Source organism: Podarcis tiliguerta, assembly GCF_965153285.1.
Source record: "Podarcis tiliguerta genome assembly, chromosome: 3".
NCBI classification, from domain to species: domain Eukaryota; kingdom Metazoa; phylum Chordata; class Lepidosauria; order Squamata; family Lacertidae; genus Podarcis; species Podarcis tiliguerta.
The window spans coordinates 15,403,603-15,475,691 of record NC_139536.1 but is presented as its reverse complement, the minus strand read 5'-3'; the positions used below and the strand labels follow the sequence as shown (position 1 = coordinate 15,475,691).

The window sequence follows — 72,089 nt, the reverse complement described above, 5'->3', positions numbered from 1 at the left end:
CTACTCGGGTGTGGAATGCAGGATACAAAATTGAAGGCTGCTGTTATAAACCAACCAACTAACTAACTAACTAACTAACTAACTAACTAACTAATTCTCCCTAATCTTAGCCAGACTTTAAAACAGAGGTGGCAAACTAACACTCACTGGAACAGATTTGGCCTTGGGAACAGCTGTAAGGGCACTTCCAGAAATCCTTTTTTTATTGTGCATTGGCAACAATTTATGCTCATGATAGTATCAGGGCAGTTATGTGTGATTCAGCTTTCAATACTGCTCACATCTGCAAAAGCTTTTGGACAGACATACGACTTTGTTTCCAGTCGTTCTGTGCCCCATAACTTCCTGCTGAAATCCTGCGACTGTTTTGTACCGCAAATGTTCCCCTTTATTTTTAATCCTGCTTTCGTTGAGCTATAGCACAAGATTGCACCTCCAGATGGCAATGATGTGGTAACACTGGGGAAGCACCGAAGAACAACCGGATAATAATAATAATAATAATAATAATAATAATAATAATAATAATAATGTTATTCTTGAATGCCACCCATCTGACTGGGTTGCCCCAGCCACTCTGGGTGGCTTCCAGCAAAATATAAAAACACAATGAGACATCAAAGATATTAAAAAAACTTGAATGGCTTTTATACCTCCTCACAACACACAACACACAGACATCTCTTCTCCTCAGACTGTTTACACCCTGCAATGACAGACAGCTTCTTGCTGATCAGGGCTGCCCTTGGCTGTATCTCTGACAACATCAATATTAATGTTGTTTGAGGTGAGTCTCTGAGCACAGCTGCCCTTGGAGCGTTTGCATTGACTTCTCGATCTACTTTTGAAGCCACACCTTCCTCTCTGTTTCTCTCAGTGTCACTTTAAAGCTGACGGCTGAGCCAAGTGTCTCCCTCTCAGTAGTCTAAAAACCTTACGGGGATATTGATCCTATCTACTTCCTCTGCGGAAGGCAAGTGGGGTTTGCGTGGTGAGGAAGGGATGGCAGACCAAACACCAGGAGGGAAAAATCAAGCAGGCCGTACCTCAAAACAGTACGGGGAAAAAAGAATTTCTTCGAAATAATAAAACGTGCTTATAAAATGCCCATCACATTTTGGCAAAAATATAACTCAGTGGTAGAGCATCTGTTTTGCATGTAGAAGGACCAGGGTTCAACCCAACCCCCCCAAGCCTGAAACCATGGAGAGATACTGCCAGTTTGTGTAATCAGGTACTGAGACAGGTATGGCCTCGGCCCAGTATACCTGAAGGAGCGTCTCCACCCACATCGTTCAGCCCGGAGGCTGAGGTCCAGCTCCGACTGCCTTCTGGCGGTTCCCTCACTGCGAGAAGTGAGGTTATAGTGAACCAGGCAGAGGGCCTTCTCGGTTGTGGCGCCAGCCCTGTGGAATACCCTCCCATCAGATGTCAAGGAAATAAGCAACTATCTGACTTTTAGAAGACATCTGAAGGCAGCCCTGTTTAGGGAAGATTTGAGTGTTTGATTCTTTATCGTGTTTTAAATATTTTCTTAGGAGCTGCCCAGAGTAGCTGGAGAAACCCAGCCAGATTGGTGGGGTATAAATGTTGTTGTTGTTAGTATTATTACTTCCAGTTTGTATAGACAGGTACAGTCATATCTCGGGTTACAGACTGTCAGGGCTGGCTCCTGGTCCCAGCTCACAGAGGACCAACGCTGGCTGGTATTTATGTACAAAAGTCTTTATTGAAGTACAGTTTCCATTTCCACGCCGCAGCGCTCCAGCTCTACGTCTAGACTTTAGACCGGCGAAGCTCCATCTGAGTCTCCGCCCCCTGTACACCAGTTTAAGACTCTGGCTTTACTCCACCTCTTCTTTCTCCTCTGGGTCCTGCTGCCCTCCGGGGCCCCTGTCTCCCTGGATTCCTCTGAGGCTGACGATGACCCCCCTGACTCCTCCCTCTCTCTTCGGCGGGCTTTAGGACCTGGCTCTCTTCCCGGGCTGCCCACTGTGCCTCCCTCCTGTACATTTGAACTTGGCGCGCGCGCGCGTTTAACTTTCCTGATGACCGTTTCCTCACTCCCCGACGGAGGTGTGGTCAATCCTGCCTCACGTTCTCCCGCTGGCAGCGCTCCACCTGATCCCGATGCCTGGGACTCCTCCCCCCTACTGCACTCTGGGGGGGACGTGGGCCCTGATTTCCAACTGCTACTCTCTGAGTCCCCTCTGCCCCCTTCTTCCCGAGGTGTCCCCCTGGGCACTCCCCTTGCCCTGACCATGGGAGCTCCTTTCTGTGAATCGTCCGATTCACTGGAAAGACTCAGAGACCTCGGATCGCTGTCATCGCTGACATTTCCTTCGGACTCCTCCCCTTCACTCTCCATTTCCTCCTTATCCTGTGCCTCTGCTCCTGAACCCCTGACATCCATCCCCCCCTCGAAGCCCCCCCTTCCCCCCTCCCCTCCTTCAGGCGCGGGTGCCGGGTGCTCCGTCGTTGTGGGGGTGGTTGGCGGATACAGTTCGTCCCCCTTGGCGTGCATCCAACCGGATAAGTCCAGCTCGTCCTCCGTGCTCTCCCCGACCTCGATTTCCTCTGCTTCCATCTCTGTGCCGCCGTGCTCGAACCCAAGGTCCTCCCCCAGCACGTCCGTGTCCATCTCTCCCCCGTTGACCTCTGGGGCCGTTGCCTGCCAGGGACCCCCCATCCACCTCCTGCTCCACCGCTCCTCTGGTCGATCGTCCCACCACAAAGATTGGCCTGAGGCAGACCCTGAGGGCGATCCCTCCGGGGAGCGTGTGTCCAGTGCCGGTTCGTCGTCCGAGGTGAACCCCTGAAACGTGCTGGCTGAAAGCGTGGGTGTGAAAAGCCAGTCGTCGAAATACTCGGCTGGCATGGGTCTGTGCGGGAACAAGGCATGAAACTCTTCCTTGAGAAGAGGCTCGTCCAAGGCATAGTCCGGCACCCAACTGTTGGCGCTGGCCGGGGTACCTTCTTTGGCGAGGAAATATTCTACTCCCTCTTCCCCCCATCTCGAGTCTAAAATCTCTGTGACCTGGTTGATGGGTTCCCCCCGTGGCGACCCCCTCCTTGTGTGCGTCTCCCTATACTGGTCTGGTGCCGTGCCCTGCGCCTGAAATCTGTGAGGTGCTTTGTAGGGCGTGAGCACTGACCTATGGAACACTGGGTGCATTCTGGACCCCTCCGGAAGTGTCAACCGGAAGGCCACTGGATTGATCTGTGCCTCGACTTGGTAAGGTCCTAGCTGCTTATGCCCGAGCTTCTTCTTCGCTAACGATCTGGTCGGCACTGCCTGGGCTGCTAACCAAACCCAGTCTCCCACTTGTATGTCCTCCCCAACCCGTCTGTGCTTATCAGCCTGCAGTTTGTATGCGTGCTTTGCTAGTTCTAACTGCCTCCGAAGCTGTTCATGCACCTCCTGCAATTCTGACGCTAAGACTTCCGCTGCCTGTGGCTCCCCCTCCCCCAGTCTCTCTAATCCCGGGAAGGTTCTGGGATGTCTCCCGTTGTTGGCGAAGAACGGTGTCACGCCCGTGGACACGTGCTTCGTGTTGTTGTAGGCGAACACAGCGAGCGGCAGGTAGTCCACCCATGTTGCCGGCTGCTGATTTGCATAGCATCTCAGGTACTGCTGCATGATGGCGTTGACTCGCTCCGCTTGTCCGTTGGTCTGCGGGTGTCTCGCCGACGCTAGGTTGATCTTGACGTTTAGGAAACCCATCAGCTTCTGCCAGAAGTTCGAGATGAACTGCCGCCCCCTGTCGGACAAGATAGACCGTGGCAGACCGTGCACCCGGAAGACGTGGTCTATAAACAGTTTGGCGGTCTGTTCCGCCGTGGCCACCTTCGCGCACGGAATGAAGTGGGCCATTTTGGTGAACATGTCCACCACCACTAGCACTGCCGTTTTGCCCCTCGAGCTGGGTAAATCCGTGACAAAGTCCAGGGCCACCCTCTCCCACGGTGCACTCGGGGTTTGCAGCGGTTCGAGCAGCCCCGCCGGAGGTTTGTGCACTGACTTGGCCCTTTGGCAGGTGTCGCACCTCGCGACGTACTCCGCGACTTCCACCCTCATCTTGGGCCACCAAAAATCTCTGGCAACTAATTCTGCCGTCTTCTCCTTGCCAAAGTGCCCTGCTGTGGGTGCGTCGTGCAACTGCTGCAGTACTTTCGCGCGGAGGTCGTCTCCCGGTACGTAGAGGGCCCCTCTGCGGATGAGCAACCCGTCGCGTATCTGGAACTCATCGTCCTTCGCCGTGCCCTTGTGCACCTCCTCCATCTTGGCTTGTGCAAAGGGGTCTTCCTGCAGCGCTCGACGTACAGCTTCCAGGTCCACGGTTGCTGAAGCGCACGCCCACGCTTCCGGTGCGAAAATGTGCTTGGCCGCTGCTGGTGCCGCCTCCTCGAGGTATTGCGGCTTCCTGGACAGTGCATCTGCCATGATGTTGTTGTCGCCTGGGATGTACTCTATCCGGAAGTCGAAATCTGCAAAGAACTCCGCCCACCGTATGTGCCGCTGGTTCAGGAACCTTGCCGTGCGCCAGTACTCCAGGTTCTTATGGTCCGTGCGAACCTGCACTGTGTGTTTGGCTCCGATGAGGAAGTGCCGCCACGCCTTGAATGCTGCATGAATGGCCAGCAACTCCCTGTCCCAGATGGTGTAGTTCTGCTCTGACTTGCTGAGCTTTCAAGAGTAGAAGGCGCACGGTCTCCAGTTCCCCTGCGGGTCCTGCTGCAACAGTACAGCTCCCACGGCTCTGTCCGAGGCGTCCGTTTCAACCCTCATCGGTCTGCTGGGATTCACGTGCAGTAGCTGCTCCTCGGAGGAGAAGAGACGCTTGAGGTTCTGAAAGGACTGCTCCGCTTGCTCCGTCCAGATGAATTTTTTCTTCTTGGAGCTGAGCGTGTCTGTAATGGCCGCTGTCTGCATCGCGAATCCCTTGATGAACTTGCGGTAAAAGTTGGCGAAACCCACAAAGCGCTGGACCTCCTTCCGGTTGCGCGGGCTCTTCCAGTCCAACACTGCTCGAACCTTGGCGCTGTCCATGGCTAGCCCCTTGTCCGACAACTTGTAGCCCAGGAAATCTACCTCCTTCCTGTTGAACTGGCACTTCTCCAGCTTGGCGTACAGCCTATGCTCCTGCAGTCGCTGCAGAACTTCCTTGACGTCTCCCTCGTGGGTCTCCTCCGATTCTGAGAATATCAGGATGTCGTCCAGGAAGCAGACGCATTTCTTGTAGAGGAGACCCGCCAGTACGTGATGCATGAAAGCTTGAAAACAGTGAGAGCCATTTTGTAATCCAAAGGGCATAACTCTGTATTCATAGGTGCCCAGGGGCGTGAACATGGCAGTCTTCCACTCGTCGCCCTCCCGTATGCGGATCAAGTTGTACGCCCCTCGCAGATCCAACTTTGTGAAAACGCGTCCTTTCCTCACCGTTGCCAGCAGGTCGTCTATTTTGGGCATGGGAAAGGCCGTGGGCTTGGTTCTGGAATTTAAAATTCTGAAGTCTACCACAAGTCTTTTTTGGGGCGTGTCCTTCTTCTTCACAAAGAATACAGGACTGCCCCCCACTGCCTTCGACTCCCGGATGAAACCGCGCTTCAAGTTGAGGTCTATGAACTCCCTGAGTTCCTGCATCTCGTCTTCAGACATGGAATACAGTTTCCCTGTTGGCAGCGTCGCCCCAGGCAGGAGGTCAATCTTGCAGTCATAGGGCCGGTGGGGAGGCAGCTTGTCCGCTTCTTTCTCGCAGAAAACCTCCAAAAACGCTGCATACTTGAGTGGCACTGCTTGCAGCGTTCCTAATTGTAGCTGCGGGTCATCTTCCCCCCCTTCCTGGTCAGACAGAATGCAGTTTTCCGCACAGTAGGAGGAGCCGAAGGTCAGTTGGCGCTGGTACCACGCCAGCGCTGGACTGTGCCTGTGCAGCCAACTCATGCCCAATACTACAGGCGTGTCTGACAGGTGAGTGACATTGAAGCTGATGACTTCTCGGTGATTGCCAATTTGCATCACCATGGGAGGCGTTTGGTGCACCACTTGCCCCCCCAGCAATTCCCTGCCATCCACCGTGACCACCTGCAAAGGCAGCGTGGCCGGCAGTAGTGCTACTTTGTGCTTTTGAATGAAATCCAGTCCTATAAAGTCCGCGTTACTCCCAGAGTCAATGGTAATTGGCACTTCCATAGTGAGTCCATTGGGCAGTTGAAGCAACGCTGTAAGCTGCACCACTGGTTTGGGTGGGAGGGGGTCTGTGGGCTGCAAAATCTCTGGGGATTGCTTCACTGACTTGTCTGGCTGGACCCCAGTGCTTCTTCCTCCAGCCAGACTCTGCCGTTTCCCTGCAGTGGTTCTCCCTGGTAAGCTGGGTTTGATACTGTTGCAGAGGCTGCAGTGTGCTTATGGAGCCTCTGGGGACACTCTTTCGCCATGTGCTGGGCACTGTCACAGATGTAGCACTTCCTGTTCCCTCTAGGAAGCTTCGCTTTGGCTGCTCCCGGTGGTAAGGCTCTGGTAGCTGACTGAGCCCTGGCACCTCCAATCTCCATCGGTTCTTCCCCCCCTCCTCGGGGGGGTGTGGATTGCGCACGCGCTGCATCTTTGGGAAAAAGGGGAGGTGCTTTCGCTGGTGTACGTCCCCAACGCCCTTCGTCTCTGTTCCATGGACGTTCTTCCAAACGCACGCCGATTTCCAGCGCCCTCTGAACCACTTGTTGAGTGGTCTTAGGTCTCTCTCCCCTTGCAATCTCATCTTTCACATTTGCATTCAATCCTTCCCAGAAAAGGTCTCTGACTGGAGCAGAATTCTTCTCCCACCCCAGCGCGTGGACTAATGCAAAAAAGCGGGCATGATACTGCCTTACACTGGCTTTGCCTTGTTTGAGACCATGTATGTCTCTTCTGGCAAGATCGACGTCTATCTTCGATAAAAAACATGAATCCATCGCTTTAATGAACGCATCCGCATCTTGGAGCGCCGGATCATTATCTCTCCATAAATTTCTCAGCCACGCTTTGGCTTCCCCATGCAAATGGGATAGGATAAACCCCACTTTTTCTCTTTCATCTCTAAAGTCCTTTTCCAGCAGATTCAGCGCAAAGAGCAAGTCTGCTCGGAAATTAGGGTACTGTGGTAAACTCCCGTCAAAATGGGATACCAGACTGCCTCCCCTTTTCCCCAGCCCTATGCCCTCTGGTTTGGGTCCCGGTTGCCCTTGTCTAGTGAGCATGTCCAACCTGGCTTGGAGATCCTTGCAGACTGTATCCATTTCCTCTTCCCTTTTTCTGGAGGCACGCACCTCTGCGTTGAGTTGAACCACAGCATTTCGCAGGTCTGTCCATTCCTGTTCTGTAGTCATCTTGTCTGATTCTTGTGAGCTCGCAAAGCACCACTTCTCTCCCCTCGCTACGTAGACTCACGTTGCGAGGTTCTTGGTGGAAAATCTTTCAAGAGATGGAGCTTACTGTCAGGGCTGGCTCCTGGTCCCAGCTCACAGAGGACCAACGCTGGCTGGTATTTATGTACAAAAGTCTTTATTGAAGTACAGTTTCCATTTCCACGCCGCAGCGCTCCAGCTCTACGTCTAGACTTTAGACCGGCGAAGCTCCATCTGAGTCCCCGCCCCCTGTACACCAGTTTAAGACTCTGGCTTTACTCCACCTCTTCTTTCTCCTCTGGGTCCTGCTGCCCTCCGGGGCCCCTGTCTCCCTGGATTCCTCTGAGGCTGACGATGACCCCCCTGACTCCTCCCTCTCTCTTCGGCGGGCTTTAGGACCTGGCTCTCTTCCCGGGCTGCCCACTGTGCCTCCCTCCTGTACATTTGAACTTGGCGCGCGCGCGCGTTTAACTTTCCTGATGACCGTTTCCTCACTCCCCGACGGAGGTGTGGCCAATCCTGCCTCACGTTCTCCCGCTGGCAGCGCTCCACCTGATCCCGATGCCTGGGACTCCTCCCCCCTACTGCACTCTGGGGGGGATGTGGGCCCTGATTTCCAACTGCTACTCTCTGAGTCCCCTCTGCCCCCTTCTTCCCGAGGTGTCCCCCTGGGCACTCCCCTTGCCCTGACCATGGGAGCTCCTTTCTGTGAATCGTCCGATTCACTGGAAAGACTCAGAGACCTCGGATCGCTGTCATCGCTGACATTTCCTTCGGACTCCTCCCCTTCACTCTCCATTTCCTCCTTATCCTGTGCCTCTGCTCCTGAACCCCTGACACAGACGCTTTGGGTTGTGTGATTTCAGGTTGCTCACCGCGCCGAACCCGGAAGTACCGGAACGGGTTACTTTTGGGTTTTGACGCTTGCGCATGCGCAGAAGCGCTAAATCGCACTTTGTGCATGTGCAAAAGCACTGAATCACAACCTGCGCATGCGCAGACGGGTTGCGGACGCTGCGGGTTGCGAACATGCTTCCCGCATGGATCACATTCGCAATCCGAGCATCCACTGTACTGAGCTAGATGGAGCAGCAGCCTGACTTGTTATAAGGCATCTTCCTGTGTTCTTCAGGGGCACAATGTTGTTGTTTTCCTACTAAGGCAACATCACTAAATGTTTGAGTTGTTTGGGTAATGTTGCCACGGCAGGATTTTTTTTATTTTTTGGTGCTCTTGAAAAAGGCCTAATTGACCTGGAGGTCCATCTGTCAGGATTCTTTAGTTGTGATTCCTGCATTGCAGGGGTTGGAGCACACAATCCCATGGGGTTTCTTCCAGCTCTGCAATGCTATGGTTCTGTGATTCTATGCCTCTGGCATTTCATAAGTGCATTTTCCTGTATGAGGTTTTACCTCCTTTCACAGAATCATAGAATTCCCTTTCCCCTTCTGCAGAAGATGGTGCCTGACAAGTTTCAAACCACGTTTTTTTTTTTTTTTAGAAGGTTTGGTCAAGGGCACCTTAATTAGTACTTTGCAGAAAATGCAGCGTTTGGCTTTGTAAGTGACATATGGTGACTGTGGACAAGCTGGGCCTTTCTAGATAATAAAAGCAAAATCCAGGCAAAAATAAGTGCTTTTAATTTCAAGAGATACAAGTAAGTTCTGCATTAGTTGAATCTTGCGCTGCATTCTGGAGTAATGTTTTTGGGTGCAGCCAATGGACATTGAGGCCCGGCGCGATGTCCTGAGGTCGCTCCACACCTGGTTCCACATTCGGTCTCGATAATGGGGGCCCCTGACTCCCTCAAAAATAAAAAGATTGAGGGGGCTCAAAGAGCCTCGCTCCCCTGAAGCCAGCACTGATGCACACGACTACAGTGGTACCTCAGGTTACATACGCGTCAGGTTACATCGCTTCAGGTTACATACACTTCAGGTTACACACTCCGCTAATCCAGAAATAGTGCTTCAGGTTAAGAACTTTGCTTCAGGATAAGAACAGAAATCGTGCTCTGGCGATGCGGCGGCAGCAGGAGGCCCCATTAGCTAAAATGGTGCTTCAGGTTAAGAACAGTTTCAGGTTAAGAACGGACCTCCAGAACGAATTAAGTACTTAACCCAAGGTCCCACTGTAACAGCATTTTGAGACTTCTCTGAAAACCATTCCTACCTCCCTAAAAGGCTTATTGAGAACAGGTTGGGAACGAAATAATTGTGCACAGCTGAAAACGCTGGCAGTATTAAGATAAATTCAACAGTGTAAATAAGTTTTGATGGATGCAATAATGGAATACTGAATGGTATAGCTTTTGTAAAATATGCAGGGATTTATGATATGTGAAATGAAAAGAGAAGAAGGGAAGTTACTGATATCTTAAGGATGTAAAAACGAGTACTTTAAATTGTAAAACAGAAAATAATAATAAAAAATATACAAAAGAAGAAGAAGAGGTTGGGAATGGAGTTACTGCTGCAGCCATGGTCTGGCTGCTATGGTGACAATTGGTGGAAGGCAGAAGTGGAGCAGGCAGACCAGGCCCTCTGCCATTTTGGGTCCATCTCAATTTCACATTTATGCATGCCTAAGTCTGTTCTGCCCTGTTTCTGCATTCATCTGTGAATTTCCCCTCCAAAAAAATCCACGTGAAAACAGGCATTTTATCACTAAATACATATTTGAATACATATTTTAGTTTGATATACACATTTCTATTATTGAAGAATTGATGCTTTGGAATTATGGTGCTGGAGGAGACTCTTGAGAGTCCCATGGACTGCAAGAAGATCAAACCTCTCCATTCTGAAGGAAATCAGCCCTGAGTGCTCACTGGAAGGACAGATCCTGAAGCTGAGGCTCCAATACTTTGGCCACCTCATGAGAAGAGAAGACTCCCTGGAAAAGACCCTGATGTTGGGAAAGATGGAGGGCACAAGGAGAAGGGGACGACAGAGGACGAGATGGTTGGACAGTGTTCTCGAAGCTACAAACATGAATTGACTAAACTGCGGGAGGCAGTGGAAGACAGGAGTGCCTGGCGTGCTCTGGTCCATGGGATCACGAAGAGTCGGACACGACGGAACGACTAAACAACAACAACATTATTGTTAGCATTACTATTATATTTATTTATGTCCCACCTTTTCGCCAGACAAGGACTGTCTTCCCTTCTTGTGACATGGGATCTCTGAGACAAAGAATGAAACTGTGTTGGTAGGAATCTGAACTATCCCAACTGAAATTAAGAGAACGCGTTAAATACTTGCGCTTAATTGGCTTTGAGAGCTAATTAGGGGCTGAAGGAGTCTTGGGAATTGCTGAGAACACTCACGCTTGCACTTGAGATGTAAAGTGGCAAAGCATCACTTCCCAGGAGCTGCTCTCTTGGGAACAATTACAAGTGTAAAGGCTACGCTCATATAGGAGGGGAGTATGTCATAGGATAAAAGTGCTCATAAAGGAAGATGGGGGATGGAATGTCTACAGCACACATTCCTCCTGAATACTACTGTTGAGAAGCAAAGTAAAACAATATTTGAATGCTGCCATGTTGGATTTCAAAATAAGACTGAAGTTTTTTTTTAGGTTTCTGGGGCGATAATGCAGCTGTTTTTCAGTTGTTTCTGGGTAGGTCCGGTCCAGACACAGTTTTTTCAAGATAAAGCTTTCTGTTGCAGGGAAATAAGGTTTCCCTAGCACATAAAAGGGGTATTTTATTCCCATCAGGACCAAAAATGTAATGTATTTTTAATCTTTGTTAATGTATTTTTAATCTTTGTTGGAAGCCACCCAGAGTGGCTGGGGAAACCCAACCAGATGGGCGGGGTACAAATAATAAAATATTATTATTATTATTATTATTATTATTATTATTATTATTATTATTATTAACTATTGGGTATCCTAGTTGCTTTTGCAGAGGAATGAGATGGATGGTGTATGGTTTGTCAAGCTGGAAGGAAGCAACCCACCTAAAAGGAGGCTCCCCAGCTATGAACTTTTCCCTAACCTCTTCCCAAATCTGGTTTTTGGAAATGAAATAAATGGTGCAGAACAAGCAGGTGGCAAATTGCCTTGATCAGATTTTTTTGGCATTGTTTTTTCTATAGAAAGTACACACCATTGCAGCTTTGATCTTTAAACTTCTAGCCAACTTGTCCCTTATGAGTGTAAGAAGGAACTTGCCTGCTCAGACCAAAGTTCCCATCTCTTCCAGCATTCTGCTTTCCCCTCTGGCCAACCGTGATGACCAGAAGGCAACAACTCTCCCCAACTCTCCAGCAACTGCCATTCAGACGCATTCTGCCACTAAGCCTCAAGGTTCCATATAGTCACCATCTCCTTCTAACAGTGAACTCTGGAGCCAAGCGGGACCACTGAGAAACAACATGGAAGCAAAAAATAGTTCTTCCTAAATTATTGGTATAGGAACTCAAGAGTGGCTTGTGAGAGCCATGCGGTCTGAGTTGGAGCAACCAGCTCAAACCTCTTCCCAAGCTCAGCTTCTCGGCTAGACTGAGGAGAAATAAAGGCTTGATGACCTAGTTCCTTCCAAGGTAAGGGGAAGTGGGTGAAGCAAAACCTGGCAGGATAGTATTAACCCCTTCATGCATTAATTAGACTTAAGCCTGTTGTTTGAAGCTGGTTATCCCACAGGATGAACAACTTTGCCAGATCTGGCCTCTGTCAGTTTAGCATTTTCCCCCATCTTAAAATTCAGTTCTCCTAAAATGATAGCAATTTGTGATTAAAATCCTTATGAAAATTCATCAACACTTTGAGTGTGAATTTCTCCTAATAAAATGTCTTTTGGTATTCAGTTTTGCCTAAAATGTACATTTGTGCCAGAGTTCCCCCCAATATGATGCATTTTGTCATGTTGCGTGTGTTTTTATGCACACTTGCCCCTGACAGATTCATTTCTGTGCACAGTGTTTGGTTGCAGAAATGCTCAGAAACAATGACTGGCCCAAGGTCACTCAGGGAACTTCAGGATGAGTGGGGATTTTAACTCTGATCTCCCAGTCCAACACTCCAACTGCCACACCAAACTGGTCAGTGTCAATTTAGTTGAATGCCACCTTGTGAGGGTATGTAGGGCTTCAAGAAGGAGTTCCTTTGCTTGCCCTCTTATGCCTCCAGGTAAGGTGGGGGGAAGTGATTGAGAGAGGAGACTCAGGTGAGTTCTGGGAAGGAAGGTTGGCACAAGTGACTAGTTTGGCTATCAGCCAATACAGCCTTTCTCAACCTTGACTCCCCAGATGCTGTTGGACTACAACTCCCATCATCCCTGACCACTGGTCCAGCTACAACATACAGGGACCTAAAGTTGAGAAAGGCTGGTCCAATGCATGCAAGTTAATTGCAGCAACCTTCCTTCCATGGAAGGCTTCCTTCCGTTGCTCGGTCCCAGCTCCTGGCAATGTAGCAGTTCGAAAGCGCACAGTGCAAGTAGATAAATAGGTACCACTCTGGCGGGATGGTAAACGGCGTTTCCATGCACTGCTCTGGTTCACCAGAAGCAGCTTAGTCATGCTGGCCACATGACCCGGAAGCTGTCTACGACAAACGCCAGCTCCCTCGGCCTATAGAGCAAGATGAGGGCACAACCCCAGAGTTGTCCATGACTGGTACATTGGTACCTTTACCTTTTTTTCCTTCCATGGAGTGTCCTTTTGGAATACTGACAGCATCCCACGCACTCAGATTTGCATACTAGCGTTTTTTTCAGCATTGGGCTTTATTCCCTCTCCTGTCGAGTTTAAAGATGTTAAATTATCAAGATCATAAATTAAATCCATTGCTGATAGCATGGGAAAATAAAATGTTCTGTACCTGGTGCTGGAAAGGCAATAAAGTTGGTGCAGAGTCTCTCCAGCTGGTAACCTAGCAGCCTTAGTGCCAATGCATTGCTAGTGTAAATGGAAAACCGGGCAATCAGCAGAAAGGAACATCAACTGCTGCTCAGAACCAGCAATGGGAGCTCATAACATGGGCTTAACAAATGCCTTTTTCAACAACAAAAAATCCCCAGAGAACTAAAAGTAATTTCCTGTTTGGCTTCTGAGTTTGGGAGCAAACTACCATGGCAGGGAAATTCAGTAGTCCTTAGGAGCCCCCACATGGCATAATTTGCTGCTACTTCAGTCTTAGGATAGGAGGTGTGAGTGTGCCCCTTATCTAGGAGTAAGGAAAAAATGTTCCTTATTTAGATCTGTTTACTGAGCTCAGTTTTGGGGGGTGAATCTGTGTGTACAGTGTAGTGTCAGCCCAGAAGCTGTAGAAGACCATGAAAGCAAACTCTGGGCTTCTGCTGATGTATTTAAGATACATCTTTTTAAACAGATTTTAGACTCTCGAGTCTTGCCTTTTGAGGCAAATTTAAGCACATCGTTTTCCAGAGATGCCTTTATGCTGATCTTATTTTTTTTATATAATTCAGACTTCCTCCTTTCTAAGTGTTAAAGGTACACAATCCTGTTATGAACCCAGTGCTGTCCCCTTGGTCTGAGCCAGTCAGGGAGAGAATCACAAGCAACTTGGGAAGTGTGTGTGTGTGTGTGTGTGTGTGTGAGAGAGAGAGAGAGAGAGAGAGAGAGAGAGAGAGAGAGAGAGAATAGAGCCAGTGTGATGTTGTGCTTAGGAGTTGTTGTTGTTTAGTCGTTTAGTCGTGTCCGACTCTTCGTGACCCCATGGACCAGAGCACACCAGGCACTCCTGTCTTCCACTGCCTTCCTCAGTTTGGTCAAACTCAGGTTAGTAGCCTTGAGAACACTATCCAACTATCTCATCCTCTGTCATCCCCTTCTCCTTGTGCCCTCCATCTTTCCCAACATCAGGGTCTTTTCCAGGGAGTCTTCTCTTCTCATGAGGTGGCCAAAGTATTGGAGCCTCAGCTTCAGGATCTGTCCTTCCAGTGAGCACTCAGGGCTGATTTCCTTCAGAATGGATAGGTTTGATCTTCTTGCAGTCCATGGGACTCTCAAGAGTCTCCTCCAGCACCAGAATTCAAAAGCATCAATTCTTTGGCGATCAGCCTTCTTTATGGTCCAGCTCTCACTTCCATACATCACTACTGGGAAAACCATAGTTTTAACTATACGGACCTTTGTAGGCAAGGTGATGTCTCTGCTTAGGAGTAAGGAGACCCAAATTTACATCCCTACTCAACTGCAGGACCTTGGCCAGACCTCCTGCCTAACCTCTCTCACAGGATTGTTTTGAGGGGAAGTAACCTAAAATGTGCATTATGTCTCCAGCCAGTTCTATTTTGTTTGTTTCTGTAATATTCCTATTAATGCTCATTCTGTTCCATATGGATAATAAAAGTTCAAAGCAAGTGTTTCCTCCTGGTCCAGTGTTTTTAAAAGCTAGGGTTATCCCCCACCCCGCACCCCCTGTAGGAAAGTCATCACCTCAAACAATGAGTCAGCAGCTGCCTCTGTACTCTCCCAAGCTCTCCTGCAGAGATGTTTTAGAAGGCAAAAAAAAAAAAAAAAAAAAAAAGGAGAGAAAATGAAGCAGTGTGTGTTTGTGTGTGTGACCTGAAAATGGCTTAGGACGGCAACTGGTGTGAAATTGCAGAATGGAGGATGCTTTTATTTACAGTGCCGCAGGGAGCGTTTATGTAACCATCTTTTCACATCACGGTCCATTTGCTACTACGGTTTCCACCTTGCTCCCTGGACACTGAGGGGGATTCTAGAAGTGGGTGCTTTAGCACGGGGCCAGCCCAAGACATTTTGCCGCTTGAGGCAAACCAGGAAAAGCCCCACTCCTGCTCTGCCACCTGAGGTGATGGAAGGCAGCAGGAGAGAAAAAGAGAGGAGTAGCTGGAGGCAGCAGTGGTTCTGCTCTTCCCAGGTGCTGACTGTGGGTGACAAAAACGCACAAGTGTCCCCAGCCTGCTTGCCGCCTGAGGCCACTGCCTCACCAAGGCTAATGGTTGGGCTGCCCCTGCTTTAGCATCTTCCAGTTGTTACTTTTCCTGCTTTAAGCTGGAAGTGATGTAGCAACTCCGCTTCCAGACTTGGGAATCAAAATAAAATTCTATATTCAAGTTGGCTCTCCCTCTCGCCAAATATTTGGTGGGGACATTTTCACTGATTGGTGGGAAGAAAGGGTTAACAATTTCCACCCCAATATCCCACTGCAATCTCCTCAGGATTGCCATCTCCACAGCAATTTGGGTTTTCCCCACTCCCCCCCCCCCTGGAAGAATCTACCTTCTTTAAGCGAACGAACAGAAAGATGCACTGACAAATGACAAATTCGCATCCTTTTATATATGTATATAATGAACAGGCAGGCAAGCTGTGATCCACTTCCTGGGCCTGAGAGAAGCTAAAAAGGGTTCACCCAAGCCCAGAAAAACCCCTCACCTCCATCACGACTGCAGGGTCCAGGGGAGGCCTTGTTGCCGTCCCGCAATGGCGCCAGACCTGGTGGTAAGAGTTATTACACAACAGGCGAAATGAGTTTTTCAAAATTCTCTTCTCTTCTTTATGTTTCCACCACCGCCCCCTTATTTTTATTCAACACCCCCTATTGGCACCTGAGGCTACAACAACAACAACAACAAAACAACAACAATTTATTTCTTATACCCCACCCACCTGGCTGGGTTTTCCCAGCCACTCTGGGCAGCTCCCAACACAATATTAAAAACACGTTAAAGGATCAAACATTAAAAACTTCCCTTCTGAAAGTCAGATACAGTGGTACCTTAGGTTACATATGCTTCAGGTTACAGATTCCACTAACCCAGAAATAGTGCTTCAGGTTAAGAATTTGCTTCAGGATGAGAACAGAAATTGCGCGGCGGCAGCAGGAGGCCCCATCAGCTAAAGTGGTGCTTCAGGTTAAGAACAGTTTCAGGTTAAGAACAGTTTCAGGTTAAGAACGGACCTCCGAAACGAATTAAGTACTTAACCCAAGGTACCACTGTAGTCGTATATTTTCTTGACACCTGAAGGGAGGGTGTTCCACAGGGAGGGCGCCACTACCAAGAAGGCCCTCTGCCTGGTTCCCTGTAACCTCGCTTCTCACAGTGAGGGAACCACCAGAAGGCCCTTGGTGCTGGACCTCAGTGTACAGGCTGAACGATGGGAGTGGAGACACTCCTTCAGGTATACGGGGCTGAGGCCGTCTAGGGCTTTAAAGGTCAGCACCAACACTTTGAATTGTGTTTGGAAATGTACTGGGAGCCAATGTAGGTCTTTTGGGACTAGTGTTATATGGTCTCCCAGTCACCAGTCTAGCTGCCGCATTGTGAATTAGTTGTAGTTTCCAGGTCACATTCAAAGGTAGCCTCACGTAGAGGGCATTGCAGTAGTCCAGTCATTCCAGTGGCCCTCCGGGGCAGTGTCACCCACTTTGGAAAATACTGATCTAATCCAGCATCTGATTCTCAAAGTGGTCAAGTAGTTGCCTGTTGGACCCTGAAAACAATCTCTGAGCACCACAGCATTCTCCCCACTTGTGATTCCTAGCAATAATAATATATATAATAATTTATTATTTGTACCCCGCCCATCTGGTTTTCCCAGTAGTGATGGTTTTCCCAGTAGTGATGTATGGAAGTGAGAGCTGGACCATAAAAAAGGCTGATCGCCAAAGAATTGATGCTTTTGAATTATGGTGCTGGAGGAGACTCTTGAGAGTTCCAATGGACTGCAAGAAGTTCAAACCTCTCCATTCTGAAGGAAACCAGCCCTGAGGGCTCCCTGGAAGGACAGATCCTGAAGCTGAGGCTCCAATACTTTGGCCCCCTCATGAGAAGTGAAGACTCCCTGGAAAAGACCCTGATGTTGGGAAAGATGGAGGGCACAAGGAGAAGGGGATGACAGAGGATGAGATGGCGGGACAGTGTTCTCGAAGCTACCAGCATGAGTTTGACCAAACTGTGGGAGGCAGTGGAAGACAGGAGTGCCTGGCATGCTCTGGTCCATGGAGTCACGAAGAGTTGGACACGGCTAAACGACTAAACAACACCCCACCCATCTGGCTGGGTCTCCCCAGCCACTCTGGGCGGGTTCCAACAAAGATTAAAAATACATGAAAATGTCACGCATTAAAAACTTCCCTGAACAGGGCTGCCTTCAGATGTCTTCTAAATATCAAGTAGTTGTTTATCTCTTTGACATCTGATGGGAGGGCATTCCACAGGGCGGGCGCCACTACCGAGAAGGCCCTCTGCCTGGTTCCCTGTAGCAACTGCCATTAAGAAGTGTACTCCCTCTGGCAGTGGCAGTAGAACATAGCCATAGGGGCTAGTAGCCTCTGTTAGCTGTGTCCTTCATGAAGATGTCTAATTCTTTTTTTGAAGCCACCCCCTTTGGTAGGAGCGAACTCCATAGTTTAACTAGGTGCTATGTGAAAAACTACTTTGGATCTGAATCTTCTTGGTTTCAGCTTCATTGTATGAAGGTCCATGAGCTGATGATCCAAGCTGGTCCACAATGAAATAGACTTCCTTGGAAGCTGGTTGACTCTCCTTTGTTTTTCAGTGAAGGATTAAAAAGGTCTATCAAGGGGTACCATATCCAGAGATGCTGTAGCCGCACGTTTCCTGCACTGGCTGCATCGGACTGAGTCTGCACTGAATAATGAGGTCAGCTTCATTATTCGAGCCTTGCAGCGCTCTGCTTATGACAGCCACTGTGGAATCAATATGGGAAATGGAATCACTCGGCTTTCACTTGCAATAAAACACCCAAAGATGGCTATAATGGATTTCCAATAATAATAATATAAAAACCAGATACATGGCTGTACCATCGTCTCTATGGTGATAATAAGGCCATTGTTGCATATGTTGCACCTCCTGCTCAGCTGTGCTTGAAATGTCAACCTGGATCTCAGGAATCCTGGATTAGAAAGAGCTGGCTTATACCGAACCACAACAGTGGTCCATCTGGCCTCGTACTGTCAACTCGTCTCAGACTAAGCTGTCTAGTTTCTCAAAATGAGATCTTTTGCAGCCCTGTTTTCCCAATTTGGAAACACTGGAGATTGAGTCTAAAGACCTACATTGAGATTTTTTCTTTTCAAAATCACATTGCTTGGATGTCAGTTCCATAATTCATTTCAGTGGGACTTTCTTCCAAGTTATATGGTTAAGATGAGGCTGCAGGCATCCTTAAATAGGAAGATTATCTTCCTCCATAAAGCAATGTTTTGATTAAAGTCAGCCAAGCTTTATCAAGTCACCTAGAGGCTGTGCCAGGGTCCTTGTCTGCATGGTGCCCTTTCTTAAGGAGGGAACCCTGTGGCTGTGAGTCAGAAAGCCTGAGAAGCCCAGGCAGCAAAGGACACACACACACCCTTTTGTCCGACAAGGGACAAAAGTCACAAGACATATAAATGAAAAACTCAAGAGTCTCAGGCATGCATGCTCATCACTTGAGGACCGCATGTTAAATTATGGCTTGTGTACTTATGGAACTCCCTGCTTTATATCAGGACTCTCAGATCTCCACTTTTGGTACAGTATGCAATATTTTATACACCTCTATCATATTCCATCCTCCCTTTTCTGCCATTTCAGACCCTCCAAGTATCATGATTTCCCAGGGGCAGTCACCGGAGGTACAAAATGTGTCCCGGTTTCTGATGTGATCCCGGACTGTCCTGCTTTCCCTTTGGACGTCCCTATTTTCAACAGAGAAATGTTGGAGGGGACAAAATAGGATGTCCCTCTTTTCATTGGAGAAATGTTGGAGGGGATGCTGTTTCTCTAAACTAAAAAGTCCCAAATGCTGTAGCCTTTCCTCACAGCGGAGTTGCACCCTGTGGTGTTATGTACTGAGTTGAATAGGATCCAAAATGCAGCAGTCTGATTGGTCCTAGAACAATAGGATTCAGAATGCAGCAGTCTGATTGGTCCTAGAACAGTAGGATCCAGAATGCAGCAGTCTGATTGGTCCACAGGAGCCACCCAATCCAGCTCCAGGTGGAAGTGAATCTGCAACCTGATTGGCCTACAGGTGAAATCTGGAATTAGCCAATCACATGGGACCCATTGTGTAAATAATGTATTTAAAGCAAACTTTCTGGGGGAACTTCCATTCCTCCTCACCACTATGAGCTGAATAAAGAGCATGAAATCCACTCTCTACTGTGAGTATATTTCACACCCATTCCTTGATCATTTTTGTTGCCCTTTTCTGAAACTGCCCCAGGCCTGCAATACCCCACAACCCTGAGATTAAGAATCCCATTCTCTTACCAACTGAGCCAAACTTGGTACAAGATGTTTGTCCCATTCATCTTGATCTGCTTGCAGGGTGTTTATACATCTTCTTGTTAATCATTCGTTCACCCCACATTTTCCAAATGCATTTTCCCTGTCACTTTCCTAACTGCAAAAAGTCAGTTTCATTCTAAAAGTGCTGCTAGGGCAGCAGAGTGCTTTACTCCACTTCAATTGCATGAACCCACATTTTCTGGTAAGCTCTTGAATCCCTCCCAGAAAACGCTGACAGTGTGGAGGCACCCCTATTACCAACTGCATTATATTACAAGTTTTAACCAAGGAGCTGTGTAGTTTTCTAACTCTCGATAGGGCCTATGTGCTTTAAGCAGACCTTGATTAATCCAATTGACACTAATCAAAACTAGGCTTTATAGAGATCAAAAACGCAATGCCTTGAACGCAGCCAAGGCAGCAAAATCCAGAACCAATAAAATAAAATAAAAGCAACTGCGGGCTTCAGGAAACAGCTGCTCCAGCTGTTCTGGAGGTAATTGACTAGTTCTGGGTTAAATGGCAAGAAAAGGCTGCTTGGTGCAATTAATTTTGTAGCTTTCCCTTTGCTCTCTTTATGTTTCTTGTTCATCACCCAGTGTGTGAAATACGCCTCGGACAGCTGAACCTCCCCACTGCTGTCAAAGGAAAAACCCGTCGCAATCAGTATCGCCAATACGGGCGGTTAATGAAGCCAGCGGGGGATTGGATCTGTCACTTTAGCAAGCAATCCGCAGGATGCAGGACCGCAGGCTGCAGGCGGAAGAGAAGAAAGCCTCTTGCAAGCTAATCTGCAAGGCATGATTTGAAAGGCCCTGTTGTTTCACGGGAAACCAAAACGAGAAGGCAAAGCAGGACAAGAGCAGGGGGAAAGAGCACACTGGGGTCCTGTCAGCATCAGATCCTGTGGCCAAAGAGGGGGCACCACTCCCCTAGGAGGAGAAGCTATGACATTTGGGCCTTTTTAGTTTACAGAGGAGGCAATTAAAGGGGGTGGATAGAGGTGTACAAAATTGTGCATGGTGTGAAGAAAGTGGGCAGAGTTTTTCTTCCTCTCTCTCGTAATTGGAGCTTGGCCACCTATGAAGCTGAAAGTTGGGGGACTGAGGACAGACAGAAGAAAGGACATCTTCATGCAGTACACAGCTAAAATTCAGAACTCGCTACCCCAGGAGGCAGCGATGACACCAACTTTGTTATTGTTGTTTAGTCGTGTAGTCGTGTCCGACTCTTCGTGACCCCATGGACCAGAGCACGCCAGGCACTCCTGTCTTCCACTGCCTCCCGCAGTTTGGTCAAACTCATGCTGGTAGCTTCAAGAACACTGTCCAACCATCTCGTCCTCTGTCCGCCCCCTCTCCTTGTGCCCCCCATCTTTCCCAACATCAGGGTCTTTTCCAGGGAGTCTTCTCTTCCCATGAGGTGGCCAAATTATTGGAGCCTCAGCTTCAGGATCTGTCCTTCCAGTGAGCACTCAGGGCTGATTTCCTTCAGAATGGATTGGTTTGATCTTCTTGCAGTCCATGGGACTCTCAAGAGTCGCCTCCAGTACCATAATTCAGAAGTATCAATTCTTCGGCGATCAGCCTTCTTTATGGTCCAGCTTTCACTTCCATACATCACTACTGGGAAAACCATGGCTTTAACTATATGGACCTGCCCACCAACTTGGATGGCTTTAAAAGAGGACTAGACAAATTCATGGAAGAGAAGACTGTCAACGGCATCTAGCCGTGACGGCTTTGTTCTGCCTCTACAATGTTGCTGGAAACCACAGGAGAGCTCTTGTGCTCATGTTCTGCTCCTGATTTCCTGCATACATCTGGTTGGTTCATAGAATCATAGAATCATAGAGTTGGAAGAGACCACAAGGGCCATTGAGTCCAACCCCCTGCCAAGCAGGAAACACCATCAGAGCACTCCTGACATATGGTTGTCAAGCCTCTGCTTAAAGACCTCCAAAGAAGGAGACTCCACCACACTCCTTGGCAGCAAATTCCACTGTCGAACAGCTCTTACTGTCAGGAAGTTCTTCCTAATGTTTAGGTGGAATCTTCTTTCTTGTAGTTTGGATCCATTGCTCCGTGTCCGCTTCTCTGGAGCAGCAGAAAACAACCTTTCTCCCTCCTCTATGTGACATCCTTTTATATATTTGAACATGGCTATCATATCACCCCTTAACCTCCTCTTCTCCAGGCTAAACATGCCCAGCTCCCTTCGCCGTTCCTCATAAGGCATCGTTTCCAGGCCTTTGACCATTTTGGTTGCCCTCCTCTGGACACGTTCCACTTTGTCAGTGTCCTTCTTGAACTGTGGTGCTCAGAACTGGACACAGTACTCCAGGTTCCTTTGAGAACACGGTGCTGTACTACATGGGACATTGGCCCTCAGCCTGATAGTTGTTCCGCCTGGCCTTTGGCTTGGAATCAATTTTATTCCCTCACCCTCTTTCTTTCTTCCTTTCTCCTTCTGTATTGGAACTCCTGTTTGGGGACTTCCCTGGCTTTTTTCTGGCCCATGTAGGACCAGTCTGGATAGTTAGCCTTGGTGAAGACTTGACGTTTTTATCCCCCAAAAAGTTTTTGATTGAGTTTCCACTGAAATGAGGTTGCATTTCAATGTTTTAATGTTGTATTTATTTTTAAGCTGTATTTCAATCAATTGTTTTTATATTTGTTGTTAGCCGGCTGGGGAGGGAGGGATATAAATAAAATTTTTATTATTATTATTATTATTATTATTATTATTATTATTATTATTTATCCTGAGAACATTTCTTGGAATTTGTTCCACTAAAGGAGACTCCAGGTGCCTTCATGACATAAACTCTTCTTGGACAGCTTGACCAAATGGGATTACAAATTGAGAATCTGTATAGTCAAGGTTATGATAATCGGAGTCACATGAAAGACAAAGAAAATGGCATACAAAAGAATACTATGCAACAACTCACATGCCTTTTTGTATCCTTCGACACACGCTCTGTGTGTTGAACGACACACGTTCAACAGATCTGTAATTGTTTATCTGCATTGACTCAGCATTGACAAAATCTAGCTAGCCATGTATCAGACTTAGGCATAGCTGTTAAGCCACTGAATGAAACAAGATGGGAGAGTTGGAGCAATGCTTTAAAACAATGGAAATATCATCTTGGTAATATATAGGATGTTTTAATAGAGATCTTTGATGACGCAGGCCTAAAAGGTTGATCTGGGAATTACTGTACTTCCTGAGTTGAAGCGGAGGCCCTAGCTGCTGCAATTTGTAAGTTCCAGTTTGTGGCATCGCTTGTTACAAGGTGCAACATCCTTTTTGAAGGCAATCTTATAAGCAAGCTCCTGCAAAATAAGGAAGCTGGTTTAAATTCAGCTGCAAACCAATGGCAAGTGACCCTTGAGGGCAGCAGGTGTGATTATGGTTTGCAACAAGTTCTGATAGCTGCTATTGAGATGGCAAAGGAGCTAGAAATACTACCAAACTTTGAGACATACTGTAATAAGTTAGAAAAAGGAGAAACAGCAGTTTGAGTATGAGGCTCAAGAAGAGGAACCACAAGAGCCAAACAGAAATTCAAAATTCACATGCTGGAGCTGGGAATGTACCCTGGAGAGACACTGCCAGTTAGTGGGGACAATACTGAGCTAGGTTGACCAGTGGTCTGACCTGGTATATGGCAGGTTCTTATGGCCCTATGATCAAGGCTCGAAGGGACAGGCAGATGGTCGCTGCAAACTGAAAAGCCCAGCTTGGCAGCTTGGGGAGATCTGGGAAACATCTGACACTGGAGACAAATGTTTGCTCATTTCAATATTTGCTTTGGAATTGGCATTTTCAGTACAGCCAAACTGATTACCATGAGGACGGTCAACAATGTTCTTATTGTTTCAATGCTGTTCAGTGCCTTCTCATTTCCAACTCTACCATTTTGTGATTCTGTGATTCCCTGGTTGCTGCTCCTTCTTGGAGTCTTCTTCTTCTTCTTCTTCTTCTTCTTCTTCTTCTTCTTCTTCTTCTTCTTCTTCTTCTTCTTCTTCTTCTTCTTCTTCCACCACCTCCTTCTCCTCCTCCTCCTCCTCCTCCTCCTCACTTTTCACACCTTCATTTACCTTCACTGTCTTTAAATTGACGGCCTGAGATGACCTCCATAGGATGACTTGATTCTTGCAGCATCCACAATGTCGTCATGTCAGATGAAGCATTGTGGGGTCATCGCTAAATCACAGGGGTTGCTGCAGCCAGGCTAAGGGCAGTGAGGGCAAATTAAGTAAAGGACAGTAAAGGCAAAGAGGACGGAAGTGCGGCAGTTAGAAGCAGCACCACTGTAACATAGAAGCAAATATAAATACATGAATTCAATATTGCTGAAAAAGGTCAGGTGTTTCTTCTCCTACTGAACAGAAAACTTGAGCAGCTTGCCCTTAGACATTTGTGTATGGAGAGAGAGAGAGAGAGAGAGAGAGAGAGAGAGAGAGAGAGAGATCTTGACCAGACATGAGGTCTAGTGGACTTAGCTCTAAACATGAATTTGGGATACCTGAGTTCTAGTGCTATTCTACTTCACAAAATAAGCAATTATTTTGTGCCCTTGGGCAAATACTCACCTATCAGCTGTAGGAATAAGAACAATCTGCCTTGCACAGTTATTGCGTTACGTTTACATTTTTTGGGGAAAACAAACCACGGTAAATCATTTTTGCAAAAATGAAAATTATGTGCAAATGCTAAGTAGCAGCCATAGTCTCATTCTGAGGTTCTGTTGTTGTGGATAGCACACAAAAAAACAACACCCCTTACAAAATCAGATATGTATGTTTTCGAATTGAAGCTAGGGCGTAGGAGGGTCGCAGTTGCAGTGTGTGTGTGTGTGTGTGTGTGTCTCACAAGGATGCATGAACTAGGTTTACACCGATCCATCCTTCGCTGATGCTTTAGACCACATTCGCTCCTTGCAGCTTTACCAGAACTGAAGTTATCTGTGCTTTTGCAGAGTCCTTTCCCACAGCATCCAAATGCACAGGTGGCAGGGAAAGATGTCTGCCATTCACACTGGGGCTGGGAGATGGGGCTACAGCCTCCGTGTCAGCAGAAGGAGATGGGGCTGGCCATGTGTCTCCATAAGCCCCCCTCCTCACCTGCTGCTTTAATTTGAAAAGCAGCTCAGAGACTTTACATACATGTGCATATCATTCATTAGCTTTCCACCAGAGCAAAATGTGTTATGATCCATCGCTGTTGTATTTTAAACCTGTATGATGATGATGATTGCTAGCTTCGCTTTATAGGGTGCTAGTTCTGCTAGGTCTAGGAGTATTTTGTTTAGCTGCACAATGTAACTCCTTTGCCTGGTCCCCTCCCTGTGTGACTCTGTGAATCTGCTCTGGAAGGTGGTGGGGGACAGATATTGGGGAGCAGGGAGTGTGCAGGAAATGGCGAGGATGAGGAAAGTTCCATTGCACAGCCAATACTCCTTGAAGTAGCAGAACTGTTGGATATCACACACAGCAATGCACCTCATTGTATCTTTATGAGGCCCTGTGGTGGTCAGTGAAATGGCTAGCAAGCTCTTGGCTGCAGCTATGGGAAGATCAAGGGAAAAGGAGATCCCTGCCTTTACCAGTAACAATTAAGAGGCAGTGGTGAAGGCAGCGGGCTCTTCAAGAGGAAATGGCTAGCCAATCAGCAATCACATGGTTGCTTACTGCTGACTGAGGTTCTTCTGCCACTATGCAAGTGTTTGTTGATTGACTAGTCATCCTCCTTTGAGATCAGCATCCTGAGTCCACACAGGTGGAAGCTGGCCACTCAGAGCAGTATTTGCATGGTGGTGATTGAAGCTTCCCTGCAGCACCACTGCCCAGCTGCAATCAGTAAAGGTAAAGGTAAAGAGCCCCCTGACCATTAGGTCCAGTCGTGGCCAACTCTGGGGTTGTGGCGCTCATCTCGCTTTATTGGCCGAGGGAGCTGGTGTATAGCTGCCGGGTCATGTGGCCAGCATGACTAAGCCGCTTCGGGCGAACCAGAGCAGCGCACGGAAGCACCATTTACCTTCCCGCCGGAGCAGTACCTATTTATCTACTTGCACTTTGATGTGCTTTTGAACTGCTACGTTGGCAGGAGCAGGGACCAAGCAACAGGAGCTCACCCGTCGTGGGGATTTGAACCGCCGATCTTCTGACCGGCAAGTCCTAGGCTCTGTGGTTTAACCCACAGCGCCACCCGTGTCCCTAGCTGCAATCAGTAGTGGTGGGAAATTCTTCTATTGCCTGAGACAGTAGTCGGTATTTCCCACTAGTAAACTGCTTGATCAGCCACTAACAATTTATTGATCTATATAGACTGTTTGCTGCTATCCACAGACCTTGAAGCGGTTTACAGTAAGTATAAGTTGTTGGTGGTACCTGAGGAAGAATAAAAAAATAATGGGCTAAAAATACTACGGCAGTGGTGCCCTCCCATCAAATGTCAAACAGATAAACAACTATTTACCTTTTAGAAGACATCTGTTCAGGGAAGTTTTTTAATGGCTGATGTTTTATTGTGTTTTTAATATTGTGTTGGGAGCTGTCCAGAGTGGCTGGGACAACCTAGTCAGATGGGCGTCGTATAATTATTATTATTATTATTATTATTATTATTATTATTATTATTGAAGGCTTTCTTTTTTAAACAACAACCCTTTCAAGTAAACTTTGCATAAAACTTGCCCTCGAGAACGACTGGATGCTTTTTTAAAATATTGTTTTATTAAATAAAGAATAAGAAAACACCTCTGTTTTATAGAAGATAATTTCAAAATTTCTACCTAGAATCGCTTGTCTCTGCCAGTCTATTGTTCATGATAGCTAGAGCGCCTACTCCTCCCGAGAAGCCATTTTGCCTCGTGTTTATGCAGACGTTCCGAGGGTAGCCATTGGCCGTCTCGGACAGTTGCTTCTGCAGGAGGGCCAGGGAGACTTTGTTGGAGGCGGTGAGATCCCTCATGGAGATCATCTCACCCGAAAGCCGCCTCCCCTCTGTGTCGCTGTCGTACTGTCCGTCCGTCTCCATAGAGATGTTGTGCCGGCGGAAACGGGACCCCGGCGTGATGGCATTGCGGCGCCCGAGGCGAGCGGTCGGTTTATGGCAATCTGGACAGCACCGGCACCGGAACTTTCTGAGCATCCAATTTAAAACCTGCTTGATTACAATCGAGATGACGTTAAAAAGGGAGTAGATGCAGCAGACCCCCATCAATATAAACATGAAGTTCCCAAATCTGTATAATCCCTGATTTCGGTACACGGCGTTTTGGCTGCTCACCAGGTCGCCAAACCCAATGGTGCTGAAGGTGACGAAACAGTAGTACAAAGAGTCGATGTAATTCCACCCTTCCACGGCGGTGTACATGGCCGAGGCACAGCAAGCGATAGTAATGGCAAGGATTCCCAGGATCAGCATCACGTGGTAGACTGATGGCTTCCACCCAATCAGGCTGTCGACGTCGGACATGGATGAGCCCCTTCGGCATGTTGGAGGTAGAAGGCCGCTCCTCCTCAGCTGCCTCTCGTGGCAAGCCTTCATCACCAAAGCAAGCAGGGAGATGATGCGCTCCAGGAAGAGATTGAAGAAGAGGATTGTTGCGGCACACCCAAAGAGACCATAAACGATGAGGAAGGCTTTGCCAGCGACCGTTGCCGGTGTGGACATCCCGAAACCTGCAGCAGCAAAGAGAGAATGAAGTGTTTATATAAAAAGATACAGCCCGATATTGTTTTGGTGCTAGAGGCTGGAAATTTCCTCTCTTCTCCTCTGGTGGTAAGATTAGAAGAATTAACAAAATAACTGGCACCTGGTGGAGTGTTGTTGGTTTTTTTAAATGGCAACTCAAAATGTCGCATGTGAGGCAGGCCAAAGGCAAAAAAAAATGGAAACCACCAAAAGGAATTTGAAGCAGGAGCTAAAAGCAACGGAGGGAGACTAAATATATGTTTACTAATCCAATGTGTTTTGGAACCTACTGGGAAAGCTAAAACCAATTTGCAAAAAAAATTGCCTTGTGGGAAGTTGGCTCAAGTTATAAGAACATAAGAAAGCCTGTTAGATCAGGTCAGTGGCCTGTCAAATCCAGCACCTTGTTTTCACCCTGGTGAACCAGATGCTGGTGGGAAACCAGAAAGCACTCTGTCCACGTGCAATTCCCAGTAAGCAAAAGTGGCTCAAAATACGGTGTATACACAAACAAAATACCTGATACCAAGCCTGAGACAAAAATATCATGAGTGGATAAAAGAGTTGGCAACAATGCCGTGCCATATGTTCTCTAGACTTGCGTTTTTCCTTGAAAGTAGCAGTGGCAGGTTGAATCCAACTGCAACCAAATAAAGAAAAGAAAAAGAAGAGGGGGAGGTCTATAATCTCTGCTTTCCTCTGTTTCTTACTGTTGTTCTTTGCTGCTGTTACTGCAGGGGCCATATATTTTGCTGGTTCATTATTCTGCCTTAAGTGATGCCAGCCAATCAGGAATCATGTACCAGTCGTGATGATGTCATGATGATTAACATGTAGTTGATTAGATTTAGTTATGTACTGACATCATTAAAGGCAAAGCACATCCATCAGAGGGATAGCAATGCTTCTTGTGTGACTGGCAGTCCTAACCAATCAGGGATCACACCAGGAATCAAGCAGTCCATTTGACCGAAGGACCCTTCGTTCAAATTTGCATGAAGCTGATCATGAAAGTGCCGCACCCATTTCTGCTCTGCACCAGTTAGTAGCCCTGTGCCTAGTTCATTGGCTGGTTCCATCTAGCTTGCTCAAGAGACAGAACTTCCAAGCCCAAAACTATGTGGTGATGTAACCACATCGGAAGTAGTTCATAGAGCCTCAGAGGTTTAAGCAGCAGAATGCAGAGACATTCCAGAAGCAATTGCTTCATCCAAGTCTCCAAAGAGTTATCAGCTATTCTCCATTTGGGGAGATGTCATTTACAGTGAAGAATAGTCCTTCATTCCCAAACTCTATGGTGCCACTTAAAACTGCATGGAACAGACAACCCAGTTCTGCAGCATCTCTTTGAACTAAGGAATATGTGTATCTGGCAACTCTGCACGTACTTTATTCAGTGACAATCCAAGGGTTTAATTTGAGGGCTTGTTTGCTAGTGTGTGGTTGTTGTGAGGAGGAGCGGGAAGTCTTTAATAACACACTGGTGATAGATGAATCAAAACGTACAGCAAACCCCCCATACTGAGGAGGGTATGATAACACACTACCAGGGACTCAGACAGCTGTAGAGATTCAGAGCTCTTGCAGAGGGAAAAATTACACCCTTGTTTGACCTCCACACCAATCAAGTTCTTTTTTTGTGGTGTCTAAACAACTCAAGGACATTTCAGAAAATAGGACGTTGCCAATTATGTTCTCAGTTCCTTTACTAGTAAATTGTAGAGCGAGTCTTCAAAAGCAGCCTAATACACAAAGCTGGAACTCAAGGAATTGAAACATAAAACTGCAAACTACACAGGAGTAATAATTGGTTAGTCAATGACCATGTCTTACTCCTCATATCAGGTACTTGTTAATCTGGGGGTGTGATGACAGCAGCAACATGGTTGTACCATTACAAATTATTGCATCCTTCGACACCACATGATAGGCATTTAGTGCCTGCTATATATTTCCAGACACCCAGGTCATATGTTAGCTTAGTGGCAAAGGAACAATTTCAATATGGTTTGGTCCCATCATGGTCCTGTAATATATGAAGAGAAACACAGAGGTGGAAGGTATTTCATAGGCCACCTAGTCCAACCCTTGGCTGATGCAGGAAATCCACGGCTACAGGATCCCTCAAAGATTGTCATCTAGCTTCTGCTTTAAAATCTCTAATGAGGGAGAGCCCACCACCTTTTGAGACAGCCTGCCCTGCCCTCAAGAAACTTGGATGCCGAGCTATTGATGTTTAGTTGAAATCCCATTTTGTACTTCAAATTGATTGGGTTGGGTCCAAAGCAAGGTTAACCAATATGGTGGCCTCCAGATGCTGTTGGACTAAAATTCACCATCAGTCCCAGCAAACATGACCAATGGCCAGGGATGCAGGGAGCTGGTAGACACCATAGAACCTGGTAGACACCATAGAATCATAGAATTGTAGAGTTGGAAGGGACCCTGATGATCATCTCATCCAACCCCCTGCAACGCAGGAATATGCAGCTGTCCCATACAGGGATCAGACATGCAACCTTGGCATTATTAGCACCACATTCTAACCAACTGAGCTATCCAGGCATGTTGGCTACTTTTTCTCTAGAGCATCAGAAAACAAGCTTGTTCTGTCATCCATGTGACAACCTTTTACATATTTGAAGATGTCTGACGTATTATCTTCTACTTCTCTCTTCTCCAGACCAACTCTTGGGGTGGATGTAACAACAGGGTTTCCCCCCACAACTTTATTGCCTGGCCCCAAATATACACAGTGCTGATATGGAGTGACCAACTAGTTAAGTAGTCATAGAAACCTATGAGAGAAACGAAGGACTCTCTTGAGATGTAATGCTGGGATTCTCCTCCACCTAGGCTCAGGTTATGTGCAAATAAACCATATATCATAAAGACACCACAGTCTCTACTGCGCCTTGTTGCCCAAAGGAAAAACAGGCCCTGGTAAGCATGCTTAGTACCCCTTGGATCTCATATAGCTTGGAGATAGGAGTGGCATCTAACAATATATTTCTTTACTGTCCCAATGAGGTTTACACTGCTGGGAAGTTATTTTTAGCACCCTGAAAACATGTCCCCACCCACAGCAGTGTGAAGGTACCATCACAGGCCTCTGGGAGTAATGATCAACCTGACCCAATGTAGAATTAGGCAGGAGTCATTGATTTATTTTAGAAACAGCAACTTTGTTGTGGCAACACAAGCGATTCATAATCACGGACCTGTTGGCAATCCCATTGTTAAAAGAATAGCACAGTAGATTAACAATAATTGGTATGCAGCCTCAAGGAATCAGAGAAATAATGAGAGAATTTGGAGGCATAGAGCAAACTAATTGGAGCTAGAGGAGGAGCATGTTGTAATCATTTGCAAATAAGAAAGCGGGAACCTGTAGCAACAGGGGAAGGCTGCTTGGGGAAAGATTTGGAGTGAAGAATTTGCAGGTGGCCAAGCACTCTCCCCTATCCCAACTCTCAATTTCATCCACCTCAAACAGCTTTTCATATGTTGTAATTAAATAGTTAATCACAGGGGTGGTGTCATGGACTGGCTGGACACAGAGGAATGGTGGGAGGCATCATCTGGGGAACCCCCAAGGGATCAAGGCTCAGAGCCTGGGGGTTGGTGGTGGGACAGTGATGAGTGGTCAGAGGGAGAAAAGGGAGAAGCCTGGGGGAGAGTAAGTGTTGGTAGCTGAAGAGGTAACAGGGTTTAGTGAGCAGGGATAGGAGGTTGGAAGCAAAAGCAGAAGTGGGAGCTGGAGAGGAGGGAGCCCAACAGGCAGATATGAGCCAGGCTGATGAAGAAGCCAGGGTGTCTCCCCATCCTGCTGCAACCAGCTCCTCTCTCCCCTAGTCTCCCAGGACTAGAAGTACGAAGCAGGAGGAGCAAAGACAGGTGCGCAGGCATATTCTCAAATTGCTGGGGAAATACCCTGCGGAGGCAGAGATTTAGGCAGCTGTGGGTAGGCCCTTCAGCCTCCTCAATTGCCTCATAGGGGCAAGACCTATTGAGAAGAGTTGCTGTGCTCATTAGGGCCTGGCTCCCCTGAGCTGAGCTGGTTTCTGCTAATAAAGAGTTAACTTTACATACTCTGTGTGATTTATTGCTGGCTGACTCTCTAACATGTGGAGAATCTCAGGTCTGGGAGTCAAATGTGACCCTCTGGACCTCTCTGCCCAGCCATTAGGCCTCTCTCCAGACCACACCTTCTCTTCATAAGCCCTTGTTCTTACTGGGCTCTGCTTTGCACCTGATCTCACTCACCTTTTATCTAAACTAAAAAGTCCCAAACTCTGCAACCTTTCCTCACTGGGGAATTACTCCATCCCTGGGATCATCACATGCTAGGCAGCTAAAAATGGTACCCACCTCCCCAAACAACTTTGTTGATAAAATGTTGAGGTTCTGTTTGGGTGCAGGACATTTCCCCCATGGCTGCAGATCTAACATAATTCTTTCTTTCTTTCTTTCTTTCTTTCTTTCTTTCTTTCTTTCTTTCTTTCTTTCTTTCTTTCTTTCTGCAGAGCTGATGTTGGGGCTTGTATGCTGAGCTCCAGGGATTTTCCAAAGAAGTGTGTCCTTGCCAAAGCTTCCTAATTGAATCATTTTCTTCCCTTCCTGGCAGGGGGACTGAAGAGAAGCAGAAAATGGGCAAAACTGGGGTATGATTTTGCCTAGTCCGCTGTCAGCTGGGAAGATCTGTGCTCCATAAAACTGGCAGCAGAATTACAGGTAGATACTGCAGGGACGCGGGTGGCGCTGTGGGTAAAAGCCTCAGCGCCTAGGGCTTGCCGATCGAAAGGTCGGCAGTTCGAATCCCCGCCGCGGGGTGCGCTCCCGTTGTTCGGTCCCAGCGCCTGCCAACCTAACAGTTCGAAAGCACTCTCGGGTGCAAGTAGATAAATAGGGATCACTTACTAGCGGGAAGGTAAACGGCGTTTCCATGTGCGGCTCTGGCTCGCCAGAGCAGCAATGTCACGCTGGCCACGTGACCCGGAAGTGTCTCCGGACAGCGCTGGCCCCTGGCCTCTTTGAGTGAGATGGGTGCACAACCCTAGAGTCTGTCAAGACTGGCTCGTACGGGCAGGGGTACCTTTACCTTTACCTTACCTTTACTGCAGCTGAAAGCTAAAGCTGTAGTAGCTACCTCCTTAAGATTATGCAGAAATGTATAGCATGCAAATCATGTGGATTGTGCAAGTGATCAATAAGCCCCTTTGGTGCAACAACTCACTAGCAAAGTGTATGGATCGGGTTGTTTAAAGCAAGAGGGCAACTAGGAATCTGAATATTTGTTAAAAGGTTCGCAGCCATAAATGGCATTTATGGACAAAATATCTCTGTGATCAGGGAGAGGAAGCATTCAACCGCACCACACGGGTAGGATCTTTTAGAAAGAAATATTGGGCTGACGTTGTGTAAACTCCTCCAATTATTAAATTACAGCTGCCCCCAGTTAACAGATGGATCGCAACAGTAAATATGCTGTTTGCCTTCGATTTCCATCTGCAGGACTTCACCCAGTGTCTAGTTCCCGATTTATCGAGAAACAAGTGTTCTCTTTTCAATGCTCTTTCTACAATAACAGCGGAGTAAACATAATATCTCCATAACAACCAAACACACCAACATTGCCTCTTTGGAGATTAGACCAGCACTACTTGAATGGCCTGCCTTATAACAACTCTGAGAGAGCGTAGCCACTTCTCCCTTCATTTCCTTTCGTTCTGATTGGTTTTTCTCACTTTCCCAAACAACGTTACCGACTCTCGGGGGATGCGAGGGAAGGTTTGCAGTACTGCAAGATCAAAGCAGAGGGGAATCGCACTCGGAAAGCAGAAATGGTAGCGAATGAGACAAATAGCCCATGAAAACCCAAGAGAAAAAACAAAAACAAAATAGTGGCCAAGCTACAGTTAACAGATAAATAAATGCAGCAGGCCTGGCCCTTCTGTGACTCACTAAACTGAACAGCTTGGACTTAGAGGGGATTAGACAAATAAATGGAGGGTGTCTTTCAAGAGCGATTAGCCATGAGAGCTGAATGGAGCCTCCATGAGCAGAGTTCGTATACCCCTGAATGCCACATCTTGGGGTGGTCAACAGTTGGAGAGGGCTATTGCCTTCATGTCCTGTTGGGCAGTTTCCTGGACGTATCTGGTTTCCCCCATCTGTGAAACAGTGTGCTGGGTTCGATGGGTGCTTCATCTACTTGGTAAATCACCAATGGAGTACATTGGAAACTGATACATTCCAGGAATAATCCCTCATTGGTGGCTTCACTATCACAGCATCACCTGAGCCTCTACATGGCCTAGAACTTGAGTATCTAAAGGAATTTCCCATGCCTCATGCTCACCAACTGAAGGTCTTCCATGAATGCTCCTTCCATCTGAAGTGTGAGAAACAAGAGAGAGGGCCTTCTTGGTGGTAGGCCCTAGGCTCTTCCTAAAGAACCTTCCTAGAAAGACCAGCATAGTGCCTGAGGTGACATATTTTGGGCAGCAAGGAAATTATCTTTTTGTTCACACAGGCCTTTTAACAGATTGTAATGTTAAGTTTTGGGATGCGGGTGGCGCTGTGGGTTAAAGCCTCAGCACCTAGGGCTTGCCGATCAAGAGGTCGGCGGTTCGAATCCCCGCGGCGGGGTGCGCTCCCATTGTTCGGTCCCAGCGCCTGCCAACCTAGCAGTTCGAAAGCACCCTCGGGTGCAAGTAGATAAATAGGGACCGCTTACTAGCGGGAAGGTAAACGGCGTTTCCGTGTGCAGCTCTGGCTCGCCAGAGCAGCGATGTCACGCTGGCCATGTGACCCGGAAGTGTCTTTGGACAGCGCTGGCCCTCGGCCTCTTGAGTGAGATGGGCGCACAACCCTAGAGTCTGTCAAGACTGGCCCGTACGGGCAGGGGTACCTTTACCTTAATGTTAAGTTTTATTTTTAGGCTGGTACTATTAACTTAGTTCTATTCTGATAACATTTGAGTCCTTTATTTTTCACTCCATGTGATAATTGTAGCCCTTTTTGATGTATTTTGGGTGCTGATGTATTTCCTGTTTTATTATATCATTTGTGTTGTAACATTGTGATTAAGTTGATGTACATCACCTAGAGCAGGCAGGGCCAAACTTGGCCCTCCAGCTGTTTTGAAACTACAATTCCCATCATCCCTGACGACTGGTCCTGTTAGCTAAGGATGATGGGAGTTGTAGTCCCAAAACAGCTAGAGGGCCAAGTTTGGCCATGCCTGACCTAGAGGACTAGATGAATGGGTGACTAATGAATGTTGACCACCCAAGGTTCTGCTACACGAAAAAGTATAGGCATTATAAAAAAAAATATGGGTAAGAGCAGGAATATCTGGCTATGAGATGTTCTCCCATCGGACACCCAATTACTGAGGAAAATTCAAAGAAACAACTTGGGAATATTTCAACAAATTTGTTCCAAATATGACAAATTTGTTTGTTTGCTCATTCACTTATAAAAATAAAGAGCTTTGATCCCTAACAATGTTTGAAGCTTTAGGAATTAATACAGAGCTTAAAGGTGAAGCTTATCTAATTTATAAAACACTATTGGAATCTTAGAGAGGTGTTAGAAGCGGACTTAGGCCAACAAATCGATGAACACAAATTGAGCTCTATGTGTTCTAAACACCCGTTGCATACCGTCTTGGCTAAACTGCAGGAAGCCTCTTTAAAGGTCATTTATAAGATGACACTGGACACCATCTAGACTGAAGTGTACATTGTGGATGTGAGCTAAATGCGTAATGTAAATGATTTTCAAGGGGTTTTTTTTGCCATGTGGATGGATGTATACAAGAGTCAACATCTATATATTTTTTTGTCTTGGAAGACAACATTTTGTGTTTGTAATTGTTTTTTAATTTTTCAATAAAGTTTGCCAAAAAAAAAAAAAAAGCAAATAAATATATTTCCACATTTTAGAGTCAGGGCATTGGTTGCTAAACCAATATTAAGTGACTTCCTAAAATAAAGGCTGGTGATGTCCTATCTCCCACACAAAACCCACACAAATAAAGGATGGTGATGTCCTATCTCCCACACAAAACCAGTGACAGGGGCTCTTATTTGCAAGTAAAGATGAAGCAGGACCACCTGGGTGAATTTTACCCTTATGCTTTTCATATAATCAGTTATCCATATATCCATATATAACCATATATCTTTATGATGATTTTATATAATCCGTGTTTGAATCATGAAGGCTTCTGCAAAGCTTAAAGCAAAGTGCTTAGATTTGAAAAATCCAAAATGAACTCTGTCCCAGTTCCCTTCCCTTGTTCTTCTTATGTCCTCGATGTCTCGCTAACGTAAGGGGGGAAGCAATAAATCTGATGTGCTGGCAGTTTTCTCCTGTCCAGACAGGGTCCTTAGAAGCTAAAAACGAAAAATGCTAACTGCAAAATGTCCCTGTAATGCAGATGTTGAGCGTAACGGCCGAATAAGTTCCTTTTGCCTTAAGTTTCCTTTCTCCTTCTTACCATAAATCGGGGGAAAGGTTACACTGATGTTCAGACTGGAGAAAGCAGAAGTTGGGAGGGAACTCTTTACATGATCAAGGGGTCAAGGCTTGAATGTGCTCATTAGCTTTATTTTTGCTGCCGTGTGCGATTGTATTCGATTATGTCATGTATGTACCCAGGCATAAAGCCTCAGGGCACTAGAGCTGGGGTGCCCAGTCTCTGGAAACGATTCCACTGGGTCAATTATTGCTCAGCAATAAATATCACTTTCTTTTTCTCCACTGCTGCGTCTGTCAATTCTTGGACACCGTTTGAGTGGGTCACAGGTACTCTAAAAATCCGTGCAACAAAGATGTAAAAAAAGTGAACCTTTTATTATAGCAGTCTAATAGTGCAAACTGAGTAGCAAGGAGAAAAGCAGAATCTAGTCCAGGTGCTGTTACAAGGCAAAGGAGTAGCTACAATTAATTTGGGCCCAGGAGCAAGGACCAAGGTTCAGGAGTCTGAAATTAGTAACAAGAGTGTACAGGAGTTACACCCAATGAGTTTACCACCTACCCACCAAGCTTTTAATCCAAGGCAGAGAATGCCCAGCAATTTGCAAGAATCCCTGTTCATGTAGAGTTCCTGACCTGCAGACAGGTGCTCTGATCAGAGAGTTAAGCCTCCCCTTTCTTCTCGATATGCCACCTCTTCTTGGGAGACAGTGGCAAACACATCTTCCCCTCTGAAGCCTCTCACTTTATCAGAGCAGGCAACACCTCTGAGCCCACTTTATCCTCCACAGGTGGGGGAAAAGCAGATTCTGGGTCAGTAGATCTGGGCACATCTGTCAAGAGGGCTCTGCTCTGTAGTTTCATCTTGTCCTCCTACTCCTGGTCTAAATTGGAGTACGCAGAGGGGAGCATGACAGGTGAGGTCAGAGAACAAGAATAAAAGCCATCCTGTATCTCCATTTCCCATTAATTTTTTCCAAAGCTGGAAATGGGTGACACAGGTGTGAGACCCATTCTATAAGTGGACTTAAAAATGCTATGCCATATATATATATATATATTTTCTTATAACCGTTTGGCTACTGAATGGATCTTTGCAAATGCATCATTGCAAATCTGAGCGCTAAATCTATTCTCCAGGGTGAAAATTACAATCCTTAGTAATATGAGGAGCTACCTGTGGATTTAATTTCAGGCATGGAGTGGAGAAGCAGACAGGCAGTGGAAAATTTATCTTGTGCCAATGTGCACCTTATTAGCATATCATGTTTGAATTTCATATTATACTGCTATTAGCATTCCAGATCCCCGTCCTATTTTGTAACTACTGGAGAAGATAACTGCTTGGCTAATAATCTCAAGGATTTCAGGGCTTCCGGGTCCAAATGAAAACTAATTAAGGAGGATGAGGCCAAAACTAACATTCGTCTAGAAGCAGAAACTGAAGTTGCTAATGATCCTGAGTTTTCTTGTGAATGAGACAGCTTTTGCTGATCAATCTAGAGCCTTTTCCACTGCATGCAAAGATAGGCTCCAGCAGATTGTGCAAATGAGACCCATAATGGGTCCAACTATCAGAAAAGCAGCTTCTACACATGATGTAGAGGGAAATGAGGAATAGATGGAGCTCCTCAACCTGGGAAGGTAGTCCATCTAGGAGAAGGAAAACTCTGATCTAAACATCCTGCTTCCTTGCATCTATTCTTATTGAGGAAAAGGTTTCGGGAGTAAATCCCGAGGAAAAATCCATTCCTGTTGACTTGTGGGACATCTTCAGGAGGCTAAGGAGTAAACCCTACACAAATGGAGTCCCTAAGGTAGTTGGATGGTGACTTTTACGCCTCCTTCCAGCAAGGAGCAGAGTGCAAGATTTCTTGATTTTTAAAAAATGCTTTGTGCATCCATCTCTAATCTTGCCCCCTTTTAAAAATTATTTATTAGTGCTTGCAGATTCTACCACCACCAGCAGTAGCATTGGCATTACAGTCCTATGTTGACCTCACAAACACCAGCTAGGAATGCCACAGTCAGGCCAGTAAAATACTGTTTGGTTGGAAGCTTTCAATTAATGTTCTTTGGTGGCAGGTTATTCTGTTTGTTGGTGGGTGTCTTGCTTACATCTTTATAGGATAAGGCCTAGCTCTCTCTGTAGTGGCTCATTGTAGGCCAAACCTGACCTAGCCTGATGGCTGGAGATTTGTTTGAGTGCCAGAACAGGTCCTGAGGAGGCTTCAATGCTGATTCTTGACAAAACTCTGCTAAGTAAAATGGATGCTTGCGGCTTAGTGTGAGAAACGGGAGGACTCTGCGGGCGACGCTAAGGACAGGAGAGCCACCTCGCAGGTGGAAACAGAGACACGCTGTGAGATTTATAGAGGCCTTTGTGAGGGAGTGAGGAAAGAGGAAGAAAGATTCATAGCAGCGTTTGCAGCGGACACAAGCAGAACGTGAAGATTTATGGGCACATTTTCAAAGAGGGCTCCGCATACGAGGTGTACAACACTTCAATTCTGAGCTGTCCCCATTGATAAGAAATGGGTGAGGGAGCAAATAGGTTTTAGGTACAGTATGCCCTAAATCAGAGTTTATTCTAATCTGCAACTGGGCATGGGAGCTTGATAAGGAAGGAGGTTGTTTCTTAAAAAAAAAAGAGGTAAGGTGAGAGGGAAATAAATAGGAATCCTCAGGAGAATATGCTTTTTGAGCACTTATATCATACCCTTCAACATTTCTCTGATGAAAATAGGGATAATAATAATAATAATAATACCCCACACATCTGACTGTGTTGCCCCAGCCACTCTGGGCAGCTTCCAACATATGTAAAACATAATTAAACATTATATATGAAACAAAACTTCCTTACACAGAGCTGCCTTCAGGTGTCTTCTAAAGGCTGTATGCCCTTGGCTCAGGGGTTGCACAACTCCAAACCTTCCAACATTTCTCTGATGAAAATAAGGAAATCCTAAGAAAAAGCAAGACATTCCAGGATAAAATTTGAAACTGGAATGGCTTCTGAAAATAGGGCTACTTGGAGGGTCTGTCATACCAATTTGCTTTCACAAATCTTGTGTGGAGGTTAGATTAGGTCCAGACTTTATTTAAACAATCTATATATCTCGATATCTCTAAGCAGTATATAGGAAATACAATACAGAAAAGGTAAAATTGGTTTAAAAGTAAAAACAAACAAATGAGACTTCAGTTAAAACACCGTGGGGGGAGGAGTGGACATTGCACTCCTCAGTCTGACATCAATACCAGGGAAGATTCTGGAGCAGATCATTAAGCAAACAGTCTGTGAGCACCTAGAAAGGAATGCTGTGATCACCAATAGTCAGCATGGATTTTTGAAAAATAAGTCATGTCAGACTAACCTGATCTCGTTTTTTGACAGAATTACAAGCCTGGTAGATGAAGGGAACGCAGTGGATGTAGCCTACCTTGATTTCAGCAAGGCATTTGACAAGGTGCCCCATGATATTCTTGTAAAGAAGCTGGTAAAATGCGGTCTTGACTATGCTACCACTCAGTGGATTTGTAACTGGCTGACTGACCGGACCCAAAGGGTGCTCATCAATGGTTCCTCTTCATCCTGGAGAAGAGTGACTAGTGGGGTGCCACAGGGTTCTGTCTTGGGCCTGGTCTTATTCAACATCTTTATCAACAACTTGGATGATGGACTCAAGGGCATCCTGATCAAATTTGCAGATGACACCAAACTGGGAGGGGTGGCTAACACCCCAGAGGACAGGATCACACTTCAAAACGACCTTGACAGATTAGAGAACTGGGCCAAAACAAACAAGATGAATTTTAACAGAGAGAAATGTAAAGTATTGCACTTGGTCAAAAAAAATGAGAGGCACAAATACAAGATGGGTGACACCTAGCTTGAGAGCAGTACATGTGAAAAGGATCAAGGAGTCTTGGTTGACCACAAACTTGACATGAGCCAACAGTGTGACGCGGCAGCTAAAAAAGCCAATGCAATTCTGGGCTGCATCAATAGGAGTATAGCATCTAGATCAAGGGAAGTAATAGTGCCACTGTATTCTGCTCTGGTCAGACCTCACCTGGAGTACTGTGTCCAGTTCTGGGCACCACAGTTCAAGAAGGACACTGACAAACTGGAACGTGTCCAGAGGAGGGCAACCAAAATGGTCAAAGGCCTGGAAACTATGCCTTATGAGGAACGGCTAAGGGAGCTGGGCATGTTTAGCCTGGAGAAGAGGAGGTTAAGGGGTGATATGATAACCATGTTCAAATATATAAAAGGATGTCACATAGAGGAGGGAGAAAGGTTGTTTTCTGCTGCTCCAGAGAAGCGGACACAGAGCAATGGATCCAAACTACAAGAAAGAAGATTCCACCTGAACATTAGGAAGAACTTCCTGACAGTAAGAGCTGTTTGACAGTGGAATTTGCTGTCAAGGAGTGTGGTGGAGTCTCCTTCTTTGGAGGTCTTTAAGCAGAGGCTTGACAACCATATGTCAGGAGTGCTCTGATGGTGTTTCCTGCTTGGCAGGGGGTTGGACTCGATGGCCCTTGTGGTCTCTTCCAACTCTATGATTCTATGATTCTATGAACAGGGAGAAGGCCTGTCTGGGGGAGCGGTTTTCCTAAAATTGGGCTTGTGCAATACTGAACACATGGCTTCTGGTAGTTTACAAGCCATGCATTTAAGTCAAGGGGAACCACTAACAGTGACTTAGCCTATGATCTCAGTGATCAGACAAGGCTATAAGGGATTAGGTGGTCTATGAAATATCTTGGACCCAAGTTGTTGTAGAGTCATGCAAGACTCTTGAACCTGGCACACTGGTGAATGGGCAGGCAGCACGGGCTTTTGAGGACTTGAGTCATGTGCTGGTGATAATCTGTCTCCATCAACAGTCTGACATCAGTACTTTGCACCAGCTGGGGCTTGGTAACCAGGCTCAAGGTTAGCCCAACATAAAGTGCATTGCAGTAATCAAATCTTGTGGTCACCAATCCTATGGTCAGACTATTGGGTATTCATTCTGATTTGCTTACTGGGCAGTTACACTTGCATTCATCCTGATCTGCTTGCAGGGTGTTTAAGCACCTTCTCGTTAATCATTAGTTTGTTTCATACTTTTCAGTACATTTCCCAGTCATTTCCTAACTGCGAAAAACAAACAAACAGTTTTTAAAAATGTGGGTTTGTTGTGACAGAGAGCATTGATTCACTTTAATTGTGCAAAACTTATCCATTCTTAAGGAAATCAGCCCTGAGTGCTCACTGGAAGGACAGATCCTGAAGCTGAGGCTCCAATACTTTGGCCATCTCATGAGAAGAGAAGACTCCCTGGAAAAGACCCTGGTGTTGGGAAAGATGGAGGGCACAAGGAGAAGGGGACAACAAAGGACAAGATGGTTGGACAGTGTTCTTGAAGCTACCAGCATGAGTTTGACCAAACTGCGGGAAGCAGTGGAAGACAGGAGTGCCTGGCGTTCTCTGGTCCATGGGGTCACGAAGAGTCGGACACGACTACACGACTAAACAACAATAACAAAGTTGGTGTCATCGCTCCCTCCTGGGGTAGCGAGTTCTGTATTTTAGCTGTGTACTGCATGAAGATGTGAATCCCTTCCACAAAACAGTGACGGTCTGGAGGCGCCCATAGAAGGTGATAATGAACAGTCTTTTCCTCATTGTTCTTCATTGTCATCCTTCCTTCTCTGCCGTCTTCCTCTTTCGTTCATCTTCATCCCCCCCCCCCATCCCTGTACATTTCATTATTAGCAGGGGGTGGGGGTGGCAGGAGACCATATGGAAATGGTTATTGAAATATTTGGAGTTGGGAGAGACTGACAAACTGGCTGAAGTTTGCAGAAGAAATGACTGTTTACAGAACGCGAAGTTTGCAGAGAGAAGGACATGTTTGGTGAACGACTGGAATGTAAATGATAGAAATGCAAGACCTGAGAAACGTAATGAATTATTGTGTTTTCACTTTGTATCTTGCATTTTTTAAAAATAATATTGTCACATGGCACTCCTGATCTCCACAGCAGTGTGAGATTCCAGGGTTCGTGTATCCTTTGGAAACGAGGCACAGTGCAGACTGGGCTGCCTTTATGATATATGGTTTGCTTACACATGTATACAAGCTGAGCCTATGATGCAGGGGCTCCCAACTTTACACTCCAAAAGGCTCTTGCCTCTCCCATAGTCACAGACTTGGGTCCAAGCAGACATCCTGGCTGTTGCCCGGCAGCTTGCCTTATTTCTTCCACTCACATAGCTCCTAACTTTGTGCTAGGCGGCTGCAAAGTTATGTCACAGCTTACCCACTGAAAAACCTTTCCCCCTAGAGCACACCAGGGCAAACTGCAAATCCTGAAACTCTGCTCCTGGCCTTTTGAAATATACTCAGAGTCGAGTGTGAATTTCATGCTCTTTACTCAGCTCATAGTAGCAATGAATGAAACTTTCCCCAAAACGTCTAGTTATATATACATTATTTACACAACGGGCCCCGTGTGATTGGCTAATTTTGGGCGGTCCTGTAGGCCAATCAGGTTGTGGATTCACCTCCTACAGAAGCCTGATTGGCTGCTCCTGCAGGCCAATCAGATTGCTGATTCACTTCCACCTGGAGTTGGACTGGGTGGCTCCTGCGGACCAATCAGACTGCCGCATTCTGGATCCTATTGTTCTAGGATTCAGCTCAGTACATAACACCTTTGTTCTTCAACCCAACTCTGAACTCAGGGAGAGGCTTCATCCATTTGTTGGGTGGCGTAGAACCTCTGCTTTGTTGATCATCCATCTCTCTGACCCCTTTTGTATGCTTAACGAGTCGGCCATTAGCAGGCCGGACTGAACATGGAAAGCTGAGCCCTGCTGTTAGGAAGCTGACTTGCTGACAAAGATCCTGCCACCACACATGGGGTAGATTACAGATGCTGTTTCAAGCATTTTTATAATAATAATAATCATCATCATCGCCATGATCTTCTTTGTCATAGATTATCCCAGGGCAGTTCATGCCAAAACTACGAAACAGAAGCAGATGGTGTGGTAGCCAATGGGTGGTGCTTTCCTGACCTCCTGGCAGGTGGCTGCTTACTGGGAGGGGAAAAGGTGGCACGGGGCAAAAATATTTATTAATTTACTAAATGTCTATACTGCCCGTCATCCAATATAGACCGTCTGAGTAGCACCCAGTTAAAAACAAAAGAGGAATGTAAATGGGTAAAATTGATGGTAACTGCAGTCAGACAGGTTATAGCAAGTAATTGGAAAAATGCAGAAGAGCTGGGGTGAGCCAGTGGAGGAAAAAACTGAATAATGTTATAATTTTAGAATATCTAACTGTGAACGTACAGTGGTGCCCCGCAAGACGAATGCCTCGCAAGACGGAAAACCCGCAAGACGAAAGGGTTTTCCGTTTTCAGAGGCACTTCGCAAGACAAATTTCCCTATGGGCTTGCTTCGCAAGACGAAAATGTCTTGCGATTTTTGAGTTTTCCCCCTCTCCCCAACCCCTTTTTCTAAAGCGCTAAGCTGCTAATAGCCTTTTAGCAGCTAATCCGCTAATCCCTTAAACCTTTAATAGCCGTTAATAGCCGTTAAACTGCCAATAGCGCTAATAGCGCTAATCCGCTAATGGGCTTGCTTTGCAAGACGAAAAACCCGCAAGACGAAAAGACTCGCGGAACGGATTCTTTTCGTCTTGCAAGGCACCACTGTACACAGAATGAAAGGGTTTAAGGTCAGTGAGAAAGAGGAGGATTGGTTTGAGAAGATACTGAATTATTTGGGTAGGTTTGAACAATTTGGGGCAATTAAAATGTTAAAAGTTAAATAAACCTTGTGGATGGAGGAGCGTTAATGTATATAAAATTGTACATATGGTTGATTTGAATATGTTATTATTGATTATGTATACCCAATGTTTCAGCCACCTGGGGGGTTTCACTGTTTGTGTTTGGTTGCTGATAAATAATTTTTTTAAAAAAAACCAAAACACAAATATAGACCATTGTCACAAATAAAAACACTCTCCCTACAGTTTAAAAAGCCATAGATTGCTTAACTAGCCCAGAGCACCAGCCAGAGCAGTTCATGGGCCATTCTCCCTCCTACCTCACTCCTCCCTCTCCTTCTCCTGCTGAGCAGCAACAACTCACCTGTCGGCAGGTCAGGTGAGTGCCTCCACCCTGCCATGCCATCTGCTACTGCTATAAAACGCGGTACAATAGATTATATTGATTCGCATCACGTCATGTTTGTTTGTCCCTGGCTGGAAAACCATTAGCTCCGAATGTTTGTATTAATTAATACAAACGGCGCTTTTTCAAAGGAGCTGGTGGCAGGTGTATTCCAGCCTGTCTCCACGGAGCTAAAAGATGAAACTTTCCTGCAGTTAGAATTTGCCATCGCAGGAGAGAGGGAGAGAAAAAATATCACATCTCCCAGTCTCTCTTCTCAACAGGAGCGCACTAAGCAAAACATATAATTTCATAAGGAGGAGGGGAAAAAACCGAGCGCTTCAAATGTCAAGAGTACTTTTTAAATATCACATCAACATTTTTCCTGCCATTGAGCTGTTCTAATGTCTTTCGGGATGAGTGAGCGCTTGTCTTGTTTGAGACTGTTGTTTCCTGCAGGACGTGGGACCATTCCAAACACAGAGATGTCTAGGAGAAGATGGGCGAAGCAAACCCACCGCAGTCTGCAGCTTCCCTGGCAATGCCTTGCAAATTGCTTTAAAAAAACAACAACCAAGAACACCAACCCTCCCACATTTAAAAAATGTATATCTAATACAGCAGAGGATAGGTTGGTGTTTGGAAATGAGAGGAAGATTGTGTGGGCTTTATAGAGCACTAAAATTGACAATAATAGGGGATCTTTAGGGTTGGTTTTTTTTGGGGGGGTGTCGTTTTGTTATTTTGTGGATTAAAGGGAATAGCAGGAGAGGAAATGCTTCTCCTTCCTTGGAGGTTTTTAAGCAAAGGTGGGGGGCCACCTGCCAAGGATGATTTACTTGAGATTCTTGCATTGTAGGGGGTTAGACTAGATGGCGCTTGAACCCCCTTCTAACTTTGATTCTATGCTTCTTGCTAGGAAGGATGTGGCTCCTTAAGATATGAGGAGGACTGTCATCTTGCCTCTTAAACTGGACCAGCTTTTGGGGGTTATGTGTGTCTCTGAATCACCCCTTCCCCTCCTCAAGGCCAAATTCACCCCTCTTTCAATAAGGAGAAAGGCTGCTGTACAGATTATCTGCTCCTGCACCTTCTATGCAAAGCTGGATCTTGGCTAGGCAACCTGAAAGCATTACAGTGGTACCTCTGGTTACATACTTAATTTGTTCCGGAGGTCCATTCTTAACCTGAAACTGTTCTTAACCTGAAGCACCACTTTAGCTAATGGGGCCTCCCACTGCTGCTGCTGTGCACTTTCTGTTCTCATCATGAAGCAAAGTTCTTAACCCGAGGTTTTATTTCTGGGTTAGCAGAGTCTGTAACCTGAGGCGTATGTAACCTGAAGTGTCTGTAACCCGAGGTACCACTGTACTGTGAAAATCTTCTTAGTGACAACTTTTGTTCCTTGGCAAAGCAGCCTTGCGCTCCCCCCTGCCTCCTCCAAATCGTCTTAGCAAACTTTTAATTCCTAATGATGCTTAATATAGATTCTAAGCAGGGTATAACATCCCCATGTTATGAGTATGTATTTGTAGCATGCAAAAGTATTAATGGATAATCCATAGTTAAGATAGTTTGAGTAACAGGATTGCAGTCAGTTTGTTCCCATTACAGTGTAATTCTAAGCTGGTGGTGAAAAGGACCCATTGCAAGCAGTCCATTTAGTAAGGAAATGACGGTGACCCATTGAATGCCTGCCCCCAAGGGAAGAGGGGTTGCATCAGGAGAACAAGGATACAACAAAATAAACGTATTTGATTTCTCAATGTCCTTCTCCTCCCATGTCCTCCTGCTAAGTTTTACTATTTGACTTGGACTGACACTTCTGTGGTGGGCAAAGAACAATCTCCTTTTGAACCATGGGGCTATAATTCTTTCATCAAATTCTGATAACAAGACAAACTGTTCCCCGTCAACCTTCATGATGGATATAATCCTGTAATGCATAACTTCCTAACACTTGTTCGATGTCCTCCGTTTCCTCCACAGAGTATTGTTGGGAAGAAGGGAGACGCCTGCCAGATTTTTACCACTGCATTTATTTTAGCAACGGTGGATGGAAGAAGTTCACTGGTCGGAAACCTAATGGCCCACCAGCCTCCTCTTAGAGTAGCTATTTCATTTAGGAGCACAAGAAGCAGCCTTATCGTGAGTAAGGCTTTATAGTTACCTCCTTCAACCCACAGCTTACCGGCTTCCTTGCGAGAATATCATGGAGGACTTCGTCAAAAGCCTTACCAAAATCAAGATACACTATGTCCACTGCATTTCCTGCATTTAGCATTAGAAGGGGGAAACCAGGTGGGGAATGGGTAGCTCCAGCCTTGATGTCAGTAAGAATATGTGTAGGCGACGAGGTGACTGTCCTAGAACGCAGAGCCACGGAAAACGTAACAGCTTCTCAGAATTAATCACTGGAAGGATGCTGTCAAGCTCTCATAATGAGCTAAGGAGACCTCGCTCAGATTTTCTTTTAATTGAATGAAGGCATGTTTGCAGTCATTTCAGTGGGAGTGCCTTTCGCTTACAACAAGAAGGGTTTCAGGCTTTGAAAGTGATGCAAAGGTTTTATTAGGGTTGGCAGAGCTCGTTCCAACGGGCCAAATCAGACATGATGGAAGAGCCACGTGTATTTTTCTGCAATGCGCTATTCGTGGGGCTTCGCTTGTGCTCGAAGCTGTCAGTGCAGAATACTGCGGCACAATTGCTGACCCTGTCCATATATAACACCTTTGCTCAGAGACCTGTGCCCATTGCTGATTTTCTGCCAGGCCAAATTCAAGCTGTTACTATGAGTATATAAAGCCTGCGAAGTTGCCACGTCCCACTTGACCACGTCAGTCTTTGGAACTGGCACTGTTACAAGTTCCACATAATACTCACCTCACCTTAGCAAGCAAATTGATATTTTAGTATGGCAGCAGTCAAACTTCAGAACTACCGGATTATTGATTCAGTTGCTTTAAACTGGTTTTACTATTAATTTAATTGTTTTATTCTTTTTGTACACCACTTTTAGGGTTGTTGCTATTGTTTTTCAAACCATCAAGTGGTATACACATTTTATGAAATAAAGCAAATATTTTATGATGATGCCCAATTCATATATGGTGTTTGAATGGCCAGGGCAGGAGGTAGGGTAGTACTTTATTATTATTATTATTATTATTTACATGAAATGGAGCATACAGATGAAGGAAGCTAAACTTAGCCTCTTCACTTGCTTTGTGGTGCTCCATTGCTTCATCATCACATTATCATTAGAGACATCACCTTGCCGACAAAGGTCCGTGTAGTTAAAGCTACGGTTTTCCCAGTAGTGGTGAATGGAAGTGAGAGCTGGACCATAAAGAAGGCTGATCGCCAAAGAATTGATACTTTTGAATTATGGTGCTGGAGGAGACTCTTGAGAGTCCCATGGACTGCAAGAAGATCAAACCTCTCCATTCTGAAGGAAATCAGCCCTGAGTGCTCACTAGAAGGACAGATCCTGAAGTTGAGGCTCCAATACTTTGGCCACCTCATGCGAAGAGAAGACTCTCTGGAAAAGACACTGATGTTGAGAAAGATGGAGGGCACAAGGAGAAGGGGATGACAGAGGACGAGATGGTTGGATAGTATTCTTGAAGGTACGAACATGAGTTTGACCAAACTGCGGGAGGCAGTGGAAGACAGGAGTGCCTGGCGTGCTCTGGTCCATGGGGTCATGAAGAGTTGGACACGACTAAATGACTAAACAACAACAACAACAACAACCCATCTTTCTCCCCAGAAGATTACAGATAAAACAGCATATAAAAACACAATTTAAACAGTAAAAACGCCCAGCCAGAACCCCGCAAACCATAATCCATACAATCCCTTGCAGACTTTGTGTTATAAAGATGTCTCCAGTTATGACATGAAGACTGGCAACATCAACTCTGCCATGTGAAAATCCCTTGCAAACAACCACAGTGCCTGGATACAGGAAGTCAAGTTGTGTATCCATTGCAGTGACCAGAGGAGAAATGACTCCTGGGAACAATGCAGAAAGAAGAAACGCCATGGGGCATCTGCAGTGGCACAACTGGATGTCATCATCTGCCCCAGCTGCAGCAAAACATGTCTCTCCCATATCAGTCTCTCCAACAGTGGCAGGTGCTGCAACTGCCCAGCAGCTTGACCTCACCCGCCCAAGGCGCACTCCTCCATTGTCTCCCAAGACAGATGGATGCCAACAAAATCCATGCAATACATTACAGGGTGGACACCCAAATCCATTTTCAAAGGCCAGGCAAAGAGCTGCATTTTCAGTAACCAAGCAAGCAGGTACACCCTGGCAGAAATGGTTCAGCTTATTTGGTTCGACTCCTAATTTGAAGTGTGAGGAGATTCAGTTAAAAGCAAATTTACCTAATCTGCACCTCCTGAAAATATATGCAAAACCAGACAAAATTCACACTTCTCTGAATTTTGCAATGCAGATCTCAATCCACGTAATGCATACAAAAATGCATATACTAGGGTAAAGTGTCCATATAAATGCATCTATTAGTGAAGATAGCATACAAAAGTGCATTATATGCTTTTCATGGCTTTTCAAGAAGTGTGTGTATTAGAGAAAATTGCATATGAAGAGGAGAAAATTCACATGAAAATGCTGACCAATTTTCAGGAGAGCTTTTTTTAAAAAAACGACAAACTGATGGGAAAATGTGGAAAACTGAATTTGAGATGGGGAAAAGTGCCAAACCGATAGAAACTGAAGTTGACATATTCACCAATCCCTACCCTTGATAGAAATACGGTTGCCCATCCCACCCCCAAGCTTTATAAGTGCACAGTGTAGGTGTTTGATTACTTGTGGCTGTCCCAGTACATCTTGCTTGGCCTTAAGGCCAGGGGAGAATTGGAGATTGCTGTCCTGATACTGTCACCTTTTCCTGGCTCTGAAAGCAAGGAACACGAACTATGGACCTGTAAACTTGAGTAATAGCTGCGTCTGACTTTGAAACCAACCTAGTGGCTTTCACAACCCATTTATCATCCTGCCCTGCAATTTTTATTTTCTCTAAAATCAAGCTGACAACGGTGATGTAGCCTAGCTACCAGTGGATGCTGTGGATTGATGGCAACCCTGTTTTTCTTAGAGCTGCCTTCCGCATTCAGCTGCAGCCAAGGATAGATATGCTGGAAGATTTCGTTCAGTCGACCCATAAGCAACATCTCTGTCATCACTTTGATCCAAGCTACAGCAGAGCTTCCCAAACTTTTCATGTTGCTGACACACTTTTTAGAGGTGCCTCATTTCACAACACAGCAAATGTCAGGGGCTGGACTGATGATGGGAACAACCACCCCCTCCCTGCACCTTCCAGAGAAGAGGAGGACAGTATAGAGTTAGAACAGTGGTTTGCAGAAGGTCATAGTTCAGAGGCTGCAGAGGGGAGGAGCTGGTAAATATTGGGAGAGCAGCAGGAAGAAGACGCACAAGTGGAGAGACAGCTAACAGACTCAGTGCCTCTTGAAAGCATTCCTGACCCCCCCCCCCAAAACAAGGCGTGCCTTGAGAGTAATAGAACAGAAAACTCAGAGGCAGAAAGCACAGATCAGCCGGCGCAGGGGTGACGTACAATAGGAGGGACTGAGGGGGTGAGACTTGGAGCAACGCCATTAACTAAGAGAGGCTACATTCCTTCGTCTCTCTCTCTCTCTGTGAATATTGAATAAACTACCTGGAACGTGGGTGGCACTGTGCGTTAAACCACAGAGCCTAGGACTTGCCGATCAGAAGGTCGGCGGTTTGAATCCCAGTGACGGGGTGAGCTCCTGTTGCTCAGTCCCTGCTCCTGCCAACCTAGCAGTTTAAAAGCATGCAAAAGTGTAAGTAGATAAATAGGTACCACTCCGGTGGGAAGGTAAACGGCATTTCCGTGCGCTGCTCTGGTTTGCCAGAAGCGGCTTAGTCATGCTGGCCACATGACCCGGAAGCTGTACGCCGGCTCCCTCGGCCAATAAAGCAAGATGAGTGCCGCAACCCCAGAGTCAGTCACGACTGGACCTAATGGTCAGGGTTCCCTTTACCTTTACCTGGTAAGAACTCTTCTTGTTTTTCTGCTTCTTGGCATCCCACTGTGAGAGGGATAGGATTCCCTGAAGCCTTGACAGTAATTCAGTTTTATTAGCAAACTAGAGGTTAAACTCATCCCTTTTTTCCAGCCCTAGGAGGAGCATGGCGAACTTTCACACAACACACCTGTACACTGCAACCGGCACACTAACGTGTCACAACACACAGCTTGGAAAGCTCTGAGCTCGAGTAATGTTACTTGGATGACTATATTTTGCAATGAATTGGCAGTAGGCTGTGATTGTAATGAAGCCTCAAGAGCATCTGTTTTGAATGCAGAAGGTCCCAGCGTCAATCCACAGCATCTCTAGGTAGGGTTGGGAATGTCCCCCTGTCTGAAACACTAGAGAGCTGCTGCCAGCCAGTGCAGACAAAACTGAGCTAAATGGACTATTTTCTAATAGAGCCACTTAGGGCACATTTGTATGGGAAAGTGGCATAGAGATGAAAGCAGCCATCTTCATAGTACAGGATCAGGCTTCTGCATGGCTAACCTACCTGAATCTAATAATAATATTGTGCAGGCCCCGTTGCACTGTCTAGATGCGTCTTTTGAATGTGGATGGGTTGCAAAGTTGCATTTCCATTCTGGGCTCCCAGTTACTCGCTGCTGGCACCAAACCATGTCCATATTTACCGCACCAGCAGAATTTAAACCCCTCCTTTGTTTTGACACCCTCCCCGCCCCCCAAAAAAGTAGCCATGACTAATAGCATCCAGCAGACCGATCCTTTGATCACACAATGACAAGAATAGCAGCCGGCATGCCAAGAACCTCGTATGGATGAGCAGCAAACAGAATTGAATTTTGGTTTGGCTATTGCTCTTTTTGGTCTGTATCTGATTTCCGTCAGAGCCCATGAAGAAAATCCTTGTGAACATATACCGTGATGTGAGGGCAAATGAATGGGTTTTTCTCATCCTGCTACTGTTGGAAATAATTGTCAAGAATGCTCAACAGCATCTGCTTGTCCAGGACCCCTGTCACTCTGCAGAGGTGGATTTAGGAGTGTGTGACCGGTCCCCCCCCCCACATGCAGAGGGGGCACCTTCCCGCCTCTTTCCCAAAGCCTAGTAAGCACTTGCTTTGGAAAGGAGTCACAAGAGTCTGACGGGGTCTGAGGGTCCTCCTGTCTCTTTCCCAATGACTACCGTAGTTAGTGCAGGCATAGGCAACCTCGGCTCTCCAGATGTTTTGGGATACAACTCTCATCATCCCTGACCACTGGTCCCGATAGCTAGGGATCATGGGAGTTGTAGTCCCAAAACATCTGGACGGCGAGTTTGCCTATGCCTGAGTTAGAGCTCGTCCAGCTTTGGGAAGGAAACAGGAGGGCTCTAGGACCCTGGTCCTCTTTCCCAAAGCCCAGCACCTCGCTTACCGGGGTTTAGGAAGAAGGTGCGAGCAATGGGTGGGTAAAGGTAAAGATAAAGGGACCCCTGACCATTAGGTCCAGTTGTGGGGTTGTGGCGCTCATCTCACTTTATTGGCTGAGGGAGCCAGCGTACAGCTTCCAGGTCATGTGGCCAGCATGACCAAGCCACTTCTGGTGAACCAGAGCAGGTCACGGAAACACCATTTTCCTTCCCGCCGAAGTGGTACCTATTTATCTACTTGCACTTTTGCGTGCTTTCCCAATGGGTGGGTAGGGACGTCTAATTTTGGAATTGCACAGGATGCCATATTACCAAGGTCCACTCCTGCACTCTGTTCTTCCGGCAAGGAAGTGGCATAACAGTGGAGCCTCCCCTCACTTAATCATTATGAAGGACTTCCAATAATGATTTTGTAGCACCACACAATGCATATTCAGGACTATTTCCTTTCGGAGGTAACTACATGACGAGCTGCAATTCAGAAACCCAAGGAGCAGCCTTGAATCACATTTGCAGCATTGCAAATAAAAACTGATGTTGACGGCAAATAAATCAATTTACTTAGGCGGCAGTGTTACACACACTCACTAGTGAGTAAACCCCATGGAACTCAGCAGGGCTTATTTCTGAGGAGACAAGCATAAGATTGTGCTGTTCGTTTGCAAGTCGGGACACAGTTCCATGAGACTTACTGCCTGGTAAATGGGAATATGGGGATAGGATTGCAGCCTTCGTTCCATGTTTGAACTGTGATTATAGTCTGTACCTGAACTGTCCCTTCCAGGTTCTGGTGAGATGGGGGGGGGGAGCAGAGTGGGTGGCGGCAGATAGGAATGTAGGGATCTGCCAATTTCATTTGTCTTAGTTTCTCATTTTTCCAATCTTAAATTCAGACTATTATTACACATAATGGGAACACCTTCTGAGGAGTGAATTTGCATCTTGGTACACAGGGTTGCAGGTATGCTGGGTTTTCCAATTTAAAAAGAGAGAGGAATGGAGGAATCCTATATTAGGGATGGAAGGATCTGTCAATTTCAGTTTTCTCACTTTTTCCAGCCTTCAGTTCAGCTCTCTGAATTTTGCAGCAAACTGATTTACAAGAAAAAAAGCCTTGTGGAAATTTTTCTGCATTTTTGTGCAATCTTAAAAAAACACATATTTGTCCACACCTTTTTTGCAATCCTTTTCTCCTAATATAATGCATATTTGTGTGTTAATGTGACTTCTTTCTGAGTAGGAATGCACATGATTGTGCTTGTAATTGAAGCAACTGAAGGCTGGCAAACACTCCAAGAGTCTTCTGCCTGGCAAATACACAAACAGTTTCACACACTTACATGACGGTGTCTGAAGCCAGTGAGGATAACTCCCTTTCTGCCTCACTCTGCACTGTACAAATATATGAAAAACAAGAAGGTGATAGCACTGACCAACACTGGGGAGAGCAGCTGCTATTGCTGTCAGAACCACAAAGCACCTGTGAGAGGGGCGAAAACGAGGGGCCTTTAATGAAACATTCACTCTCCCAAGTTCTTTCTCTTTAAAACTGAAAATGTTTGATGTAGAACATTCAGCTCAGCCTCCCGAAAATACCAAACTATTAAGGTTTGTGGTCTTAGCTGAAGGCTAAAACAGTCACGGACCTATAACTATTAGCACTGCACAGAGATACTGAAATGCTACAACTAGATATTAGTGATGTATGGAAGTGAGAGCTGAACCATAAAGAAGGCTGATCGCTGAAGAATTGATGCATTTGAATTATGGTGCTGGAGGAGACTCTTGAGAGTCCCATGGACTGCAAGAAGATCAGACCTATCCATTCTGAAGGAAATCAGCCCTGAGTGCTCACTGGAAGGACAGATTGTGAAGTTGAGGCTCCAATACTGTGGCCACCTCATGAGAAGAGAAGACTCCCTGATGTTGGGAAAGATGGAGGGCACAAAGAGAAGGGGACGACAGAGGATGAGATGGTTGGACAGTGTTCTCGAAGCTACGAACATGAATTTGACCGAACTGCGGGAGGCAGTGGAAGACAGGAGTGCCTGGCGTACTCTGGTCCATGGGGTCACGAAGAGGTGGACACGACTAAACGACTAAACAACAACAACTAGATATAAAAATCAGCAGTACAGTCCAAATATTGCCTTAATCCCCCCCCCCATTCTGTTATGCTTTGTCTTATCTACACTAAGCAAGGCAGCTCATTGAGTAACTGCCCTCTTTTTCACCCTTAGCTAAAGTTTTTGATTAAGTCGACTCGTAAGAGATTTTAGGTGAGTGCAAGCAAAACCTTCCTACGATCATCCTATAGAGCAGGTGTGGGGAACATTTGGCCCTTCAGATGTTCCCGAAGTACAGCACCAAGAGAAAGTAGGAAGAGCCATTGACCTGAGATAGCTCAGTTGGTAGAGCATGAGACTCTTAATCTCAGGGTCATGGGTTCAAGCCCCATGTTGGGCAAAAGATTCCTGCAACACAGGCGGTTGGACTAGACGGCCCGTGTGGTCCCTTCCAACTCTACAATTCTATGAATCTATTATTTGAAGAGAGAGCGCCTGCTGCATCAAGCCTGTGGCTCATGTATTCCAGGATCCTGTTCTCACTGTGGCCAACCAGAGGCCTGTGGGAAACCCTCATACAGAAGCTGAACACAAGAGCACTCTCCTCTCCTGGCCAACGGTTAGCTAGGATGGGAGTTGTAGTTCAGCAACATTTAAGCACCATATAGAGCATGGGTAGGGAACCTGTGACCCTGGAGCATGGATCAAGGAGAAATCCAGCCCTTGAACCAATAAAAACAATTAGCTACCCAGTGTTCAAAGTAAATACAGTGGTGCCTCGCAAGACGAAATTAATCCGTTCCGCGAGTCTCTTCGTCTAGCGGTTTTTTCATCTTGCGAAGCAAGCCCATTAGCGGATTAGCGCTATTAGCGCTATTAGCAGTTTAAGGGCTATTAACGGCTATTAAAGGCTTAAGGGATTAGCGGATTAGCTGCTAAAAGGCTATTAGCAGCTTAGCGCTTTAGAAAAAGGGGTTAGGGAGCAAAAAAACCCCTCAAGAATCGCAAGACATTTTCGTCTTGCGAAGCAAGCCCATAGAGAAATTCGTCCTGCGAAGCACCTCTGAAAACGGAAAACCCTTTCGTCTTGAGGGTTTTCCGTCTTGTGAGGCATTCGTCTTGCGGGGCACCACTGTACAGTGCTAGTTTGTCCTTGCAAGTGCACTGTCAAGCACTAAGCTCCCTTGCATGTCTCTTTTTCATTACTTCGAGGTGGGAGAGTGGGGCGATATTTGGTGCAAAACTGGCCACGACTGCTGCTGCAGTGCTGGCAAGAGAACTGGGTTCATGCCCTAGCACTGGCATGTTGAGCCCTGTCATTGTGATCCTTTACTTTAGCCGTGACAAGGCTGCCAGGGTGTAATCTGCACTATAAATGTGTCTAGCTTGAAGAGCAAATAAATTATTCAGTGTTTAAAAATATGGCAATATTAATCAACACAGTTATATTCATCATTTTCTTTTGCTCCCTGGTGATTAACTGCGTGATTGATTAAAAACACTTCCAGAAGCCCTCATGTGCAGCAGAAAGCTATCATTTATTATTATTTTGTTTTTCATTGAATTTGTCAAAACACGATCTTGAGACTCTGCGTCATGAGCTGAATTGGATAACAATGCTGCGAGCTGAAGACAATCTGGTGGGATTCCATAAAGAGCGTTCCAATTACTTTATTGCAACTCTTCTCTTTGGACATGCTGAACTCCGTTGCCGGAAGAGACCACTTAATGGGCCTTGACAGCAGGTGGCTACTCTGTACAGAAGGATTAAAAGTGAGTTCCCAATTCCCTCTCTATTAATTTGCTCCAGCAAGCCTTTGGGTAGTGACCAAAGAACAGGAGCCATGTCAAAAGGAATGAAATCAAATACAGCGGTACCTCGGGTTAAGTACTTAATTTGTTCCGGAGGTCCGTTCTTAACCTGAAACTGTTCTTAACCTGAGGTACCACATTAGCTAACGGGGCCTCCTCCTGCCGCTGTGTGATTTCTGTTCTCATTCTGAAGCAAAGTTTTTAACTTGAAGCACTATTTCTGGGTTAGCAGAGTCTGTAACCTGAAGCGTCTGTAACCTGAAGCGTCTGTAACCCGAGGTACCACAGTACTTGTTAAGATAGCAGGCAAATGGTGAAAAAGTATAAATATTCATTAAAAACAATGAAGGTGTGATACAAAATAAACGATGCATTGCATTAAAACAAAATTAAAGAAGCAATTATAATATGGAGATGGCAAACGAAATGTAACTAATAACAACAACTCTCCATGCAGCATCTCTTTTAATACTACCCCTGCAGTCCAGCTATCCTAGAATCAAAAGTGGTGGAAATGTTCCACTGTATTATGACGGAATAAATGCCACAAAGCAGAACAATACAGGGAAAGTTGCTAAGATCTTAAGAGAGTAAATGAGAGATTATGAAGGGGAAGGGAATAGCACCAAGGTGCAAGAACAAAACAACAGCCACAGGAACTAAACTAAACTACTCATCCTATCTACCGAATTTACTGCAGTGAGATTTACTCTTTTCAGCTGGGAAAATCCCTGAACAAAAGTAATGACCTGCACAGATTAAGAAAGCCAAAACTAAAATTTAGTGAAGTTAACCTCAATCAGCCCTTGGCTTTGCAGGAATATAAGCTTCCTCTTGGTAAAACCAGAAAAAAAATATATCTCTAAAGTGGCTTAAGGAAGAATCTCTAAGCAAATTACAAAACCTCGTCCCTAGCTCCCAAGAAAACCAGGCCAGTATGCTTTTAAGATCCAAGAATGATGCTAGGAGTGGTAGATGGAACTGCGGACGAAAACCAGCAGAATCTCAAAGCTGAAAATGAGACCAAGAAAAATCAAGGGAGCCAACGTCCTTGGAGTCTTTCCCTAATATTAAACTCCTCTCATTTCAAATCTCCTGCTGCAACCTAACTGGTTCTCTCTAGTTTCATCCCCTGAATACTTAGGTAAAGGTAAAGGGACTCCTGACCATTAGGTCCAGTCACAGAAGACTCTGGGGTTGCGGCACTCATCTCGCTTTATTGGCCAAGGGAGCCGGTGTACAACTTCCGGGTCATGTGGCCACCAGGACTAAGCCACTTCTGGCGAACCAGAGTAGCGCACGGAAACGCCGTTTACCTTCCCACTGGAGCGGTACCTATTTATCTACTTGCACTTTGATGTGCTTTCGAACTGCTAGGTGGGCAGGAGCTGGGACCGAGCAACGGGAGCTCACCCCGTCGTGGGGATTCGAAGTGCTGACCTTCTGATCGGCAAGTCCTAGGCTCTGTGGTTTAACCCACAGCGCCACCCACATCCCCCTGAATACTTAGTCCTTCGTTAATATATGGCTTACACCAGGAATGGAGAACCTCCAGCTCATTTCCCCCCCAAGCCATACCCACCTACCATACTACCAAATGGGGTGGAGCCACAACACTAGCTTCCTGGCAGGTGGATCACTGTTGATTACCCGGGGGGGGGGGGAGGAAGGTTGGTGCAGTGCAAATGCACTGGCAGGACTGCCAAATTGGCCCCTGTATCAGGACGTTTCCCCCTGTTTTCTTGTAATGTCCTAAATTCAGATACGTGAACTGATACCATGAAAAAGCTGAGTGATACTACAGTTTTTAATTCCTGCTTGTTAAAATCTCTGCTGGCTCATCACGGGAGCCTTCTCCCTGCTGATATGTATGTAAACAGGATGATGTAGAAATTTCTAGAGGAGGAATATTTTAAAAATATTCATAGGTTCCTTTGGCACAGAAGGAAAATTGAGTTTTGTCCTCTTTGTATTTGCCGCTGCTGTTTTAATTTAATGTCACCTTATTTGTAATAGTTTTTATACTTTGGTGGGAGATGCCACAGGGGCCCCAGATTGTGTGGTAGAGAAATGTGGGCTATAACATTTTAATGAATACATAAATACATAGAAGTTGCCACTAGGGGTGGACAGCTCAGTCTGTAACCACTTCATGTCAATTTCGCATTATCACTTTAAAAACCATACCAATAATTAAATAAGTATTTTATCTCTACTTACAAATTTTGGTACTTTTTATGAGACAAGACTTGTACTATAAAATTAGGAGAGGTGCAAAAATACAAAGGATAATTACATTCCAATCTGCAATTAGTCTGTGAAATTTGTTCTGGATAAATTCATTTTGGATTGAAACTGACTTCTTCGACATCCCTATTGTCTCCTGGTGCTGTGTTCATGAAGTGATGAACATGTCTGAACCATCTTCCGGTAACTTTCCTGTAAAAAAGTGGGGATCTGAACAAGGTGCAGACATTTGTTCTCAGTCTGGACTCCATTTGTGCTTTTAAAGCAGCATTTTACCACTTTAAACAGTCATGGCTTCTCCCAAGGAATCATGGGAACTATAGTTTTCTATGGGTGCTGTGTGTTATTAGGAGAACCATGTTCCCTTTGCAGAACTACAGTTCCCAGAATTCCCCGGGAAGAGGGGTTTATTGCTAAACCACTCTGGGAATTGTAGCTCTGTGAGGGGAATAGGTGTTTAAGCACCCTTCACAAACTACACTTCCCAGAATTATTTGGGGGGTGGAAGCAATGACTGTTTAAACTGGAATAAAACTGCTTTATATACATAATTTGGCTAGGGGCACAGTTTGTATGCCTTACTCAAAAGGCAATCAGAATAATAACAACAACATGTAATTCTTTTATAAAGTAAATCACCCAGCAGTGCTAGACTGAAGGCACCAAAAGATATGATTGAAACATACAGTCAGAGGGAAAAGATGCTTTTTTTGTTCTTAATGGGCATGTTTTCTTTGCACCCTCACAATTTTAAAAAGGAAAATTAGAGACACAAAATGAATTTCAACCGCCTCTTCAGCTTTCAACGCCATTTGTGGCTTTCCCAAAGGAATACATTACCCGGAAAATGCCCCAATAAAGCTAAAAAGCATTTTCGAAACTACCAAATGAGGTGTTCACTCAACGCGGCATTGATTGTGCGTTAACTGAAATTTGCTGTTTGTAACAGCAGTTCAAACAGAGCAGTAATTTCAGCCAAGGGGGGGGGGGAGTCTATTGCAGAACTGCGCCACTTACGGAAAAAGACAGAACTTTCAAGGGAGATAGATCACTGGCGTAGCGTTTCATTCCATTTTTATGCTGGTTTGCCTTCCCTGTTGCTCCAACCAATCAGACATTAAGAGTGCAAAAACTGCCTTACTGGGTGAGGATGAGATTCCATCTCCTTCACAGCAATGGCTAGACACAAGCAGGACACAATGCCAGCGGCTCCTTCCACTGTTCTCAGCACCTTGTTTTCAACAGTTCTGGCACTGGTGACTTCAAAGTTACATTGCTGCAATGCACTCTGTGTGGGGCTTCCTTTGCACCAGATCCAGAAACAGCAACTCGTGCAAAATGCTGCAGAGCCGAGATCTGCATGGGTTTCTGATTTGCTACTGAGCCAAGTTCAAGGTGTCACTATGGGCATATAAAACATGTTGGGGGCCAGTTTGCTTGTGGGATTGACTCACCCCATATACACCCACTCAACCCCTTCAGCCTGTGGAAGTGGCACAAGCACCACAAAATAATTGTTCTGCACTTCCAAAATTGTTCTTTCAGTGTGGCAGCACCTACCGTATTTTTTGCTCTGTAAGACTCACTTTTCCCCTCCTAAAAAGTAAGGGGAAATGTTTGTGCGTCTTATGGAGCGTATGCAGGCTGTGCAGCTATCCCAGAAGCCAGGACAGCAAGAGGGATCGCTGCCCTCTTGCTGTTCTGGCTTCTGGGATTCAGAATATATTTTCCTTGTTTTCCTCCTCCAAAAACTAGGTGCGTCTTGTGGTCTGGTGCATCTTATAGAGTGAAAAATACGGTACATTTTGGAACTCTCCATCTGTTGACATCAGGTGGGTGCCTGTGCTGTATTCTTCCTGGTGCCTCCCTGCAACATTTTAATTTAGGCATTGCAGTGGGCTGGACTGGATGACCCCCAGGGTCCCTGCAATCTATGGTTCTATTCAGGCATGTGGGTGTGTTTTAACCTCTTTCGTGGTTAATTTTAATTATTTTTAATTGTTTTTCACTGTTTTCTTTACTGATCATTTTAATATTTCTTGCAAACCGCTTGGTTCAAAACAGTAGGTCGAGTGGGCACAATTACTGAAAGTAAGTATTTATTATGATTGGGGCTGTCATCTGCTTAAATAGTTTTTAATTGGTGGATTACCCACCTTTTGACTGGCTAAGTGCATAAATAGTCAAATTGCTTCCAGATGCATATGAGAAAGAGCCCCAGTGTTGGACGCTGCCTTTCTGAGATACTGCAAGAAGTGTGAGATTACTCGCAATCAAAGTACTAGTCACTGTGAGCGGCAAAAAAGCCACCTTTACTTCTCCTCTTTTTATTCCCTGTTTCAATAACACAACGGGAGTCTTGCTGTCAAAGGAGTTCCAGGGACATGTAGTCTGCTTTCACCTCACATCCATATCCGTCCTTATTCATTAAATTCGCCCTGAGCCCTTAAAATGAAATTAAACCAATAAATTCCAACATCCTTACTTATAAGTGCAGTGTTACAGAATGTGCTTTGAACCCCGCACTTTATCCAGGTTCCCCTGAGCAATGCAAGCCGTTGCTCTTCAAATGCTGAGGACCCATGAACTGCCCTTGCCACTGACATAGAATCATAGAATCATAGAGTTGGAAGAGACCACAAGGGCCATCGAGTCCAACCCCCTGCCAAGCAGGAAACACCATCAGAGCACTCCTGACATGAGATGGCTTGCAGCAGTGGCACCAAACAGGGTGAGCCACGGGAAAAGTACAAAAATTGGGCTGGGGAAGAGAGAACATGGGAGAGCATAAGGGTGTGTCTACACCACATATCAATGCTGATTTTGTTCTAGTTTAACTTGCATGGATTCTACCCTCTGGGATCCTGGGTCTTGTACTTCAGTGCAGGGTGCTAGCCACCCCCTGCCATAGATTTCTGCCTGCCTACTCAGAACTGCAGTTCCCATTCTTCCCCGGAAAAGAAATGAAACAAAAAAGAAACAGAATCAATAGTTCTTTGAAAAAAATCACAAAAGTATTTTCTGTCCCATAAAAAAATACCTGGCCAGAATAAAGAGGCCTTGAGTGTTTTAAATTGTTTTGTTTGGTTTTGTTTAGTTTAATGTGCTTAGTGTTATGTAGTGTCTTTATATTGTATTGTATTGGTTTTTATTTTTCTGTTTTTGTTTGGTTTTGCAATGTTTAAATTGTTCAAAAAGCAATAAATATTATTTTTTTTAAAAAACAGAATAAAGAGGCCTTTAGCAGCTGGTGAAAAACAGTGAGGGAGAGGGTCTGGCTGCACGTGAGGGGGCGAGGTGCTCCATAATTTGGGTGCAGCCACTGAGAAGGCCCTGTCTCTTGTCCCAGCCTGCCCACCTTCCATCCTAGACACAGCGAAGGGCCTCTTTTTCCATTCTTAAGGGAAAGATAGCATGGTGTGTGTAGGAAGCAATCCATAAAGTATTGTGGACTGAAGCCGTCTAGGGCTTTAAAGGTAACCACCCAAACTTTGAATTGTGTCCAGAGTTGAATTGGTGACTAGTGTAGCCATCTGCAGGACCAACGTACTGTGATCCCATGAGCGAGCATCCACCAGCAGCTTTGCAGCTGCTGTTAGTTATACACCTACTACGAAGCTAGACTGAAATCAGCAGAGGAAAGGAAGGGCAGCCTTTCTTGAGCATACTGTTGAGACAGATGGTCTCTCTCAGCAGGCCTAACCTAGTGCTTTGTAGCCCTTCCTTGAGCAACAGGACATCTCAGGAAGACAACCTTTTATGGCTCCTGTTTGCTTATGAGGGGAATATACTGGTCAGACAGAGAGAGAGAATCAGATGTCAATGGAGATACTGCTAGTTTTTAAAGCAGTATCAGTGTATCTCAGAAGCAAATATGTTCTTGTAGCTCCTGAACCAGCAGCAAAACGCACACACTTGCACACACAAACACTCACACGTCTGCTTCCTGGGTTGCAACTGAACCATTGCAACTTGTTCTCTCCAGGTGGGATGTTGCTGGCAGACAGTAGCCACCAGCCCTCAAAATGCCATTCATCAAACACCTCCACCCTCGACTGACCTGCAGGGCCCATTAATGGAATGATTTTTAGTCATTCCCTATCCAGGGGGATAGCCTGGCGTGCTCTGGTCCATGGGGTCACGAAGAGTCGGACACGACTAAATGACTAAACAACAACAACATCCAGGGGGAACCATTTTTGTTGTAGTAGTAGAAACATAGGAACCTGCCTGAACTCAAGTTAGACTACGGGTCCATCTAGCCCGGTGTCAACACTGACTCTGCAAGGTTTTCCGATGGGAGTCCTTTGCAGATTTACCTGGAGATGTCGGGGCTTTCTGCGTGCAAGGCAGAAGCTTTCTGGAGCTATGGCCACATTCCCTTGGAGGGTTGAATACACAGAGAATGCATGCCCAAAGTGGGTGGAATTAGGGCTGGGGTGAGCATGGCTGGCGTTGAAATTGGGTGCGCACTTTCTCTCCCTGCAATCCCACCCTCCGCCATTTTCTCCCCTTGCCACCTGTCTGCCCCTCTTCTGCACAGAAGCATAGGCACAGTTAAATGTATCTTCAGGTGGCATGCCATAAAAGCATGCCTGTGTCACACCAGCAAAGCCCAGGGCGAACGCTGAGCAAATGTGATGTGCACAGACCCTAAATCTGATTTCGTCTCTGCAACCCAATTGATCTACGGATCAATTTTCCATGCGCTTTCTTGCACAAAATTCTGGAACTCTTAAACACGTCTACACACCAGAGAGAGCAAATGGCTGTGCTCAGGCTAAAAATCACAAGCAAACAAAGATTCTAGCAAAAATAGTCCGAATCCGATTTTTATCAGATGTTATTTACTCACTTCTTGCTTTGAAGTATGCATTTTTAATTCCATTTCACGCCGAGGCAAGCATAAGATAAATTATGATGATCAGTGGAAGGGAAGGGAGGGAGGGGGAAATCTCATGGCTGTGGAGAAATCCAGAATTTCTCTTTGCCTAGAGTTCTGCGGATATAGAGTTTCAGGACAATTCAATCTGGTTTCAACTTAGGCATGGGGAAAACAAAGAAATACTTTAGCAGCAGAGATAGAGTAGACCTGTGCATATCTACTCAGAAGTAAGCCCCACTGCAGTAAGGCTTACTCACAAATTGATTGAATTACACTGCAACTCCAGACCTATGGAATCCCATGGGCCTAGGTCTGCAGCCTGGGTGGATATGAGGATGAGGCAGGGAGCAGGAATTTGACCATTTGTCCCCAGTCTGCCCCTTGCACTCACTCCACATCCAGTATATAGACAACTACTTACACAGTAGGGAGACGGCAGGTGTTGGTGTTGGTGTGTGTGTGTGTGTGTGTGTGTGTTTAACAGAGGCATCCTGACTTTCCAAACACTTTCCAAACTCCAGTTGCTATAGCAACTTAGGAAAGCTTTCTAGAAAGAGAAACACACATCACTTCTGAACTTCACCTCATCTACTTCATTAAAGTGTGTCGCAGCTGTTTGTGTTTGTTTGGATTTCTGAAAGGGGCACACACGTGTGCATTGCTCAACCCACACTCTTCCATTTTTGGGCGGGGGGAAATGAAGTCAACCACAAAACAACACCATATGTATGATCACTGGCAATCTTTGCAAATGTCGTCCCCTCCTAGTCCTTAACTCCCTCCCAGGCCCCCCTCCTCCCCGCAGATCAGTTTCAGAAGTGACACTACAAAGTGCAGTTGAACCTCTTGTACAATATTTGCACTTCCTGGCAATGCAGGTAGGACTACAGGAGAGGGGAAAAAAACTCCAACCCAAAATGTGCACTCTAGTTAATTGGCATTTTCTATTCACATTAAAGACCGGCTGATTTACATTCAAACAGATCCAAAGCTCACACCTGAAAACGTATCAAAAGGATGGTTATATAATCATATGAAAATGGTGATCTGAATGCAAACTTATGTTGCACAGAATGCAGTTTAGATTTAAATTGGGTCTCCCATCTTTATAGTGGCAAGCACACTAAAGCTTCATGTGATCTTACATAGTGTGAAAACACCATTAGCGTAGATGCTAATAAGACAGATTCTTCAAATTTCACATTAGACTTCAACCTAAATGAGAAGCGGGGGAACGTTGATGAAATAGGAAGGGTGGAGAGAATGAATGAGAGTTGGGGTGGGTGGGTGGGATACAGAGACAAAAAGGGACAGATCCGGGGGGGAGGAAAGAGAAAGGAATTGGGATACCAGAATGGGGGGCGGGCAAAATAAGTAGCAGGCGAGTGGAGAAAGGAAGATGAGAATGCAAACATATATAGAGAGAAAGGTGTACAACATTTGGAATTGTTGTTTTGGGCTTATGGGTAGGGCTATCAATGTTTGTTGTAGTTCAAATAATATTATGTTTATATATGCTGTAAGCCACCCTGAGACCTTCTGGAGAAAGGCAGGTAAGAAAGAGAATAAGTAAATAATTTGAAAATAACTTATTCAACACTGTACAAAATGGCATCAGCTTGCAAACTACTCAGACCACTAGGCTTCTCTGTTTTGGAACAATGTCACTTCACACATACACACATTTCTAAACAGGAAGCATTTTAGTTTTTGTGTTTAGATGGATGAATCTAGGAATGATGTGGTGAACATTATTGCCCTTTTACTTCTTAAGAATGTGGTGTAGACTCTAGACATTTGACAGAGAGAGAGAGAAAGAGAGAGACTTACCTATAGTTGACACCACTGTGCCCACAAAATAGAATGCTCCTGTGAAATCCCATCTTGGTCGGAGGGCATCTGCCCTGATGCCGGCAGCCATGGCTGCCTCATAACTTCTTAAAAAGGCCCGTAGCTCAGGGAGGCTAATGTTGAAGATCTGGCTGAAGTTCTGAAGGGTCCAGTTCCAACGCTGCAAGGCTTCTGCTTCAGATGGGCTCTCGATGGCTGAGAAGATGGTGGCTCCAGCTGTCAGGTATGCTATGATGAGCACCGCTAAGAGGACAAACCTACCATTGTCCTCGTTGAAATGCGACACGCAGCAGCAGCCCTGAGATCTCCTGATAGACATCATCCAAATTTCAGCACCATAGAGGTGATGGACAGCGACCAACACCTCATTGGAGACAGCGGCATGGAGCTACCACCCAGTTAAAGAGTCCAAGAGGAAAACTTGGGTCCTTCTTTGGAAGGTTTTATTTTCTGAGTCATGAATCTTGACTTGTCATGTTCAATGTCAACGTAGAATTCCACCTATCTGTATCCCACACGGCTCCCCCACATCACCCTAGGTACACAGATTTTTTAAGAGCCATGCTGGGGGTTCTGTCATTCTTGCAGTTCAGCGTTGAGCTCTTGACTTCACTGGCCATTGAGGTGTAAGAAATGGCTTTACTTTCCCAACCCAGATAGCTCCACTTGGCCACATTCTTTGTATTCCCGCTGTTATCTGAACCAAAGGCTAGCAATGAGCAAATGCATTCAATCCATTTCAGTAATAGTGAGGTATGGTAGGCAAGGCTGACAGAATCTGGTGTCGTCTTCTTCCTGAAGGATTCCCAATGGAGTAAGTGATCTCTTTGCAAACGGCCATCCTCCCTCACCCCACTCCTTGCTAACCCCTGCTCCCTTTTAGTTGAGGGGGCCTGAAGATGAAACTCATTCAATAACACATGACCAGTTCTTCTCTGTTGGGTCTCCTAGATTCTTTGTGGAAGTTGCCTTCTTGTGTGCCAGATGTATCTGGAAAGCTACTTGAAGCAAGGGCAGGAAAACAGAGGCCAGCTGCCTTCAACACAATCTTGGAAGCTGCAAGAGTGTACATTCAGACAGCATTTATTGAGATACCACCAATCTGTATTTAAGTCACTTTGATCCATCCAACCGGCCTCTCCCTTTCTCACTTGCTTCAACTTTGAGGGCATCTCCCAAGGGTTGGAAAGACCTATATCAATGAGATATCAGCAGAGCTTTATTTAGGTCTCAGCTCACTAACCCTAATCCCTCTTTATAGATCTTTATGCTCAAAATGGATTTTTGTTTAGCAAAATGCTTAGCATATGCAACAGAGCATTCGCCTGTGGGGTGGTGTGACTTTTGTTTTTGTTAGCATGCTGGTATCACTCCAAGAACCTGACTTGCTCCTTACACACCAAGCAACTATTGGACATGCACTTCAAAACGAAGACATTTAAAGAAGAAAACAGACTAAAACTAAACGGGCTAAAAAAGGACTAGGAGGTCATCCAGCTGGACCCCTTCCTTAACGCATGACCCACCTGCCCTCCATACAACCCTTCCAGATTAACCCACACTTAATTCGCAACACAGTGTGCCAAAAGCAAATGGTACTTTACCAAGCTTACTTCCCCCCCACCCCCTTTACCTTTCTGTTTATTCAGACAGAACTACCCCTGGGTACTTCTCTTTCCGCTTCCACTTCAGAAGCTTTAGTTTGGCCATTCATCTTCTCTCTCTCTCTCTCTCCCCCCCCCCCCCAGTTCCCGGAGCCCGCAATCGCAGCCTCCAGCCCAGCGCTTCCTTTAACCCAGACGTGAGCAAACACGCACCATCTTCTTTTTCAAAGTACTTCTGATTCCCCGGAACGTGCAGGTTCTTTTTTTTAAGCCCCCCAAACGTTCCTGAAATGGCTTCTGGTAAACCTGGTGGTGCAGATGGGTCGCCTTCACCTCTACTCCTTGATCCGAATTGCCAGCGCTGGCGGTGGAGAGAATAGCTGGGAAAGGCAGTGCGGCTGTTCAGCACCACGGATAGCGCACTGCAGCTCCGCGTGCGCCCGCGACTCCAGTCTCGCTCCCTCTCTCAGTCCCCGCCTGTAGTTGAGCTCAGAGGGCTGGCAGAGCGGGGGGCGGGGGGGGGGGAGGCTGTTCCAGCTCCAGCTTGCGAGTCGATCCACGATCGTTGCCTCCCTTCCTCGTTCCTCTCGCGACGGATCTGGGTCTTGCAAAGCGCGCCGGCTCGCCCAATGCGAAGCAAACGGGGCTGGCCAGAAGCTGGCGGTTGTGCCCGCCTTCGCCACCAGCCGGGAGAGCTCTTTCTTTTTATTATTTCTATCTTTCCTTGTTGGACCTGCTGTTTGTGCTAGAGGGGCGTTTCCGATGCTGATGCACGAGGTTGTCATTTATTTATTTTTCGGGAGGGTGGCTGGGCGCGCTCAGGGGGAGGCTGGTCTAGGGCAGGAATTATTTCCAGAAGCAACAGCAAAAGGATCTGCCACAGAAAACAACAACAACAACCCCAAAACAGAACAGAACAAAAACCGCTTGGTTCTGGAAGAGGGTTGGTGTCATCACGTCCTGCAGATCGGGCAGAGGAGTATCACTTTTCTCTGCGTCGAAAGTCCAGGACAGTTTTTTAAATCTTTCTCGATGACTTGGCGTCTGTGCCTTATGTCCGGTCACTATACCAAAATGTCATATAGGTTTGCATATAAACATACATCAATATGATGGAACAGGTGTGCATAAATTGATGAATAGCGGTTCAATTAAGCCTACATCTATCTATCCATATCTGTATCTATCTATCCATCTATCATCTAGCGCAGCTTTGCAGAGAAATACAAAAACGGATTTAGTCACCCCTTATTCACCCAACCAATACCAGCCCGTCTATCTCCAAATAGCACTGGTTACAGACAGACTCATTGGGGCAGGAGAGGGGGAAGGAAAGGATATAAATTCTATTATTATTATTATTATTATTATTTCACAGACTTCAAGAAGGCAGCACCGCTGTCTTCTCTGTGCAAGAGGTTTTGCATTTCTGAAACAAACAAATCAATTGCAGACCTCTTCAACCAGTGACAATAATGGGAGAAAATAAATACAGGTGTACACCAAAGGCATTCAGCCAATGCCTCTCTATTATACACCCCTCAGCTCTTCAAACTTCTTGTGTCCCTCCAGCCTATGTGTCAAGGGGGGGGGGGGAAGGACTGAGACATCCTTCTTGGTTTCAAGGAACTGTTGCTCTGCCATGTCTCGGTAGATGCAGGTTGGTGAAAAGATCTAGTTGTATCTATTCTATATATATAAAGGTAAAGGGACCCCTGACCATTAGGTCCAGTTGTGACCGACTCTGGGGTTCCGGCGCTCATCTCGCTTTATTGGCCGAGGGAGCCGGCGTACACCTTCTGGGGCATGTAGCCAGCATGACTAAGCCGCTTCTGGCAAACCAGAGCAGCTCACGGAAATGCCATTTACCTTCCCGCCGGAGTGGTACCTATTTATCTACTTGCACTTTGAGGTGCTTTCGAACTGCTAAGTTGGCAGGAGCAGGGACCGAGCAACAGGAGCTCACCCCGTCGCGGGGATTCGAACTGCCGACCTTCTGATTGGCAAGCCCAAGAGGCTCAGTGGTTTAACCCATAGCGCCACCCGCGTCCCTATTCTATATATATAAGCAGGCACAATTTTATGAATATTCCAGTGGGAACTAGTTTTATTCAGCGGTCTGATCTGCACCCCCTGCAAAATGCCTATGTATTCTTGCTGCTGCAACAATGCAGACTCTTGAGTCTTTGGGGCATTCTTGTGTGAGAGCCAGTCGTAAAAGTGGACTCATTTGGCACAGAGCAGTGTCATAAGATTTAGTGGTGACATTTATCTATTTGTTCGTTTCATTTATACCCCACCTTTCCTCTAAGGAGCTCCAGGTGGCATTCATTGTTCTTACTGCCCCCCCCCCCCATTTCACCCTTACAACAACCATTTGAGGCAGGTTAGGCTGGGAGATAGTGGCTGACCTAAGATCACCCAGTGCTCTGGTACTCTAACCCAGGGGTCAGCAAACCTTCTCAGCAGGAGGCTGGTCCACTGCCCCTCAGACCTTGTGGGGGGCCGGACTATATTTTGAAAAAAAGTGAACGAATTCCTATGCCCCACAAATAACCCAGAGATGCATTTTAAATAAAAGGCCACATTCTACTCATGTACAAACACACTGATTCCCAGACCAACTGCGGGCCAGATTTAGAAGGCGATTGGGCCAGATCTGGCCCCCGGGCCTTAGTTTGCCTACCCATGCTCTAACCACTACACCTGCTTGTGATTGAGTAGTGCCACTATATGCTAGATAACTTTAAAAGTAGCAGCATCTCTCTTTTTTAAAAAAACTGTGTTTTCAGGCTGGGACAATACAGTGAAGAGCCAGCTGTGTTCCCACTGGACAGAGCAAACATGCTTCCAGAAAGCAACTGGGAGAAAAGGTGTGTGTGTGTGTGTGTGTGTGAGAGAGAGAGAGAGAGAGAGAGAGAGAGAGTAGCTGCAAGGAAAAAGAAGGGAGGGTGAGGGTAAAGCACCTTCTCAACCACTTGCTGCTTTTCTACCTCAAACCGTACTTCCTACCATCTTACATCACTTTGGTAGAGACTGGGCATTCCAGGGAGGTAAACATAAATCCATGGAAGTGAGAGTCGGACCATAAAGAAGGCTGATCACTGAAGAATTGATGCTTTTGAATTATGGTGCTGGAGGAGACTCTTGAGAGTCCCATGGACTGCAAGAAGATCAGACCTCTCCATTCTGAAGGAAATCAGCCCTGAGTGCTCACTGGAAGGACAGATCCGGAAACTGAGGCTCCAATACTTTGGCCACCTCTTGAGAAGAGAAGACTCCCTGGAGAAGACCCTGATGTTGGGAAAGATGGAGGACACAAGGAGAAAGGACGACAGAGTACGAGATGGTTGGACAGTGTTCTCGAAGCTACAAACATGAGTCTGACCAAACTGCGGGAGGCAGTGGAAGACAGGAGTCCCTGGCGTGCTCTGGTCCATGGGGTCACGAAGAGTCGGACACGACTAAACGACTAAACAACAACAAACATAAATCCAGATCAGTGCTTACACGCCTTGAAAGGTATTTCTGTCTTTCAGCAATGTCATGGCAGAGATGCACTTTCTCCTGTCATCGTGCGGCAATGACGGGAGAAGCTGTAATTTGCAAAATCTCCTGCCCGCCTGCGCAGCTGTTAGGAGTGAAAGCTGTCATACCAGAGTCAAGGAATTGCTAGTCTCTTAACATGATTAGGAGGTTCCACAGCAGGGTTTCGAAATGACTTTAACGGTCCCTGGGCGCCGGTAGCTGCAGAGAATGGATCGGCAAGAAGGGATGACGCTATTGGGCCTTGATGAGAGTTGGCAAGGTTTCCATCACATTGTGGATGGAGGTGGACGCCAGGGAGACGATGGGCGGCGCAGGACAGCGCACCGCTGCCTCTGCCCCTCTCAGGGCAGCTGGTTTGCACATGCAACAGAAGGAAGTGGGAGCATAGCTGTGGAATAACCTCTTCTGGCTGCATGCTTCACACAAGAACAAGATGGCTAGCCTGATCCAGCAGGGCTCCTTATATATTCTCTGCAATATTAAAACAAAACCACCACTATGACTGCAAAGGAGCATCTTTGCTTGTTTGCTTGTTGCCTTGTCTCTCCCTAATGTGCTAGTTTTCTGCTTGCAGGGAGGATTTATTTATTTTTTAAAGGGAGCCTAAACCTGAACTCTGAAATGATGCACTCCAATCTTTCATTCTGCTTCCATGCATAAACTAGGCCTCATTCATGTGCAACTTATCTTAGGGCAAACGGCTGTGCAAATATACATTGTTTTGGTGGTTTCTGCTTGGATAAATGAGGCTATAGAGTTCAGCCCAGCAATAACATGAAATTAACTAGGACATTTTCGTTGCCAATCAGGTTGCATCTCAGTTCTGCAGTGGAGATCCCCCCCCCCTTGCATCCTTAATAAGTTATCTTATTATTATTTAAGCATGTATTAAACAAAGACCAAATGAAATTCTGACAGAAACCCAATTTCCTGAGTTTATGTACACAGGGTCATTTTATTTTATTTTCTCTCTCTTTTTAAAGGAGGCCTGGGCTGATGAAGGCAATTTTTAATAGAATAATAAATGGTATTAGCTTGGTTGTTTGGAGCAACATGTATGCAAAAGAAAGGAAATGCGCCCAGGAGATATTTAATTAAGCCACCCGTCTGTAAACAGGTCAGAACATCATGTACTGCTAAAGAAACGCAAATTTGGTGTTGTGATTTTAACTGGTACTTTAACTATTCCCTGGTTGAAAGACTTTGCAGGAGCCCTGTCTGACTGTTCCGTGGACTGTGATAATTCACCTTCCTTGTTTCCATGGCGGGTGGAAAATGTGCATGCGCTTGTAGAAACCTTTGGCTTTATGTGGCTGGAATGTAGCCTACTGTACAAAGATAAGAGTGACATCCATTGCCCCGCCCACTTTTATCTCTGGCCCCACCCACCACCAGCATACGGCCCTTGGAAAGTTGCATGTGAGGGGATGTGGCCCTTGGAATGAAAAAGGGTTCCTACCCTTGCACTCTCCAGCCATCCAGTTGTGTTTGATTCCTGTCACTCGGCAGCTAAAATGCTTATTGCACAGATGGGTAACTTGATGGGAGTTTTTGACTCCAACTCCCATCAGCCCCAGCCAGCATGGCCAATAGTCATGGGTGATGGGAATTGGAGTCCTGCAACATCTGGAGGTCCACAGGCTTGCCATTCCTGACTTACAGGAAATGTTCTGGCTGCCCAGGACAGGAATCCCATACCTATTTTTTTTCTGGGAATAAGCCCCACTGAACTCAATCAGACTTTCTCTGCGTAGGCTGGTTTAGGATTCCACTGGGTATAACCTTTCTACATCCCAGGTCCCAGCCCTGAAACTGTACCTCAGTGAGCATCCATATTTGGGTAAATGCCTCCATCCACATGTAAGCATCTGTAAACTCAGATGAATTTGTGAAGGCTTCCAAATATGTATTCCCATTTTTGGACATACCCAAGTCAATGCTGACAATCACTTTCAGGCAACCATCAACATTTGCCAGTATATCTTTTGAGCCTTCAGGTAGTCTGGACATTTGCCTGGAATGTCTGCCAGTGAATGTCCAACATCTGCCAGTGAATGTCCAACATTTACTGAACTTCAAACCTTCACCATAACATTACAGGAGATTGAAATGATCTCTTTTGGTTACATCAAGGGAGGTGGACTCTCCAAATGTGGAGGATTCCCATTATCCCTGACCTTTGGCCCTGCCAACTGGGGCTGAGGGGAGCCCACCAACCTCTGCACCACCATTCCCCTATCGCTGGGCACCATCAAATGTGAGCTGCCAAATGTGACATTGCTCGCAATTGAAGTAGATTGAGTGGATTGTAATTAAAATGTGTTTGTGCCTGCTGTCTTAAAGCGAGGAACTCCAACGGTGCAGATTTAAACATGCCTACGGGCAGCTTGCGGCTCATTGAGAAGGCAGTAGGAGGTGTTCCCCTGCCATATGACGCTCACTGGGAGACCAAAATGGGACATTCTTTTGCACATCGCAAGAAATTATAAAATGCTCTGGAACCCAACTTTGCTCCTAGATTCTGTCAGCAGGATTCCTCCCCCCAGCAGAGGACAGGGCCCCAAATGCACCC

General features: G+C 46.0%; 1 protein-coding gene across 2 annotated transcripts; it reads right to left on the bottom strand.

Annotated features, from left to right (window-relative positions):
- Nucleotides 1–26,354: 26,354 nt before the first annotated feature.
- KCNK12 (potassium two pore domain channel subfamily K member 12) lies at nt 26,355–66,485 on the bottom strand. Of its 2 annotated transcripts, XM_083432865.1 has the most exons (3): nt 66,182–66,485; nt 64,344–65,556; nt 26,355–27,327 (listed from the first exon to the last, which is right to left on the bottom strand). In XM_083432865.1, the coding sequence occupies exons 2-3, from the start codon at nt 64,684–64,686 to the stop codon at nt 26,432–26,434; spliced, it is 1,239 nt and encodes a 412-aa protein (XP_083288991.1). In that variant the 5' UTR covers nt 64,687–65,556; nt 66,182–66,485; the 3' UTR covers nt 26,355–26,431. The 2 variants fall into 2 exon arrangements, with proteins under 2 accessions (XP_083288991.1, XP_083288992.1); XM_083432866.1 differs by having other exon boundaries at nt 64,344–66,485.
- Nucleotides 66,486–72,089: the final 5,604 nt, after the last annotated feature.

Bases quoted from the DNA above. Each gene is read 5' to 3' on its own strand.
- KCNK12 (XM_083432866.1), bottom strand. From the start codon at position 64,686: ATGATGTCTATCAGGAGATCTCAGGGCTGCTGCTGCGTGTCGCATTTC. The intron at 27,328-64,343 runs GTAAGTCTCTCT...TTGCTGCTGCAG, and splicing joins CACAGTGGTGTCAACTATAG to GTTTCGGGATGTCCACACCG.